Source organism: Humulus lupulus, chromosome 8 (assembly GCF_963169125.1).
Source record: "Humulus lupulus chromosome 8, drHumLupu1.1, whole genome shotgun sequence".
NCBI classification, from domain to species: domain Eukaryota; kingdom Viridiplantae; phylum Streptophyta; class Magnoliopsida; order Rosales; family Cannabaceae; genus Humulus; species Humulus lupulus.
In genome coordinates this window covers 155,080,863-155,152,951 of record NC_084800.1, presented here as the reverse complement: position 1 = coordinate 155,152,951, position 72,089 = coordinate 155,080,863, and the positions used below count along the sequence as shown (strand labels likewise).

General features: G+C 39.6%; 1 protein-coding gene across 1 annotated transcript; it reads right to left on the bottom strand.

The window, feature by feature from the left end:
- Positions 1–16,183: 16,183 nt before the first annotated feature.
- LOC133796179 (uncharacterized) lies at positions 16,184–59,093 on the bottom strand. Its single transcript, XM_062233658.1, has 4 exons — positions 58,890–59,093; positions 58,446–58,655; positions 17,811–17,981; positions 16,184–16,669 (listed from the first exon to the last, which is right to left on the bottom strand). The coding sequence occupies exons 1-4, from the start codon at positions 59,091–59,093 to the stop codon at positions 16,184–16,186; spliced, it is 1,071 nt and encodes a 356-aa protein (XP_062089642.1).
- Positions 59,094–72,089: the final 12,996 nt, after the last annotated feature.

Here is a 72,089-nt window from a genome sequence, read left to right as displayed (position 1 = left end):
ATCAATCCAATCCGGGATTGGAATAAAATACATTTTCAAGTATCCTAGGAGAATGAGAAACAATATACTGGTACACTCAGGAGTGAACCTGGACCTCAATGGATTCACTGATTCTAATTTTTAATCAGACAAAGATGGTTGAAAGTCGACATCAAGGTCAGTGCACCAAGTGGCATGAATTTTATGAAAATAACGTCAAAATAGAACCTTATGGATCTTTTAACCAAGACTTTATCTCCCTAGTCTTTTTAGGGTCTTGTACTAAGTATGAGGTTGAAGAAGATGCCTCATTTGCTTTAGGGATAGTGAGAGATTGTTGGGCATAGTGCCCTTAAAGCAATGAAAGTAGTTCATTATTTATGAAATTTATAAAATAAATGTTTTTATATATGATTAATGTTTATTATTGAATAATATTTAGATAAATATCATAAAATTCCTAATTCACTAATTTAGCTATAATCTTGTATTGGTACGAGAGGATTAAGATTATAGATAATGAATTAAATAGTCTGTAGTTTATATTAAAGTTATGGAATCTTTAATTAAACACTGCTAGTACGGTCCACTAGTATTATGAATACATGTGATCTAGATCCGGATCACTGGTGTAGTAGGACATCTTAGTGGAGGAGCTTTATACAATAAGATTGTATTAGACTGGACGAGATATGTATTAAACCCATTACTAAAATATCCTTTACCATAAAGAGTTATAATCATATCACTCAATGATCATATGCAAATCGATCTAAATTCTGAAGTTATCATGAACTCTTGTTTATGTTATTTGGGTCCTTTGATTCACTCGTTAGGGTTTGTCAGAATGACCAGGCTAAAAACTTTTGTTTTGGGGACTCATTAATGTAGATGGATGGGACATGATTTACAGATATGGAATCCAAGCTTTCTTCATATAAAGATTGAATAATGGTTCCCTTACGTGTTAATTCTGAAACTGAATAGTTTGAGGCCTCTAATGTATAAAAGGTTTATAAATTAACTGTTCGCTAGTCAATTGATGGTACTTAAGGATAAAGGGGTAATTAGAGGGGTAAAGCGGTAATTTCACCTAGCTGTAATTATGAACAAATTATTGGAGGATTGAATTACATGAAGTGATTAAATCAATGGACACTTAATAAAGTACTTAGTAAATATACGTTTATCATTACAAGAGTGCAATCCCATATTTTTAGTGGAAAAATATTGGGATTAATAAATAAGATTATTATATTAAAGAGCTTTAATTAATAATCTAAATTTATTGGAGCTTAGAATTATAGGTCCATAGGTTCTCAGATCGGCTCTATAAACACTGTACATGATAAGAGCATCAATAGAACAAATATGTGTATATTTTTCAAAAAAATTAGTTTATGGGTAAATACGTAATTATGAGATAATTATGGATAATATATTTATTATTTAATTAATTGTAATTTTTATAATTATTAATTAATTAAATAAAAGAATTAGTTTGAATTAATTATCTCATTTTATTTTGAGAAATTAATTTAATATTTAACTTTTGGTAATTTAAATTTAGATAACTGATTTGAAATAAATCAGTTATCTTATGTGGGTAGTAAGATTGGTTTTGAATCAATTAAAATTAAATTAAACATATTTTGAATATAATAATAGATAAGATCTATTCTAATTGAATTAATTAAAATTGTTTTTATTAATAAAACCCTAGATGACTAATATATATATATTATTATATTTCTCTCAATAGAAGATACAGATCGTAATATTTAGTTAGACTAAAAAGAGAGAGTTTTCTCAGGGAGAAAAATAAAGAGAGAAAAGAAACTGTTTCAATCCTTGTCTTTACCCAAACTTCATTGATCTCATGTGTTGAGAATATCAATGGAGTCCTCAATTGTCCTATTGAATCTCTACGTGCCCACACACGTCCTGTTGTGTTGAGATTATAGTTTGGAAACCTTTGGTGTGAGTCTTACGTGCTTGGATAGGATGATCGTTTATTATACAAGAAGATAGGAAGGACACTTGATAGGCTTCAAGAGGTAGATCCTTTTCTATTAGATTAATATATATAAATCATAGGACGCATATATAAAATGGTTTTAAATTTAGAATTTTCGAAATCTACTGGGGCCAGAAATTGCATTCCGTTGCGCACTTGGAAATTCTGTTTCCAACATTTGGGATCCCATGTATGTACTAAACTTTTAAAATGAAAAATCAACAGTTCCTTTGACCAAAAATTTTAATCTAACCCTTCAAATTAGCACTAGTTAAATGTTTATAACATAATGACTTGATTAGCAAGTCTGACACTATTTAAAGTACATAGTGCAATGATCTTGGATTAGGAGGATGTTACAAAATTTGTCTATATATCTAGATCCTCATAACCGAGGACATGGGTCGTGTTTGGCACATACTTCCGAAGCATGGAGATGTGAAACACATCATGGACTTCTGATAATGACAGGGGAAAAGCCAATCTATAGGCTACCTACCCGATCCTTTCCAAGATCTCAAAAGGCCCCACAAACATAGCGCTCAACTTGCCCTTCCTTCCAAACCTTTTTACTCCCTGTAGTGGTGAAACTAGAAGAAAAACGTGGTCCCCTACCTGGAACTCCACGTTCCTATGCTTAGGGTTAGTGTAGCCTTTCTGTCTATTGTGTGAAGCGAGAATTCGAGCTCTCATCTTCTCAATAGCCCCACTAGTTCTCTGAACCATCTCAAGACCCAAGTACTTCCTCTCTCCCATTCGATCCCAATGAATGAGTGACCTACATTTTCTATTGGAGGAGAGTGAGATAACACCACCACAAAATATATAATTTACACAAAATTAAGATTGACAGAGACTTAAAAAAGATTAAGAAAGAACATGCAAACCCAAGTAGAACAATGGTGTTCATAAAGTTTTGATGATGCAACAAACCCTAGGAAAATTCATCACTTTGAAAAATCCTTTGAGCAAACCCTTGAGCAAACTAAAACACAAAACAAGGCTTATACACGTTATAGAACGGTATCCTAATACTCTATTTCCCAGCCACCATTGATGCTTGCGGTCGTCTCTTTGAAGAAATGAGGATTGAGATCGAACAAGCCTTGACAACTCTCTAATTCAAGCACTTTCTTGGAGAGTTCTTAGAGAAAACTAGAGATTCTTGGAGCTAGAGAGAGAGAGAGAGAGAGAGAGAGAGAGAGAAATTGGAGAGAGTGATCAAATCTCCCGAAACACTATTTTTGAACCATGTATAGAGTAGGCACCGTCATTAGGTCTAACCAATAGGATTAGACTTGCAAAACACGTTATTTTGAGAATTTACGTAAATCCACGTAATACAACAGACGATGGCAACCCTAACTTTCAGGCGATGTGTCGCCTCTTGGGTAGCGACGTATCGCTTCCCCTCTAACTTTGGACACTTCCAAAGGTCCAAAAAATGCTCCAAATGCCACCAACTTTTTGGGAACCCTGAGATACTATTGTGTATCACTTTGGACCCAAATTAGCATTTTCTAAGTTCCTAAAATTTGAAACTCAAATTCACATATTTACTATGTGAATTCTACTAAGTGCTAATACCTTGCTTGTATATTAGCACTTTATCATTTGTATTTAACCAATCAGAACATTTTTTTCTATACAGTAACCCATATGGAGCTACTCTAATCATTGATTGATAACTACTGTTGTATGAAAACTCAATCAACGGGAGATACTTGTTATATTATTTTATAATGTAATGTAATATTATATTATTTTATAATATATTGTTTTAGATTAAATAAATGTGACAAAGAGTGTTACATATTGTAACATGTAATAGAGAGTTACAATATTTAGATATGTGTGAATATCCAAATATGTAACATATTTGGTGTTACAAATTCAGTCACAAATTTGTAACTACCAAATATTGCCCATTATTGTGTAGATTTGATGTTACACAATATTGAGGAGAATTTCTTAAAGCCATATGTGAAATGATTGTTATAGATATGATTTTAACCTCAATAATGTGTTTTGGGGGCTACAAAATCAACTGGGAGTGGATTGGAACCGTTTGGATAAACAACACAATTTTGCGTGCTGAAATTGGTCAGTGGCCGCGGCCACAAGATGTTGGTGGCCGCCGCCACTGATGCTCCTGGTCGCGGCCATAGGTGCAATACTGACCAACTTTTTTCAGTTTTTTCCAACCTTTTTGAACGGCTCAAAAAACCCAAATAACTCCCAAATCTCATTTTAATTCCATAAACATCCAATTAATAATTGGTAATAGCCATGGGGGTTGGTGGAATTATAAATTCAAAGGGTGTCTCTAAACTCTATAAATAGGAGCCTATTGCTCACTTGTAAGACACAATTTTTCTATCCATTAGAGCACTTGGCTAGAAAACACATAGAGGCTTGATTATTCCAGAAAGCATTTCCAAAATCTGTGAGAGATCTTTTAGTGCTTGAGTTAGGGGGAAATAAGCTTTTGGACAAAGGTTTCAAACCTTGTTCAAGTTGGTGATCCCCAACTCTTCACTTTGGTAGTGTGAGTGAGAGTTTCTTGGTTTTTGTTCTTGTTCTTACTTTTTCTTCTGTTGTTTTTCTTCTCATTATTCTTGTTCTATTTACTTGTATCTTTATGTAACGACCCCAATTTCACTATTAGGCTTAAGGGCCTGGAGAAGTGTGCCTGGAGGGCATAATGGGATTTTGTGTGCGAATTTTATGAGTTTAATGCATGATTATGACTTATTGCACGTTATATGACTATTTGATTATTTGAGATGCATGACTATGTGAGTTAGTATGCATGTAGACCTGATTGTCTTAGAATGAGCATGATTGTAATCTGGCCATGTTAGGGCATAACTGTGATAATTGTACTATGTGAATTGTGCCATGTGAGTGTGGTGTTATTATCAGGATGCACGCATCGAGACGGTCCTAATGAGCCAACTAGTCTAAAAGTCACAACGGGAGGTTGTACCCGGCTCGGGAGGAGCCTAGGGGTACTTCGGGAATCTTATAAGTTGAGTTGAGAATGAGTGGTTAGTTACTGGTAATTGGGTAACTTGGGTAACCATTTGTAACTGCTGTGGGTAACAAGTTTTAAGATAGAAAGTGATAGAATTGAAATAGAAGTGTAAAGACTTAAGTGCCCTTGAAGGTTTAGTTAGGAAGGATTATTAAGAAGGGGTAAAATGGTCTTTTGGCAAGGGTAATAGACAAAAGGCAGCTGGGATATAGGGGGGCACGGTTTGGGGCATTGGGCATTTGGGTGTTTTGATAAAATTAGAAGAAAGGAAAAAGAAGAAGAAAGAAAGGTTAGGGCAAGAAGAAGAAGAGAAGGAGAAGTGGGAGTCTAGGAGGAGATCAAGGAAGCTTTGTGTGGATTCTCCATTTGAGGTAAGGGTTTTATACACATTTAAGTTTGGGTTTTGTTTTGATTTGAGGAATTTAATGCCTAAGCTAAGCATTATTAAGTTTTGGGTTAGTTGCTGAAATTTAAGAACAAAGGTGTGGATCTTGGGTGTGTTGATGTTTTGATCTTGATTCTAGTGTCTATAGGTTGTTAGATTGTTCATATGAAGTTTGGAATTGAGTTTTGTGGTTGAGATATGTGTTTAGGATGGTTTAAGGTGAGGTTTAGAGAGTAAAATGGTGGGTTTTTTCTGGGTTCGAAGGGTCGGGCCACGACATGGTTCTTGGTGAACCGCGGCCCTTCGAAGAAGTTGTTTGCTGATGGAGAAGGGCGGGCCGTGGCATGGCCCAAGCAATGCCGCGGCCCTTAACTGTTTTTGGGCCTTTGGGGGTTCTGTTTGGGGGCCATGCCGCGGCATGGGTGGCCTATGCCGCGGCGCTTAAGGGATTTTGGGATTTTAGGATTTTAGGCTTGGGAATTTAACCTAGGGTGCTCGGGGTTGAGTCTTTTACCATGTTTGGTGAATTTCAACGTTCCGAGTACTAGAACTTGCCCTGGAAGCTCATTTACGGTTGTTAAAGGTGTCTTTTGTGTGTTGTGACTAGGATTTCGGGGAGGCTCGTGCTAGCGGACCGTGCTCGTGACCGTAGTGCATCGGAAAGCAAGGGATACAAGTAAGAAAACCGTAACACCCAAGATTAGGGCATGGCCCCACTGTGTGATTGCAGGGCATGGCCCCAGATTGTATTATGTGCAAATGTTTAACCTTAAATGAATCATGATGTGTGTGAATGATTATTTCGAATGTACTATATGTGTGATTATGATGAAATGAACGGCAAGGGCCGAGTGCGGCGTAGGCCTGGTACGGCCGTGGGGCCGAAAGTAACACACAGCACATGGGATGCTTATATTCAGGGTGGGACCCAAGGGATACATGAGTTATCCTCACGGTGAGAACCGAAACCCCAGGCTTTGGTAAGGCCTCAGGGGCGGCATGGCCGTACTTGTTTATTATGATGGTTTTCCTATGTATCAGTGAATTATGCCAGCTATTTGATTTGCATATGTTATGTACTATTTGGGTTTTCTTGCTGGACTTCGGCTCACGGGTGCTCCGTGTGGCAGGTAAAAGCAAGGAGTCAGTCAACTGGCCATGAGTATGGAGAGCGTGGGGGCGGCGCGTACATGTTCGGCCTGCCCGACTGCTTTGGTTGGGGGCATTTTGTATATGGCTGTATTTAATCATTCTTTTGATAACTGATCAAGTGTAAATCTATTTTGAGTTGTAAATATTTTGTAAACCTTATTTTGGGATCCCAGATGTTTTACATTTAACGTTTTCAATGAAACTAATCATTTTCGAAGAGTACAGCCTTAAACTCTGATTTATTCACACTTTTGGTTTTAGAAACCACTTAGAGTCAACTAAATGCAAAATTTCTTTTTTTTAAACTCACTTAGTAACGGCTCTAAGGTAGTAGGGCGTTACACTTTATTTAGAGTTTTAATCTTTTTATTTCTTTTGTTTCAAACACTTTTATTTTATTTGTATCCTTTCACTTAGAGTTGTATTTCTCCATTTTCTTCTTCTAATTCTTCTATTGTTTATTTGTATTTTCAGTCTTAGAGTTGTAACACTTTTTAATCAATAATTATTTATTTGTAATTTTTTTTCTAGAGTTGTAATTTTCTTACCAATTCCCATTGACGCAAATTACATTTTCCTAACATTCAAAAGCTTACCCTTTGTTTGTTTCAATGGAAGGTGAGACTATTAAGATTATGAATCAAGACCTAGTGAGGTTGGATAGGTTTGATGGGTCCAATTTCACTATATGGCAAGACAAGGTGAGATTCTTTTTGACCACTCTCAAAATCGACTACATTCTAGAGTCCACTCTAGAACCCCTCCCAACGCCATCTGACAAGGACACTCCTGAGGAGGTGGAGAAAATAAGGAAGAGGGAGGAGGACAATCTCCTTTGTAGGGGTCATATCCTCAATGCCCTATTTGATAGGCTCTATGACCTCTACACCGAGACCAAATCGGCCAAGGAGATATGGGATGCACTTGAGAAAAAGTTCAAGGCGGAAGAGGAAGGTACCAAAATTTTGACATGAATTGCAAATAATTGTTAACAAATAGAAAGTTTTGAAGATTGAGCTTCCCGAGGCCTTTCAAGTTGGTGCTATAGTGGCTAAATTACCACCAATTTGGAAGAGCTATAGGAAAAGAATCCTTCATAAAAATGAGGATTATTCTTTGGAGGAAATCCAAAAGCATATTCGAATCAAGGAGGAATCGATATGTAGAGATATACTTGTCGAGGGGTCTAATGAAGAGACTTCCAAAGAAAATGTGGTGTCACAACAAAAACATTCCAATAACAATGGGAAAGGAAAGATGGGTAACGAGACATCCTTGGGTCCAAGAAACAACCAAAATAAGTTTAAGGGCGAGAAATGTCCTTTGTTTGTGTGTGGGAAAAAAGGTCACTATGCTAGAGAGTGTAGGCATAGAAAAGACCAACAAGGACCTAAGGTAAACACAACTTAAGAAGAAAACATAGTTGCTACCCTTAGTGAGGTGAATGCGGTCCAAGGCAAGTTGAAAGGGTGGTGGTATGATACATGTGCCACGTCTATGTCACCTATGACAAATCATTGTTCAAGACATTTGAAGAGTCAAAGGGCAACCATGAGATTCAAATGGGAAATGAGGGCAAATCCAAGGTACTTGGCAAAGGTACCATTGAAGTCTTTTTCACATCCGACAAGAAAGTTACATTAGTGAATGTACTTTATGTTCCCGAAATGAGTAAACACTTGGTAAGTGGTGATTTGCTTGGCAAGCCTAGCACTAAAGCTACTTTATGTTCTCATAATGAGCAGAAACTTGGTAAGTGGTGATTTGCTTTGCAAGCCCGGCACTAAAGCTGTTTTTGAGTTCGGTAAACTTATTCTTACCAAATCAAATGTATTTTTGGGAAAGGGGTACTCTTGTGAGGGTATGGTTAAGTTTTGCACCAATGATGTAACTTTCAATATTATCAATAAAAATGCTAATTTCGCTTGTATAGTTGAGTATGATTCTTTACTTTTGTGGCATCTTAGACTATCTCACATAGGTTTTTCAACCATGAAAAGAGTAGTAAAATGTGGTATGATTGCATGCAACATTAAAAACTATGGTAAATGTGAAACATGTGTTAAGGAAAAAATGATTAAGAAACCATTTCCTAGTGTAGAAAGATCATCCAATTTACTAGATTTAATCCATAGTGATCTTTGTGAATTAAATGGTGTTTTAACTAGAGGTGGTAAAATTTATTTTCTTATTTTTATAGATGATTTTAGTAGATATACCTATGTGTTTCTTTTAAAGCATAAAGATGAAACTTTTGATGCTTTTAAAGTATATAAATTAGAAGTTTAAAATCAACTTAATAAAAAGATTAAGGTGCTAAGAAGTGATAGAGGAGGAGAGTCTAATGAATTCAATACATTTTGTGAAAAAAATGGTATAATTCATGAGTGCACCGCACCTTATACACCACAACACAATGGTATTGCCAAAAGGAAAAATAAGACTTATCTAGAGATGATAATTTCTATATTGTGTTTTCTAAGTTGAATTTCAAACTTATGGGGTGAAGTGTTGTTCACCGCTTGTCACATTCTTAATTGAATACTGATGAAGAAAAATGAGATATCTCCATATGAGTTATGGAAAGGAAGAAAACCCAATATAGGGTACTGCAAAGTGTGGGGTGTATTGCATATTGCATGAAAAACGAACCTAATAGAACAAAGTTAGGTTCAAGAGCCACAAAGTGTGCTTTTGTTGGTTATGCCAACAATAGTAAAGCTTATAGGCTATTAGACTTAGAGTCTAAAGTTGTGATTGAATCTAGAGAAGTTGAATTCTTTGAGAACATGTTATGTGACAATAATTCTCAAGCTTCAACATCTCTAAAGGAGAATTTGTTATATGAGAACAATTCTCAAACTTCTACATCCAAAATAGATTCTTAAGAGGAGAATTCTCAAAAGAATGTAAAGCAACCCTTTGAACTTAGAAGAAGTCAAAGGCTTAAAAAGGAGAAAAGTCTAGTAGTTGATGAGATAGAATCTCAACAAATGTCATTCTACATGGTAGAAGGAAATAGAGAGGAAGTCATTAGGAAAATTCCTATTGTACTTCTCGTTGAGGATGATCCTAAGACTTATAGAGTAGCCATGAAATCAAGAGACAGTGCATTTTGGAAAGAAGCCATCAATGACGAGATGAATTCCATTCTTTCCAACAACACTTGGGAATTCGTAGACCTCCCACCGGGATTTAAGCCAATTGGGTGTAAGTTAGTATTTAGGAGAAAATACCACACTGACGGAACTATCCAAACCTTTAAAGCTAGATTAGTAGCTAAAGGTGTTGACTGTGTTTTTAGCCAACGACGTGAGAACGTCAAATACGACAAACCTTCAAGAGAATTTAAATAACACAGACATTTTAATTAAGAAAAGTAAATAACACACAAGATTTTATAGTGGTTCAGCCCCGATCAGTGGTTCATCTCATGCTCCATATAGATAAGCAGGTAAACATGGCATTCAAACATATGTTCAAGTATGTCAATCATTCATACCAACCAACCCTGAGTCGAGCTTGTCACTGACAGCGAGCGTACATGTTCGGTCGATCTCCAGAACCAATAAACCTTGGCTCACTCTGATACCAAGTTGTAACGCCCTACTACCATAGAGCCGTTACCAAGTGAGTTTTAAGACAAAACAGTGCAATGAACTCGCTAACCGAGGTTTTTAAAACAAAAGTGTGACTAATAAAAAGTTAAGGCTGTAATCTTTGAAAATGCGTCGTTTCATTAAACTTCTAGTATTAAACATTTGGGATCCCAAAATAAGGTTTGAAAACTATTTACATCTTGAAATAAGCTTACAGTTGATTAGTTATAAAAATTATAGATTATTACAGCCATTTCTCGAATAAACCCCCAACCAAAGCAGTCGGGCAGGCCAAACATGTACGAGTCGCTTCACGCTGTAACGCCCTACTTCCTTAGAGCCGTTACTAAGTGAGTTTTTAAGACAAAACAATGTGCAATGGACTCGCTAACCGAGGTTTTGAAACAAAAGTGTGACTAATTAAAAGTTAAGGCTGTAATCTTTGAAAATGCATCATTTCATTAAAACTTCTATTATTAAACATTTGGGATCCCAAAATAAGGTTTGAAAACTATTTACATCTTGAAATAAGTTCACAGTTGATAAATCATAAAATCGTAGATTATTACAGCCATTTTCAAATAAACCCCCAACCAAAGCAGTCGGGCAGGCCAAACATGTACGCGCCGCTTCACGCTCTCCGTACTCATGGTTGGTTGATTCAGTCATTGCCCTTACCTGCAACACAGAGCACCCGTGAGCCGAAGCCCAGCAAGAAAACTCATGCAGAACATAACATATGCAATGTATACAGTTTATCATAACAGATAATCCACAAATAAACAAGTCAATCATTAGACTAAGCAAACACGGCCATGCCGCCCCAGGACCCTTACCAAAGCCCTGGGGTATCGGTTCTCACCGCGAGGATAACTCATGTATCCCTTGGGTCCCACCCTGAATATATATCATAACACATGCATCCACCGGGGCCCGCCCTGATTATAGCATCCCATGTGCTAGGTGTTACTTTCGGCCCACGGCCGCCCCGGCTTACGCCGTACTCGGCCCACGGCCGCCCCGGCTTACGCCGTACTCGGCCCTTGCCGCTCATTTCATCATAATCACACATATAGTACATTTGAAATAATCATTCACACACATCATGATTCATTTAATGTTAAACATTTGCACATAATACAATCTGGGGCCATGCCCTAACCTCGGGTGTTATAGTTTTCTTACCTGCATTCCGAGCCTCCTGATGCACTAGAGCCACGAGCACGGTCCTCAAGCACGAGCCTCACCAACAACCTAGTCACAACACACAAGAAACATCCCTCAATACTAATCAACCCAAAACCACTTCCCGGGACCAATCCCGCACTCTCGGGACCTCTAAAACCTTAAAACAACATCCCGAAGACATCCCCCGAAGCCCCGGAGCAAAGGCCTAAAATTGCCTAAAAATGCCATCCTGAAATTTGCCTTGTGCCGCGGCACAACTTTCTTGTGCCGCGGCACCCAGAAACCAGAGGCTCCCCGCCGCGGCAAGCAAAACCCGTGCCGCGGCACGCCCTCGCAGACCCAGAATTCTGGGTTTTTCCTTCGCGTTTTCCCGAGCTTCAACCTCTCCAAATCATCCTAAACCAATACCTAAACCCGAAAACTCAAATCCAAACTTCATATGAACATTCTATCAACCTACAAACACTAGAATCAAGATCCAAAACACACTCATACCCAAAATTCAACCCTTGATTTCTAACTTCAGAAAAACTCAAACCAAGGCATGAAACTAACTCAAGCTTTAGATCCACAACTCAAAACAGAAATCAAACTTAAATATGCACAAGATCCTTACCTCAAATGGAGAATCCACTCAAAAGCTCCCTAGATCCTCCTCCCAAGTTCCCACTTCAGCCCTTCACCCTTCTTCTTCTTTTCTCTCCACTTGCCCTAGCTCTTCTTTCTCCCCCTCTTTCTTCTCTTCAATTTCTATCAATGCCACAAGTGACCCCAAATGCCCAAACCGTACCCCCTTAGATCACAGCTGAAATTTTCATAATCCCCTTGCCAAAAGACCAAATTACCCCTTCCTATTAATCTTTCCAATCTAAACCTTCAAGGGCACTTAAGTCATTACTCTTCTATTTCATTTCTACCATTTTCTTTCTAAAACTTGTTACTCACAGCAGTAACTAATGGTTACCCAGGTTACTAAATCTCCAATAACCATTACCCGCTAAACCTCAACTTAACCATAAAATCCCCGAGGTACCCCTAGGCTCCTCCCGAGCCGGGTACAAAATCCCGTTGTGACATCTAAGTTAACTAGCTCTCTAGGACCGTCTCGGCACGTGCATCACAATAAAACAACCACACCCACGTGGTACAATTCACAGAATACAATTATCACATATCAATACAGTTATGCCCAACATGGCCAAAATTACAATTATGCCCTTCTAACACGATCCGGGCCTACATGCATACTAGTAAACATAGCCATGCATCTCAGTTAAACAAATAGCCAAATAACATGCTTTAAATCATAATCATGCATTTAATTCATAAAATCACACATAAATCCCAGCCTGCCCTCCTGGCACACTAATCAAGGCCCTTAAGCCTTATTAGCGAATTTGGGTCGTTACACACGCTCTCCGTACTTATGGTTGGTTGACTTAATCTATGCCCTTACCTGCAACACAGAGCACCCGTGAGCCGAAGCCCAGCAAGAAAACTCATGTAGTACATAACATGTGCAAAATATACAGTTAATCATATCAGATAGTCCACAGATAAACAAGTCAACCATTAGACTAAGCAAACATGGCCATGCCGCCCCAGAAGCCTTACCAAAGCCTGGGGTCTCGGTCCTCACCGTAGGGATATCACACGTATCCACTGGGTCCTACCCTGACCACAAGCATCCCATGTGCTAAGTGTTACTACCGGCCCCACTGCCGTTCTCGGCTCCATTGCCGTTCTCGACTCCGCGCCGTATCATTCCACTATAATCACATATAGTATAACTCAAACAACATTCAAACAAATATCAATTCATTTAAGTCTACACCCTAACATGTAATACAAAATATAGGGCCGTGCCCTGCAATCATCTCATCATGCAATATAGGGCCGTGCCCCGCAATCACACTATGGGCCCATGCCCTATCCTACAGGTGTTATAGTTTTCTTACCTGTCAATTCGATAGCTTTCAACACTTGACTCCTTGAGCACGATCCCACTCGAGCCTTAGCGCACACCTAGGCACAAACATAGGTTAAAGTCAACACCGAACCCCAAGTCCGAATACCTAGCCTCGGGACCAATCCCGAGCCCCCGGGAAGTCCTAAATCCCCAAAACAAGGTGGCGGAATCGAGCCCCGAACCCTAGGTCAAAATCCCTCATCAAAAACCCAAAAAAACCACTTCTGTGAACAGTGCAGCGCTACAGCGCTCTAAAGAGGGCGCTGTAGCGCTACAAGAAGAAACACTCCCCCCAGAACAGGGGCTAGCGCTACAGCGCCCACTGACTAGCGCTGTAGCGCTAGTTGCAGCCCAGCAGAACCAAAAAATCGCTTCTTGCGATTTCCTTCAACAATTTCAACCCTAAACTTGTCCAAACCTTTTCCAAACCCAAAATCAAGCTTATAAACACTCTCCATTCATCCCAAGCATCCCCAAATCTCAAAACCCAAGCACAAACATCCCAAATCTCAAAATTCACCATGAACAACCCTAAACCCATAAATTCAATCAACAACAAAGTTAAAGGCTTAGAATTCTTACCATTGATGCAAATTTCGACCTTGATTCAACCCTAGGCCTCCTTAGCTTGTTCATCCTCAAAGCTTGCCCAGAAATTCCCTAAAATTCCCATCAACTCAGCTCAAAACACAGCTCAAACCATCAAAACCCTTAAAACTGAAATCTCTAAAAACTTTCCTCAAAAGTTGATGTGTTCTTGCTAATCCTTGCCAAATCTTCAAGTGTAACCTTAAGATCCTTGATGCTCAACCTATCCTAGCTCCCCACTGAGCTTTGCTCCAAGAAAAATGGAGAGGAATGGTGCAAGAATGCACAAACCGATCCTTGAGAAAAACCCCTCTGTTTTCTCTCTTTCCTTTTTCTTTCTTTTCTTTCTTTCTCTCCACAGCCAACACACTTTCTCTATAAATCCCACTAAGTGTAAAGCCTTATTTAATATATCTCCAAAAAGCCAAATGACCAAAATGCCCACCTTATTAATTCTAAATCCTTTTGTCCAAATAGGGCCATTTTAGTCATTTTACCCAATTCCCGCTAATCCTCAAGTGTCTCTAATATTTTCCCGTTGCTTCCCAACACCTGATAAATCACCAAAACAATATTCCTCGATATCAAAATAAACGCCAATAAACTCAACAGATCCTATTTATACCCCAGGCTCGCCCCGAGCCGGGTACAAATTCCCGCCATCACTTACCGCTAGCCTGCTCACTGGGATCGCCTCGAGTCACAAATCACAGATACATCCACATCACAATGTGGTCTCAAAAATCATCACATATCAATGCAGTTATGCCCAACATGGCCAAAATTACAGTTATGCCCTTCTAACACGATCCGGGCCTACATGCATGCTAATATACATAGTCATGCATCTCAGATAATCAAATAGTCATATAACATGCTTTAAATCATAACCATGCATTTAACTCATAAAATCACACATAAATCCCAACATGCCCTCTTGGCACACTAATCAAGGCCCTTAAGCCTTATTAGCTATTTTGGGTCGTTACAACCAAGAAGCTCGATGATGGCCAATAGCTGATGGCCCTACAACTTGGCACCCAAGTAGGTTCCCCACTATGGGATGACCTCCAGCGAAAAGGATGCCACAAGTTCGACGACTTCATACGTCGAGCCTAAGAGTACATCAGTTTGGAGGATGAACAGATTGGTGCATTCAGAGGACCAGTCCCTTTCCCCACTCCATTGTTCCCAAACGCCATGGGTCTGGGAACCTAGTAGTCGCCATACACTCCAGCCCAAAGAAGTCTTATGAGCGCTTCATAGTTCAGCCCTATTGTTCAACCAGATGGCTTCAACCCCATGCCAAATGCCTATTTTAGTGCCACCTGACAGGCTATGGAGCATCTCCCACTTGATATAGTGCTTTTTAGCCTACATTCAGTGCAGGAAATGTTGCTTCGGCTCTGTCTATGACACCAAGAGAGACCCCCAACAGGAGCAAACGTTGGGGAAAAGGCAAGGGCAAGAAGCCCAATAGAATTGGAGCAGCTCCCGACGAGAAGTACGCTCCACAACACTTCGAGCACATACCCTTGATAAACATACACCACACATGTATTACTTCTGTACTGTGACACAAGAGTCAATTTTAACACTATTTATCTTTTATTGCAGAGATTAACACCTTCGACTTTATCTATAGATATAGGGCAATCAAACATTGAATCAAACATTCAAAGACAATCACAAAAAAATTCAAAAATTGAAGAAGGGAGAAGAGAACACTGGATGTATCGAGGTTCACCCAAAAACTGGGCTACGTCCTCATTGACCTCGCCTCAAAGTCAACTCAAGCTCGATTCCAATGCCACATTCCAATAGGTAATTAAGCCTCTAATCTCAAATCTATATGTTTTCTTCTATTGTTTCACTTCTCTCTCTAATATGTGCTATGTTTCTTCTCTCTTTTACATGAGCAACATGAACAAGAAAACTCTCTGAACTCAAGATTACAGTTCTCACTACTTGCTATCTTTTTTTTTTCTCGAATTGAAGGTAAAAGACTCTTCAAAACTGAACTATTACATGCTATATATATTCTGTACAAGTAGATTAAAATAGAAGTAGAGACCTGAGTTTGTTGAGTTGAGCTCTCAAATCTGTTTGAGTTGTCTGAAAGTTTTAATTGAATGTAACTGAATTTTTTCTATTCTTGAATGTTCAGCTCATGGGGGAATTTATCCAACAAAATTCCCCCTAAATTCCCTAGTGAGTTGGGTAGATTAGTGCAGTAGTCTTTGAGGGTCCTAACTCATAGGTCTATGGGTTATCCATCTGTAGCAATCCTTAGTAAGTTTATGCAGTGTATAAACTTAATTAGGGTCACCCTCTTAGTACCCATATGAACATGTTTATCTTCCGTAGGAACCTTTTCAATGGCAATCTCCCTTTGTGTCACTTTCACTCTAATAAAGTGATATTTAATCTCCACATGTTTAGTCCTATCATGAAAAATAAGGATTTTGTACAGATGTATACAACTTTTATTATCAGAATATACAGTAGGTGTTCCATGTAGAATCTTAAGTTCACCCATGAGACCTTTTATCCATATAGCTTCCTTAATTGCTTCAGTAGTAGCTATATACTCAGATTCAGTAGTAGAGAGTGGTACTACCGGTTGAAGCTGAACTTTCCAATTGATACAATTTCCCCCAATCGAAAACACATAGGTTGAGGTTGATTTTCTGCTATCTCTGTCACCTGCATAATCCGCATCACTGTAGCCTTTAACTACAGTGCTAGATTGCACCTTTTATAAACTAGTGGGACTTTAGCAGATCCAACTAGATACCTAAGGAAACATTTCAAAGCAATCCAGTAAACCTTTCCTAGATTAGCCATGTATCTGCTCAACACATTGATTGCATAAGCCAAATCTAGCCTAGTACACACCATTAGATACATAACAGACCCTATACTAGGGAACTTTGTTCATAACCTCCGTTTCTTCTTGACTTGTATGACACTGAGACTTTGAGAAATGATATTGAAAGGTGATAGGTTGTTTTGCAAGTTTAGTATTTCTCATAGATAACTTGTCTAGGATCTTGTAAATGAAGTCTTTCTGGTTCAACTTTAGCACTCCTTTACTTTTGTCCCTTGTTATGGTAATTCCTAGAATCTTGGAAGCAATTCCAAGGTCCTTCATCTCGAACTCAACCTTAAGAGATCCTTTTATTCGATTACCTCACTTACTTTGTACCCTTTAAAGTATAGACATGTATCAAAATAGCTTCTTGTAAATCCTAGCTTGGATATAAAAGTGTCAAACATTTTACTCCATTGTCTAGGTGATTGTTTAAGTCCATACAAGGACTTAATCAGCTTACACACCAATTCACCCTTTCCTTTAACCTCAAATCCTTTAGGTTGTTCCATATAGATGTCCTCTTCTAGTTCTCAATGTAGGAAAGTAGTAGTTACATCCATTTGATCTATTTCCATGTTGAACTGAGTTGCTAGAGATAGTATGATCCTTATAGTCTTCTATTTGACCACCAGTGAGAATATTTCAGTATAATCTATCCCCTCTTTCTATGTGAAGCCCTTAGCCACTAGTCTAGCCTTGAATCTGACTGGTTCTTCTCTTGTTCTGCCCTCTCTCAGCTTGTACATCCATTTACATGCAACTACACTCTGTCCATTAGGTTTAGGCACAAGTTTCTAGGTTTGATTTTTCTTTAGAGAGCATATTTCTTCCTTCATTGCTTCAATCCAAGATGATGAGTCCTTTCCTGTTATTTCTTCATTATAGGATTTAGGTTCTGTCTTATTAGTTTATAAATTTATCATAAAAGCATAAGCAAGGTCTTCACTCCATATGTTGAAACTAAATCATTGTGTAGGCTTAGGAATCCTCTTAGCTCTGTCTCTAGTGAGTTATATTCTACCAATTCTTTACTGGTTTCTTCATTTGGTTCTTCACTAATAACATCAGCTTGTACCTCTAGTTGTTCAGTTTCATTTCGACCTTCCTGTATAGGTTCCACCTGATTTATAACAGGTTCATCTACCATTTGTTCCACCTGAATCACATCTGGCTGTGTCTTTGTTTGTTCCACCTAAATGGTATTAGGTTGTAGATTTAAAATGGAACCTGCATAATTATTTTCTTTATTTACACTTGCACTTGGGTTAGTATCAATTAAGTATGGAAATTCATTTTCTTTAAAAATGACATCACGGCTTATGATAGTTTTGAAACTCCCTTTTTCTCGCAGCCATAATCTATAGCCTTTAACCCCTTTAGAGATAGCCTAGAAAGATACATTTCGCAGTCCTAGGCTCTAATTTCCCAACACTTTGGTGTGCATATGCTGCACAGCCAAATACTTTCAGGTTGGAAAAATCTAGTTGTTTGCATGACCACCGTTCTTCGGGAGTTTTAAACATTATAATACTAGACAGACACCTATTTATCAAATAGATAGCTATCATATCAGCTTCTCCCCAAAACACTTTAGACAAACCAGAATTGAATAACATGCATCTAGCCTTGTTTAGGATAGTTTTATTTATTCTTTCGGCCACTCCATTTTTTTGGGGAGTTACCTAACAGTTCTATATCTCTGTATACCATTCTCTTTCCAATATGTGTCAAATTCATTATTGCAAAACTCTAGGCCATTATTTGTTCGTAAGGTTTTAATTTTTCCATTTGTGAGGTTTTCTATTAAGTTTTTCCATTGCCTAAACTTTTCAAAAGTCTCACTTTTGTGTCTAAGTTAAAATACCCAAACCTTCCTAGAGTAGTCAACTACAATAGACATGGAATAGGTACTGCCCCCATGAGTGTTAGTTTTATTTTTTGTTTGAAGAACCATGGTAACACAACGATTAAAGCAATAAAAATATCATACAATAAAACTTCAAAGTTCCTAAGCCAAATATATAGAATCTCAAAACAAAATACAACCACACTCTTTGTTGAGATCTTGGAAAGAAATATCAAGAAAACCTTTAGTTTTATAAACCCATAATGCAACCCAAAATTTGATCTTCTCCCACAAGTCCTCTACTTTGTTTTCTATATTTTAAAATATCTGACCATTCATTTCTAACTACACAACCCATATGATAACTAAAATTGTTGCTGACCCAACCTAGAAGTCCTTGTGCCTCCTCTAAGCTTGCAAGCCAGCAACTGTTTGCATTTTTTAGGCATACACCATTTGATGCTGAACTCACTCAACAATCGGTTCCATAATGACGATGTAAATGAACATTCCAAAAACAGATGGGAGAGAGATTCCCCATTGTTCTTGCAGCAAACACACTAGCCCGGTGACAAAGACTTGAAAGGCCTTTTCTTTTGCAAGATCTTGTGAACATTAAGCTTTTCCACAATTATCAACCACCCAAATATCTTGAATTGTGAGGGAACACAACTTTTCCACACTATTTTAGCCCATCCTTACAAGAAAATTTACCACTAGATCCTGGGATCCAAACTCTTGAATCCTTGAACATTCGAAATATTGGTTTCTGCTCAAGAATCTGGAGTATTTCCAAGGAATTTGGCACCTCCTTATCTCTCCAATACCTTCTAACATGGAGATTCCACCCACAATTAGAAGCTGACAATCCTTCACCCTCGACCACTACCTCTTTTATACTTGTAGTATGAGCATTAGAGATTAGTGCCAAATTAGGAAATAAGTCATTTAAGGCAACATCTCCTACCCATATATCCTCCCAAAATCTGATCCTCTCACCATTACCCACCTCGAATCGTACCAATCTTTTTCTCCCAAAATTATCATATAGTGTCGCAATACTTTTCCATGGGCTTTTGTAAGACAATCTTTCCCCTCTTTTGGTATCCCATTGATTATCAATAACCCCATATCTAATTTTTATCACTTTATGCCACAAGGACTTGTCTTCTAATGGAAATATCCACAACCATTTCATGAGGAATGCTCTGTTTCTCCACTCCAAATGACGTATTACCAACCCACCTTGAAATCTAGGTTTACACACTGTTTCCCAAGCCAACAAGTGTTTTGAGCCCAACAATTCACCTCCATCCCAAAAGATGAAAGAACAGATTGAATTAAAGTCAACCTGTCCCCTCTAGACAGGTAAGCACTCTTCCATCCATCAAGTTGTAATGACCCAACTATTTCTAAGACCTTGGACCATTAAGATTACTAGACATAGCTACTACTTAGAAGAACATATACATAAGAAAAAAAATAATAACTTTATTAAAACTTCAAACATAATATTGTGAAAATTACAAAGAACAATAGAATTTTGGTATGGTATGGGTACCCATTGTTCAAAACATAAAACATAATTTTAAACTGAAGAAAATTATTTACAAAACAAAATGCGAAAAATACATAGAAACATAATTTAAAAGAAAACTAAAAATAACGTCATCCTTGATCGACACGCAATCACTCAGTCCGTTCATCCTCAACACATATGCTAAGCTTCCAAGAATCGTTCCGCCTCCGTATCTAGTTTCCTGCATCACACTAAAAAATAAAGGAATGAGCCTAATGCCCAGCAAGGAAAATCTACTAAAAACAAAACATACATCGTAAACATAAGCATAAGACTACATCAAATACTATAAAAAAAACATAAGACTATCTAGAACATATATCTTAAGCATACACTATAAAACATATGGCTATAAAAACAACTATTACAATGGCCATCATACATCTTGGGGCTTACTAGCTAGGTAATCATATGCCCATAAATCTATGGGGCTAGTTATCTAAACAAGTCATATAAATTTATGGGGCTTGTTATCTAAAAAAATCATATGCCCAAGGAATATACTATTGGGACCTGTTATCTAAACAAGTTATTTGTTATCTAAACAAATTATATGCTTGTTATCTAAACAAATCATATACCCAAGAACTAAAACATATCATACATATACATATCATAGCATAAACACATCATAACATAACATACCATAACATAAACATAACATATAAGCACATAAAATCTATATTATTTTCCTTACCAAAACCAGGATATTTGAGAACAAGAGCGGGATTAGAACACTCCTAAAACAAAAGTTAAAATAGTGAGTATTTCTAAAGATAAAGAATAAATGTGTAAACTAAACCTTCAAGAATAAACTTACCGAGAGAGACTTTAAGTTTCAAGAACCTAATCAAGAATCAATATCAAAAGTTAGGATCTGAATAAAAGAAACTAAAGAAAACTAAAGAATTTTAAAGAACTGGACTTAAAGAATAGGAATACCTTAGTTGACCTTATGGATTGATCTAACTTCAATACCGAAATACACTAATCCTCACTTCCCAAGTATTTTATAAAGCTTAAGAATGACAAAGCTTTTTCCCAACCCAAGTGTTTATCACTCTTATGGTCTCACTAGCACCTTGGAGTCTCTGATCACAGCTTGAAGAATGAGAGGAAGAGCTGGGTACTAAGTCCTATTTATAGAGGTAAGGAATGAAACTAACCCCATTTTGATTTGAATAAAATAATGATTTTAAAATGAAAAAGAATTGAATTTTCGTCAATCAGAGGCTGACGACTCGGTCAAAAACGTTCAGAAGCAGGTCTAAGTGGTTAAGGTTTATTTTAAAATTAAAAAAACAAAGAAATTAAAAACTAACCCACCAAGGGCGATATATCGCCCCTAGATGGCGATATATCGACTCTTTCCTAGTCCCGAGCCTCCGTTCGTACGATCTTGCAATGTCAATGTATTTTTCGTATCCTTTGACAGGCGATATATTGGCTCCCATGCTGCGATATATCGGCATACGTGAATATTTTAAACATGTAATTGCACTTTTTCAGCATAATTTTAATGGGATAACTACTTTGACTGAGTCATACTATGACCCTAACAGTTTCTGGTGAATAGTAAAGCTTATATTTCTTTATTTATCATTAAAATACTTAATTCCTCAATAATCATGCTTATGACAAGTGTCATATTCTTATTGGCTCTATCTAAATCTTAGGTTATAATGAATAATATATCTAGGACCAGCAATATTAATAAACCTTATGTTATAATTTATATTCTCAAACTATAGGCTAAACTTATAAAATCTATTATTGTTGCTAAGAGTGTTCAACGAAGTCCCGGTTTGAACCAGAATCCACAGTAATAAACATACTATAACTAATACTAGTTATTACTATCTAACTACTACTATCTAGCTAGCTATGTAAAATTTTGGGACTCTACACAAGCGTTCTGGCACATTTGGCCACCACAGGTTCCCAGAATGCTTGCTTCTTAGGATTTCCCTTAAGGGTAATCCCAAGTGTTAATGCTCACAATCTAATCAAGAGAAAAGATGAGGCCGAGGCAAGGCCCTTGGGCCACCGTCGTCTCGGGAAGCCATCGCACCTCACCACACCCCTCTCGCGAGGCCATCATCCGCGCGCATCAGGCCAACACATGGGCGAGGCCATCCCGCGAGGCTACCCCTCTCGCGAGGCCTTCATCCGCGCGCATCAGGCCAGGGGCGAGGCCTCCATCCCGCGAGGCCATAACATGGGCGAGGCCACCCATCTCGCGAGCCCACCAACCGCCGTGCATCTCGCGAGGCCTCCATCCTGCGAGGCCAACATATGGGCGAGGCCACCCATCTCGCAAGGCCACCAGGCGCCGTGCATCTCGTGAGGCCGACGTAGGGGCTATCACCAAGCGAGGCCCTCGGCCACCTTCCATCCCGCGAGGCCAACACATGGGCGAGGCCACCCATCTCGCGAGGCCACCAGGCGCCGTACATCTCGCGAGGCCCTCGGCCACCTTGCATCTCGCAAGGCCGACGTAGGGGCTAGCACCAAGTGAGGCCCTCGGCCACCTTCCATCCCGCGAGGCCAACGCATGGGCGAGGCCACCCATCTCGCGAGGCCACCAGGCGCCGTACATCTCGCGAGGCCCTCGGCCACCTTGCATCTCGCGAGGCCGACGTAGGGGCTAGCACCAAGCGAGGCCGTCAACGGCACTTCGTGTGCAGCTCTGCGCGAGGCCCATCGCGCGTGCGCCCTCGAGAGGCCCTTCGGGCCATCATTTTCTCAGGAGGTCGTCGCCCTTTCACCCCACGCATCTGGGTCCAAGCCACACCGCAAGGGAGGCCACGCAAGGGAGGCCTTGCGAAGGAGGCATCTCGCCTCGCCCACTTAGACGCCTGGCGAGGCCACGTGCTTATCACCTATGCCCGTGGGTGGCCTCGGGGTGTTTCAAGCATCTCATACCAAGGACCCAAGATCTCCACCTCGCACCAAGGGTCCCATTCCTTACACCTTGGGATCCTTATGCTTAGGAGATCTAGTACGAGTCGAATGGGACATATTTGTACACCCAAGTACTGAGTACGAATATCAGTGCCAGTGAGACTGCTGGGGTAAGGATCATGGTCCGTACGTCTACAGCCATAGGTCAGAGCCGACACCACTACCTCCTGCGCCACTACGCCTGCCACCACGCATCAGATATGGGTACAGACAAATAGTGGAGACATCCCCCTGACACCTGCTTCTGTACGGGATGTACGACCACAACCTCTGAAGCCACCCCCCTGACACAGTACATATGTAACACTTGGTCTCCTGGACCACTATGTACCTAAGGCCATTAGAGCCTGCTATAAAATGAACTGTCAGACCACCTGAAAGGGGGTTGGAAATTTTACTGTAGCAGAGGCTTAACTGTGAATGAAAGACTGAATTCTCCATTATTGTTCTATCATTGTTCTTGAGTTATTGTTCAAAATTTTATAGCTTTCCGATTAGTGATCTTGATTGGATAATTTTTCCAACTCAACTTAGTTGACGAGTTCTCACCGTCAACAGTTTGGCGCCGTCTGTGGGAACGTTAGTTTCAAGCTACTGTTCCACCATTGTTTCCGACAAGAAGAAGATGCCAAGACGCTCGAAGCGACTGAGGGAGCCGCGGGAGGTAGAGGTTCACCTGAGTGGAGTCCAGCTGAAGGCCTCCATGAAGGACGCTCCTCCACACAGAGACGTGGAGCCCCCGAAAGACCCTGAAGTTCACGGAGGTGATAGGGTGGCCTCATCACTAGCCGCTACACCTGAAGGAAGTCCTCCAAGTTCCCCACCGGTAAACGCTGACGAGTTCCCTCCTCCAAAACCGCCACAGGCACCAAACTCCGGCCGGCAAGACCCAGGCCCTTCTGCCCGTAGGCATGATAAGCACCCCCAGGTCCACTCTGTATGCTCGAGTTCGAAATCCCGGTTTTACGAAGAGGAAATACGTGAGCTCCACCGTAAGAACCAAAGGTTGGAAACCACCTTGGAAAACATGCAAGAGGTCCTTAACGGCCTGTTGCAGGGTAAGTCAAGCGTAACTTTGCCTAAGAGGAAGGAGAAGGGCAAGGATGGGGTGGAGACCACTGTACCGGTAGATGATGGGAGAACCCGACATTCAACCAGTAACACCCCCCTGACGAAGCAACGTAATCACCACGAACCGCCTAAGCAGGCCCAGAAGCCAGCGTCGAGGACCAACGCTGCCCCTCGCAATGAGGATGAGGTCACCTCCAAAAGAGCACCCTCAGACTTGCGGGAGGAGCTCAATAAGAAGAGGGCGGGCAAAGGGACCACGCCCCCTGTGGCGCCTTGAGAAGGCAAGGGAAAGGCAGATCCTACCCTGTCCGCTTTGAGGGACACTCTCAGCAATATGAGGCAGGACCTAGACACGGAGTGGAGGAGCCTGCGGAGCCTGCGGAGCAAGATCGTCACCGCGTCAGGCGGCCAGGCCTTTGAGGAGGACTTCAACCATGAGTCACCCTTTGTGAGAGAAATTCAGGCAATTCGGCTCCCTGCCAATTTTAAAGAGCCCAATATGACCCCTTACGAAGGGAACAAGGATCCGAAGTACCACCTGGATGAGTTTAATGATCTGATGAATCCGAGGGGGATCGGAAGTGGTGCCAGGTGCCATTGCTTCGCTGTTACTCTGAAAGGACCCGCCTACAAATGGTTCAAAAGACTAAGGCCGGGGTCCATCAGGTACTGGCAGCAGTTTTCTGACGAATTCCTCCAACAGCACCATGCCGTGCGGGACTACACGATGCCGGGTACTAGCCTGGCCAACGTGAAGCAAGGGGAGAATGAAAACCTAAAGAGCTACATTCACCGGTTCAATATGGAGGCCGCAAAATTGGGAAGCCTAACGCGCCGAGAGTTAAAAATGGCCATTATCGCTGGAGTGCTCCCAGGAAGCAAGTTGTGGGACAACATGTTGAAGAGGGAAGTCACCGACTTAGATGACTTCTATGAGAGAGCGCAGAAGTACATCCGTGTGGAGGATGGCCACGCAAACCTAAAGGCGGGGAAGGAGGAGCCCCACGCGAAGCCCCCAACTAACGACGGATCGAATGTAGCGAAGAAGAAAAGAACGTACAATGGGCCAAGAGATGACCAGCAAAGGAAAACCAAACGAGGGGGTGATCATAGGCAAACGGCTTGTACTTACTATACGAACCTCACGGATACCAGGGAGCATATTTACATCACCAACGAAGATCGAGTACCCTTCAAAAAGCCCCCACCAATGAGAAAGGATCGGTCCAAAAGGGACCCCAGTAGATACTGCCAATACCACAAGGACATCGGACACACCACTGCAGAGTGTATCCATCTGAAGGAGGAAATTGAGGAGCTTATCCGTCGGGGGCACTTGGGCCGCTATGTCAGGAGAGAAAGGCAAAGGCCAGAGGACGAGCCCACAGCACCCCAGGCACAAGAGTGAGCCCCAGAAATACAGGGGGAGGTCCGAACCATTTTTGGAGGTCCAGGATTTGGGGGAGACTCTAAGAAGGGGCGAGATAGATATGCAAGAGAGGCTCGGCGAAGTCCGCCTCCCTGCGTCATGAGCTTAGAACAACAACTCCCGAAGAGTTTCAAGGGGGAAAATGACTCGATAACGTTCACTGAGGAGGACGCACGGGGGGTACACTTTCCCCACAATGATCCGCTAGTGTTGACAGTTCAATTGGCAAATATGCGTGTGCATTGAGTGCTAGTGGACAACGGGAGCTCGGTGGACATCCTATATCGCCCTGCTTTGGAAAAGATGGGACTGGGCATTCGTCACATGAAGTCCTGCCAGTTGTCCCTATACGGATTCACAGGGGACTCAGTGCAACCCCTTGGAATGATCGAATTGACACTTACCATGGGGGTGCAACCTCGGCAGACTACAGTAATGTCTAACTTTGTTGTAGTAGATTGTGCATCAGCTTTCAACGCGGTATTGGGGAGACCCTCCCTAAGAGAATTGAAAGCCATAACTTCAATATATCACTTGGTTGTCAAGTTCCTGACTCCAGGAGGGGTCGCTAGTATGAAGGGAGAACAAAAGGAGGCGAGGGAGTGTTACAACACCTCACTCTGCACGCCTGCAAAACCGCGTGAGCCAATGGCCATGGTGGTACATGAGGCGCTATGTATGCCCACAGGGGGTCCGCAGGAGCTGGACCCTCGGGTCGTGGATGAGTCAAGAGCAGAACCAGTAGAAGAAGTAGAGGAGGTTACGGTGACGGAGGAACCCCTAAGGAAATTGAAGATAGGGAGAAGCCTGCAAGGTGACGTGAAGGAGGAGTTGATGAAATTTTTGAAAGATAATCTAGACGTGTTTGCATGGAGTCATGAGGACATGGTGGGCATAGACCCTAGTGTTATGTGCCACCACTTGAACATCTCCCCAGAAGCAAGGCCCGTCCGGCAAAAGAAGCGGGCGCTAGACCCAACAAGATACATAGCATTAAAGGAGGAGGTTGACAAGTTGAAGGCCAACGGGTTCATCCGTGAGTCTTTCTACCCTGTGTGGGTATCGAACCTAGTACTCGTGCCGAAGCCGAATGGGAAGTGGAGAACTTACGTCGATTTCACGAACTTGAATAAAGCTTGTCCTAAGGATAGCTTCCCACTTCCCAGGATAGATTAGCTAGTAGATGCGACGGCAGGACATGAGTTACTAAGTTTCATGGACGCCTACTCAGGGTACAACCAAATCCCAATGAACCCGGCAGATGAAGAGCACACGTCATTCATTACAGACAAAGGGCTCTACTGTTACAAGGTGATGCCCTTCGGGCTCAAAAACGCGGGAGCCACCTATCAGAGGCTGGTGAATAAAATGTTCGCCAATCAGATAGGAAGGAATATGGAGGTGTATGTGGATGACATGTTAGTGAAGACCAAAGAATTAGCAGAGCTCAATAAAGACCTTGGTGAGATGTTTGACACACTCAAGAAATACCGGATGAAGTTGAACCCAGTCAAGTGCACCTTCGGGGTATCCTCAGGAAAATTCTTGGGCTTCATGGTCAATTCCAGAGGCATCGAGGCCAATCCTGACAAGATAAAGGCACTAATAGAGATGAGCCCGCCAAAGAATAAGAAGGAGGTGCAGTGCCTAACGGGAAGGGTGGCGGCCCTTAATAGGTTTATCTCAAGGTCCACCGACAAGTGCTTCCCATTCTTTGACATCCTCAAAGGGAGCAAGAAGTTCGCTTGGGATGAAAGATGTGAGGAAGCATTTGTCAAGTTGAAAGAGCACCTGGGGAAGCCACCCCTGTTGGCAAAGCCAGAGAGGGGCAAGAAGCTGTACCTGTACTTGGCAGTGTCTGAGCATGCCATTAGTGTAGCCCTGGTTAAGGGAGAGAAGAAGCAGCAACAACGCGTATACTATATCAGCAAGCATTTGGTGGACGCGGAGAACCGGTATCCAGAGATCGAAAAATTGGCCTATGCGCTAGTGGTGGCGTCGAGGAAGTTGAGGCCTTACTTCCATGCACATACAATTGAAGTCCTAACAGATAGTCCTTTGAGACAGGTCTTACATAAGCTCGAGACTTCGGGGAGACTAATGAAATGGTCGATTGAGCTAAGTCAATTTGATATTGTATACACTCCAAGGGCTTCCATCAATGGACAGGTGCTGGCAGATTTTATTGTAGAGCTCACCCATCAGTCGAATGAAGGAAGGAATGAAGAAGGGGAGCAGCCTATTACGGAGGAAGAGCTAGGAGGTTTAGAGGAGTGGAGTTTGCATGTTGATGGGGCGTCAAATGAAGGAGGATCAAGAGTGGGCATCATGATGACTGGGCCCGAGGGACATAGAATGTATTGCGCAATCCAATTTGGGTTTGAGGCCTCCAATAATGAAGCAGAGTACGAGGCGTTCTTAGCTGGCCTGCGTTTAGCCCAGGAACTGAGAGTGACGCGCCTTCAAATCTTCAGTGACTCTCAATTGGTAGTATGCCAAGTAAAGGGGGAATACCAGGCGAGGGGACCCAAGATGGCAGCCTACTTGGAGAAGGTGAAGAGCTATCTGGGACGGTTGGTGGCATATACTATAGAGCAAATCCCCAGAGAAAAGAACACCCATGCCGATGCACTCACAAAGCTGGCATCTACCAAGGATGGTGATATCTTGGAATCAATACCCGTGGAGTACTTACCAAAGCCCAGCATCGAAGGCGCGGACGTGCACATGATTAGTGTCCCAAAGGAATCATGGACCAAGCCAATCAAGAGGTACCTGGAAGAAGGAACCTTGCCTGCGGATAAAAACGAGTCCCAGAGGTTGGTGTACAAGGCCGCAAGATACACCCTGGTAGATGGGGTCCTTTACAAAAGAGGATTCTCAATTCCACTCCTGCGGTGTGTAGAAGAGGAGGAGGCGTTGAAAGTGTTACAGGAGATACATGAGGGAGAGTACGGCAACCACGAGAGCGGACCCTCCACGGCTAGGAAGGCCATGAGACAAGGATACTACTGGCCTTCCATGGAGAAAGATGTGCATGACTTTGCCACGAAATGCGACAAATGCCAGAGGCACGCCAACTACCCTCAGAAACCCCCATGCGAACTGACCAGCATGACCAGCCCCTGGCCCTTCGCTATCTGGGGGATAGACTTAATCAGCGCTCTTCCCACAGGCAGGGGTGGAGCGAAGTACGCGGTGGTGGCAGTGGATTATTTCACTAAGTGGGTAGAAGCAGAACCCCTTGTGAAGATAACCGCCAAGCACATCACCTCTTTCGTCAATAAATTCATTGTTTGTAGATATGGAGTACCCTACAAGATTATTTTCGACAATGGTACCCAGTTCGAGGGAGGAGCTTTCGATGAATATTGTAGGTAAAGAGGCATAAGGAGGAGTTTCTCCGCGGTTGTGCACCCCCAGGCCAATGGGAAAGTGGAGGCCATAAACAGGGTCCTTAAGAAGAACCTGAAGACAAAGCTAGAAAAGATGAAGGGAGCCTGGGCAGATGAGCTACCAAATGTGCTGTGGGCTTACAGAACCACCCCACGCAAGACTACTGTGGAGTCCCTATTCTCCTTGGCCTATGGGTGCGAGGTCGTGCTCCCAGTCGAAATGCGAGTCGAGTCCCACAGGGTACAGGCATATGGAGACGAAGCCAACCGTGTAGCCCTGGCCAAAAGCTTAGACATGCTTGAGGAGAAGAGAGAAAAAGCACAAATGAGGGTGTCGGTGTACCAGCAGCGCGCTGCAAGGTACTACAATTCGAGGGTGCAGGAGAGAACTTTCAGAGTTGGTGACCTGGTGCTAAGGAAGGTACTCCCTAACACACGAGACCCAGGCGCAGGAGTGCTGGGGGCGAATTGGGAGGGGCCCTACCAGGTTGCTTAGTGCGTCCCCCCGAACACTTACAAGCTGGCTCGCATGGACGACACCATCATACCCCGAGCATGGAACGCAGAGCACCTGAGGAAGTACTACCAGTAAGGCGCCCATGTCCGAGGGTAAAAAGAACAAGTGTTGCACGCTGTCTTAATATGATAGGGAGAAATCAAAGAGGTTACTTAGATAGCCTCCTAAGTAGGTGTGAGTCTTTTTATTTTTGTTTTATATGAAAACCTCAAATGTACCGTTGCAACTATTTGTATGAGACTGTTTATTATGAATGTGATGAATGGAACTGCATGTTATGGGTAAAACTGTTCGCAACCTCATGTATTATTTTCCTTCGCAACGTGAGCATCAGCCAAAGTGCCTGCGGAAATAAATTTCACCAGACACTTGGGGGGAAGGATAGGAGGCGACAGCAGGCGGCTAGCAAAGGGAACCTAAAAAGGGCCCTATAACAAAGGATCCTAAAAAGGGACCCCTTGCCCTCCTAAAAACGAGACCCCTAAAAGGGACCATCTACCAAAGGACCCCTAGCCCTCCTAAAAAGGAGGCCCCTAAAAAAAAAAAAAAAAAAGAGGACCCTCTACCAAGAGTATCCTAAAAAGGGCCCTCTATCAAGAGGAAGTGACCCAAAACCAAAGAGACCCCCTATACTAGGGCGTTAAACGAAGTCCTTACAAGGCATCCCTTTGGATCGCAAGGATTAGCTACCCTTATGAACACCAAGGGAGGCCATAGGGACTTACAAAAAATGTATGGTGACGAAAATAATAATAAGTCTAGAGAGGCCACCAAGCCGCCTAGCCAAAAAGGGTCCCAAAGGAGACCCTTGAAAAAATAGTACTATGAATAACGACGAGAAGGACGCTTCTCGCAAAGAAATAATAAGCGCGCGCAAGAAAAACATAAAAGGATAACTAAGACCCAAGGGGTCAAAATATCCTTATAGAAGCAACCAAGAGGCACCAAAAGAGGTCCCAGTGAATCCTCTCGCATGGGCTCCAAAGGACCTCCAGCCTGATAGATAAAAGAGGGGAACCAACCAAACCCCATCATACAGGCTTAAAAGGGCCTCAAATGCAATAGAACAAGAAATAAACAGCAACATATGTATTTATACATTAGAAAAAAAAAGGAGTTCTCGAGATAGTACAAGAGTTACCAAAAGAAAAGTAGCACTGATAATGATATTACAAAGTAAAAAGAAAACAAAAAAGGAGCAAGACTATTTCAAGGCCTCCTATAGTGGGCACTCCACCAGGCTGCTCGGGCAACGGCCTGTTCACCAAAAGAGGAGAAGTCGAAGTTGGGATCCTGCCTCCATACATTGTAAAGAGCACGATCTATAGACTTGCGCTCGGTGATGATCCTCTCCGCCTCCAAAGAAGCCCTCGCTGCCTCAAAGGAAGCCCTCTCCGCCTCCAAGGAAGCGTTCTTCTCCTGAGCCGACTGTAGTTCGGCCCTAAGGGTCTCAACTTCGGTCTCGAGTCTCTCCTGCGACGCAGCCGCAGCGGCCTTGGCCCCCTGGAGCTCGCGCTCCAAATGTCTAGCCTTGCCCTTTAGTTCCTTGATCTTGGCCTTCACCTTCTCCCTCTTCGAGAACAAGTTGGCAGACTTAGTCCGGGCCTTTGACAACTGGACCTTGGTTTCGCTAAGCTCATTTTCGAGCTCCTGGACCCGGGCCATGAGGCAGTCCCTCTCAGCAGTAGATGCGGAGAGGACGTCAGACGTGTCAGCATGCCGAAGAGACACGATGTAGATCTGCACAAGAAAGTGATAGCGTCAGCGATAAGTAACAAAAAGAAAAACACATGTACATCTATACATAATACTAATCGACGCAAGGTGCAAGACCTCACCCAGGCCGTGGCACGCCTTAGGGTTTCCCCAAGGTCTGGTTGAGTCATATTCCCTAGACCCCTCCAGTCGGAGACAGGGAGACCCGAGGCAATGTGAATGAAACGCTGCGCATAGGTGGAAGCCATCCTAGTCACCCAAGGCTCCGCCTCCACGCTAGGAGCATCTTGTTGAACAGGAACGGATGACCCGCTCGCCGAAGCAGGAGGAGGCGCAGGGAAGGAGAAAAACTGAGACCCTGGCACATTAGAAGGGGGCTCCGCGAGGTCGATGAAATCAGCATCTGGTAAGCCAATATCATGAGGGACCTGAGGGAAGGCGTCACAGCCATCAAGGCCAGGGGGAGCGTAACATCCCACTGCGGCCTGCGGGTCCAGAGATTGAAAGGCCATGTCCTGGTCATGGGAGCCATAGGGAGGGCATCCCCCGGGGGACAGGGGGCACTGATGAGATCCCCCACATTCGAGGGGGGCATCCTCCATCTCCTCCTCGGCCTCACCGTCGTGTAGGGACGACCCAGCCGACATAGCCATAGCCTTCTTAGACCCAGTAACTGACCACAGGAGCTTGGGGTCAGAGACCGGGGACAGCTGATGGCGGTTGAGGTTCGCCACAGTAAATAGGACCGCCGCCTTCTTCAGGGCGGAGTCTGCATTAATGAGCTTGTTTATGGCCTCCGCCTCCGGCCCAATGATCGAGGGATCAGCAAATTGCCCTGCAAGATCCACGCCAATGTCAGTACAAGTAAGAGTGCAAAATAGTAAGTTCTAATAAGAAGATGAAAAAGACCGGGATACTTACTAGAGCCGGCGCGAAAGCCTTCACGAACCGAGAGAGGCCCCTCTACCCAGAAAAAGTCTTGTTTCCAAGGCCCTGTGTTGGACACTGAGCCCTCTATTAAGGGGAGCTCGTTTTTGGACTTCTGCAGGTAGTAGAAGCCCTTGGACTTGTGCACTCCCATGAGGTTATACAGAGAATGCACCTCCTACGCCGTCGGGGCGCATTTGACGTTTCCCATGAACCAAATGAAAAGGCAACTTAAAGTCAACCAACTGTTGGGCGACAGTTGAAGAGGGGCCAAATCGAAGTAATTGAGAACTGCCACGAAAAACTGGTGCAAAGGAATGGTGCCACCTGCCTTCAAAATCTGCTCACTCAAAGCCACAAAACCCTTCTCAGGGTAATCGGCCCGGTATGCCTCCTGGGGAGCATATAGGGCGTATTCTGGAGCAATACGGTAGTGCTTCACGATCTCCGTCAATTTATTCGAAGACACACGGGACACTAGGCTGGATGCTAGTGGAGGGGCGTCGTCCTCTTCCTGGACGGACACCTGTCTACGTGCTTTCGGCATATCTGCAAAATGAAAAGAAATATGTGAGGAAGAGGCAGAACACTTAACCCTCCATTTTTTCTTCCTAGGAAGAGTTTTCCATCGAGGGAGCGATGGCGGAAGCACTAAGCTAGGATAAACTGAGACTAGGGGCTGGGGAGAGGAGCTAGCAGCCCTATGACCGTCTTCAGGCGAGGAGGGAGTGGGAGGTTGTAACGCCCTGGATATCCAAGACCGTTACACTGTGTGTTTATAAAGTGCCGAACTTGCTAGACAAGTCATTTAATTAAAAGCCGTGTTGCATAAACTACAAAGGAACTAGGGTTACAAGCGTTTTGGTCTCAAAAGCAACATTTTTCATTAAGAAAAATTATCTGATTACACAGGACCCCAAAAATACAAGTGTTAAGACCGTTTATAGAAGTTGTAAGACTCAGATACAATAACCAGCCATACTAAGGCAAAACAAGCAGTTAGGTAGTCCCTGTCCTGATCCACTCCTCGATCATGGTGATCGAACAGCTGGCTATGTACATTCCACCTTGGAGCTCTCCACCTCAGGCTTGGTCCAGCTTGCCCTTGCCTTTACCTGCACCACGTAGCACCCATGAGCCAAGGCCCATCAAGAAAACACAGTATCAATAGAGCATAAGCAATTATCAGACATGTCAATATCTCACGTTGCATCACATAGCCTCAGTCAAATAACCATTCAATATAGTCAAGTATTCCACATACTAGGCATATCAACTCCTAGCATGTACAGTTTATAAACGATAACCAGGGCTAGCGCTCACAGGCTGCTCCCTCTGTTATCCCAGTGTTCATGGTTCCCAGTGGCCAAATCGCGCTCTGTGCGCTAATAGTATGTACGACACCCTTAGGCCGCTTTTACATGTCCCATGGTGTAATACCAACGTTGACACGATACAATTCTCGGGAGCACTTAGTCCCATCACAAACATATAACCGAGTGCAGTTTTCTTACCTTTAGCTTTCAGATGAATTAGCTACGGGCGACACTCCTTGAGCGCGATCCGATCCTCAAGTCCTAGCTAGACACCTAGTCACAACCATAAGGAAAGACACAATTACAACCTTAAATGAGTTTCTAAGCCAAGTTCTAGTACTCGGAATATTGAACTTCACCAAATATAATAAAAGACTCAACCCCGAGCACCTTAGTTTAAATTTCCAAGCCTAAAATCTTAAGATCCCAAAATCCCTTAAGCGCCGCGGCATAGGCCACCCATGCCGCGGCATGACCCCTAAACAAAACCCCCAAAGGCTCAAAAACAGGTAAGGGCCGCGGCATTGCTTGGGCCATGCCGCAGCCCGCCCTTCTTCTTCAGCGTGCAACATTTTCGAAGGCCCGACCCTTCGAACCCAGAAAAAACCACCATTTTCAAACTCTAAACCTCACCTTAAACCATCCCAAAGCCCCCAACTCAAAACCAATTAATAATAACAACATTAGAATGATTTAGACAACACAATCCAACCAAAAATCCAGCCTAAGACTCACAAAAACCCCAATTCCAACTTCTGAAATTTCAAACCTACAGAACTCAAAACCAGCCATGAAAACTCTCAAATTCAACCATCAAATTGTAAATTAAACCTTACCTCAGCTGTAGAATCGATTCTCCAAGAGTCCCCTGACCTATCTTCAAATTTTCAAGCCTCAATCCCACCTTAAATTCCAAAACCATAGATATTTAAAACTCAGCCTTTTTCTTTAAATTCCTAACCTTAGAAACGAAAATTCAGAACTTACCTTAGCTCTATCTCAGATCTTGATCAGTTCCTGAGCTAATCCTCCTATTTATTCCCTTCAATTCCCAAGAACACAGCTCAATTCCAACTATTTCCTCTCAAATTCAGAAGTTCTTCCTTAGCCAAGAGAAGAGAGAGAAAGAGAAAGAGAGTTAGGGTCGGTTTATAATTTTCTGTCTAGTATCTTCCTAAGTCTTCCAAGTATACCCTTAGTTTATTAAACTAATTCCAAAGCTCGGGGTGCCGGAAGCGTCCCCGAGGCCAAAACGGTAAAATCCCCCAATAATCCAGCCTAGACATCCTAACCTCAAATATATCTCCAATTATCTATTTTTATCACCCGATAGTCTAAATCACTACCCGATACCTAAAGTACCCCTGACTTGTCCAAAGTCAATTATAATGCCCCGTTGTGACTTTTCCTGCTATCTAGCCCTAGGATCGCCTCGAGTCGCCGGCTGCAGAATTATCCACATCATAATGTGGTTCTCACATATATCTCAAACATATATATCATATCATCATATAATATCACTAATTATCATACACACACTATTAATCATACATTTACGCATTTAAATCAATAACATTCATTTTAATCCCAGTTATGCCCTCCCGGCACACCAATCAAGGCCCTTAAGCCTTAATAGCTAATTTGGGTCGGTACAACTATCCCCTCCTAATGAGAATTTCGTCCTCGAAATTTACCTGAACAACTCCGGATACTGATCTCGTATAGCTGTCTCAAGCTCCCAGGTCGCCTCCTCGACCTTACTATTCCTCCACAGCACTTTCACCAGAGGAATCGTCTTATTCCGCAACACTTTAACTTTTCGATCCAGGATCTGAACCGGTTGCTCTTCATAAGCCAAGTCTGCCTGTAACTCCAGATCTCCATGCCTCAACACATGAGTCACATCTGAGACATACTTCCGAAGCATGGAGACATGGAACACGTCATGAACTCCAGACAACAATGGCGGCAAGGCTAACCTGTACGCCACCTGACCAATCCTTTCCAGGATCTCGAATGGTCCAATGAATCTAGGGCTCAGCTTGCCCTTCTTACCAAACCTCCTCACCCCTCGCAGAGGTGAAACTCGAAGAAAGACGTGGTCACCAACCTAAAACTCCACGTCCCCACGCTTAGGATCAGCGTAGCTCTTCTGCCAACGCATGGGGAGGCCACCCATCTCGTGAGGCCCTCGGCCACCTTGCATCTCGCGAGGCCGATGTAGGGGCTAGCACCAAGCGAGGCCATCAACGGCACTTAGCGTGCAGGTCCGCGCGAGGCCCATGGCGCGCGCGCCCTCGAGAGGCCCTTCGGGCCATCGTTTTTTCAGGAGGCCGTCGTCCCGTCACCCCACGCATCTCGCCTCGCCCACTTAGATGCTTGGCGAGGCCACGTGCTTATCACCTATGCCCGTGGGTGGCCTTGGGGTGTTTCAAGCATCTCATACCAAGGACCCAAGATCTTCACCTCACACCAAGGGTCCCATTCCTTACACCTTGGGATCCCTATGCTTAGGAGATCCAATACGAGTCGAATGGGACATATTTGTACATCCAAGTACTGTGTACGGATATCAGTGCCAGTGAGACTGCTGGGGTAAGGATCATGGTCCGTACGTCTACGGCCATAGGTAAGAGCCGACACCACTACCTCCTGCGCCACTACGCCTGCCACCACGCATCAGACATGGGTACAGACAAGTAGTGGAGACATCCCCCTGACACCTGCTCCTGTACGGGATGTACGACCACAACCTCTGAAGCCACCCCCCTGACACAGTACATATGTACCACTTGGTCTCCTGGACCACTATGTACCTAAGGCCATTAGAGCCTGCTATAAAATGAACTCTCAGACCACCTGAAAGTGGGTTGGAAATTTTACTGTAGCAGAGGCTTAAGTGTGAATGAAAGACTGAATTCTCCATTATTGTTCTATCATTGTTCTTGAGTTATTGTTCAAACTTTTACAGCTTTCCGATTAGTGATCTTGATTTGATAATTTTTCCAACTCAACTTAGTTGACGAGTTCTCACCGTCAACACCAAGTATTCCAGAGGCCATTGAACCTTTTTACATCCTATGTTTCGAGCCAAAGATTCAACTGACTCCACGTCCATATTCAACCCAAGTAACAGACTTTTGTGCAAATTTATTTTCATCCCTGATAGAGCGTAGAAGACCTTCAAAATGTCTAGCAGGTTCTAAATTGAACTCTCGTCTTTCACAAAGAATACTGTATCATCTGCAAATTGAAGGTGACTTACTATGACCGTCTCTCTTGCGATGAGAAATCCGTGGGGAAGAGATGACTCAACGACTCTATCTACCATTCTTCCTAAAATATCAACCACAACAGTGAACAAGAAAGGGGATAGGGGATCACCCTGCCTAAGACCCCTAGTTGCAAAAAACTTCCCTCTAGGTCTCCCATTTATGAAGATAGATTATGAGACAAAGGAAAAACAACCCGTCACCCATCTCCTCCATTTTTTTCTGAAGCCCCTTTTTGCTAATTCCGATTCTAGGAAGTCCCACTCAACATAGTCATAATCTTTCTTAAAATTGATTTTGAATACCAGTCCACTTCTTCCTTTACTTCTATATTCCTCCACAGCCTCATTAGCTACCAAAACGGAGTCTAATATATGTTTCCCGTCTACAAAAGCACACTGAGATTCTTATATTGTGTCAACAAGAACCCCCCTCAGCCTGTAGGACAGAACCTTGGAAATAATCTTGGCCTATAATCTTTGATCTTGCAACTGTTTAACTTTTTGGGTATGAGGCAGATGTATGTTTCATTCATCCTTCCTTGGATGATTCCATCTTCTGAGAACCTTCTGAATACCTCCATCAGGTCTTCCTTCAATACTTCCCAGTTAACTTGGTACACTGCCATTGTGAAGTCATCTAGGCCTGGCACTTTATCCTATCCCCATTACAATTAAACACTACTTGTTTAATTTCCTGCTCCTCAAAGGGTCTCTCAAGATGTTCTGCTAAATACTCCAGTATTGTCTTCCAATCAATTCCTTAAATGGCTAATACGCTTCTTTCAGATGATTTATAAAGATTGGATTAAAAGTTGGTTATTTCACTCACTATATCATCCTCATTATGTAATATTGATTCATCATCTTTCTCAATCCTAGATATGAAATTCTTAGCTTTTCTAGCACTTAGGATATTATGGAAAAACTTTGAGTTTGCATCTCCCTCTTTAGCCCATCTACATCTTGATTTCAACCATAGCCCTCTTTCCTCCTCAGAGAAATCTGCTGCCATTCTTTTTTTATTCTACTTCTTTCTTCTACTAATTGTGAGTTCTACTTGCCCCTCTCCTCTAACCTGTCAAGCTCTGTGATTCGCCTCTCTAATGCTTGTTCCAAGAATCTTTTACTTCCAAATTCCTTCTTACTCCAATCTTTGACCTTTCCTTTAACTTGTTTCAACTTTTCCATAAATTTGCACCCTGGCCATCCTACTGCTCGTGCATTCTTCCACGTCTTTTCAAATTCCTTATTGAAGGAACTATGTTCTAACCATGAATTGTCAAAACGAAAAGGACTAGGTCCCCACGATGGCGGATTGGAGTCAAGAACTATCAATTTGTGGTCTGATACGATCCTTACATGGACTTCCTGTCTAACAATTGAGTTAACTCATTCCATTTGTTAGTGAATAGAAATCTATCCAATCTGCATCATATGGGTTGTTGTCTAAAATCTGACCATGTGTACATTATTCAGTTTGGGATCTATTAGTCGCAATTCCCTCATTAGGTCGTCAAAAAGTTTCATACTTTTCATAGTAGAACTGCTATTCAACTTTTCTTGTACTCTCCGAACCACATTAAATTCACCCCCCTCAACACCATATTTCTCCACAAATTACACTTAACCCCGTTATTTCATCCAAGAAAGATGATCTCTCCCCATATCTATTTGGGCCATACACCCCTGAGAACAACCAAGGATCTTTACCTTCTGCTTCGATCAAGACTGATATTGAAAACTCTCAAACTAATGAATAAATCACTTTTATATTTCTCATGTCCCATTACTTTCCCATATACACCTCTTGTCTTCTTGTATATCCACTTACACCCTATGGGCTTGACATCTTCAGGTGGATCCACTTCCCAGACAAAATTGGAATACATCAATTCCATTACTTGGTTCATGGCTTCTTGCCATTCTCCTTTTCAGGATCATCCATTGCTTCTTTAAAGGTTAATGGATTGCCATTGTCTATGTTAGAAACAAGGACATGTGCCTCATGTTCGTAGTGAACAGGTTGTCTCACAATCCTCCCACTATGATGTTGCACCGGGGTTTCTTTTCCAAGAATCATGGTTTCCTTGGTTTGTTGTTTATCATTGAATGATGAAGATGATTGTGATGGAATCTTATCAGCTATGAGTTCCTCCAATACTACCTTGCTCTGAGGTTTATAGTAATTCATATAGTCATGTTAAAGGAAGGTCGCATTTCTTGAAACAAATACCTTTTGACCTTGGGACTATAGAAATAACCACCTCTTGTTTCTGGAGCGTAGCCAACAAAAATGCACACTTCAAACCTTGATTCATGTTTCCCTGATTTAGGTTTAAGAACATGAGCAGGACAACCCTAAATGCGGAAATGGTGCAAACTAGGTTTGTTTCCATTCCATAGTTCCAGTGGCGCTTTGCTAATGTTCTTAGATGGGACAGCATTCAAAATTTATATCGCCATTTGAAGGGCATATCCCTAGAATGAGAGAGGAAGTGAAGAGTAGCTTAACATATATCTTACCATGTTCAATAATGTCGTATTTCTTCTTTTAGAAACACCATTTTTCTATGGCCTTCCTGCTGCTATGAGTTTGGATAGAATACCATGCTTCAATAAGAAATTTTTGAATTCTAAATCCAAATATTCTCTAGCTCGATCAGATCGAAGTGTCTTTAGAGTCTTACCTAACTGCTTCTCAGCCTCAGCTTTGAATTCTTGAAACACACCAAAGGTTCCAAATTTCTTAAGCATTAGGTAAGTATGCCCATATCTTGAGTAATCATCAATAAAAGTGATGAAATACTCATACCCACCTCTTGCTTGTACGTTGATTGGACCACAAACATCGCTGTGTACAAGCTCCAAAGGTTCTTTGGCTCTATTGCCTTTCCCAGAGAAATGACATTTGGTAATTTTCCTTCTAGACAAGATTCACAAACCAGAAGAGTTCTAACTCTTAGTTCTCTCAAAGGTCCATCTTTTGTTAACCAGTATATCCTATCTAGACCTATCTTACCAAGTCTAAGATCCCAAAGATATGTGTCATCCTCATTTGAAACATTTTGTCTTTTGCTACCTTGCGATTTTGCTACTTTGAATTATTCTGAATTATTGAGCGTTCGTTTATTTTATTGAAAGCGATAAAGTCCAAATATTCAATTGCATGTCTAAAGAAAAAACTTAAGAATAATCAAATTATAAAGAAAATATTCTAAAGTCATTACATGCAATAAAATTTCAAATTAACTAAAAAATGAACTAAACATTGTTCAAACAACAATGCAGTTTTCTTTTAATAAAACTAAAGAATGTTAAATAAACGAACTTTCTTTAACTCTTTCTTAAACTAGATGTTTTTCCTCTTCAAATTTTTGTCTCCATCTGCAAGTTCCTCCTGATCGCTCAAGTGTCTGTAAAGAAGAGCAAAAAACAAAAAAATTGATTAGTGGTTTCTAAATTAGTGATTTAGAACTTTATTTATCACAATCCACTATTAAGCCTAAGGTAAAGGTAAATCATATCTACCATTTCCGTTATTGTGGTCTTGTCTGTAAATCCTCAAAGGCAGCATCCCACAAATCACGAGCATATTCAATGTGTTTGAACTTTTTCCTTAGCTTCTCTTCCATGGTACTAAGACAGTAAAGTCTTGTCATGTGATTTGATCTCATCTAATTTGAATATTTCTCATGTTCCTCTTTGCTTGCATCCCATGATGGTACAAGAGAAGGCCTCTTATCATTATAGATATGTTTAAGATTTTTGGCCAGAAAAATGAACAAAGTTGAATTTGCCCATCCATCTTCATCCTCTTCAGTCATTTTTACTTACTTTATATGATCATCAATCTTTTTATGCATTACCGAGCACATTATAGGAAAATAATTGGGTGACAACATTTTATGACTGAAATAAAACACAACAATATTATCATTTGGAAAAAATATCAATGTTTTTTAAAGTAAACATGACGCATGAATGCTACAATTAAAACACATAAATTAACATTTACTATTTCACGATAAAATTACCGAACAAATAAAGTGTCGCCTTAGGGAATGTCAAGTTAAATTCATATAGGTTATAAGACAATCTTATCTTTATAATTTAAAACTTAAAATAACACTTTATTTTCTGTTTTAAATATAATGTACTGCTGGTTTTGTCAAGAGGCAATTATCCATCGCAAAAGTTTAATTACATCTTTATAAGTGTAACCCATTATTTCGAATTTCATGATTTAATTAGAGAGTGCTGACTTAGAGAGTGCTGCCTTAGGGTCGATCAAGCCTAAAATACATCACTTCCTCCTATCTTCGTAAGAAGCCAACCTTGGTATTGATATGTCTAGAATCCTTCCTTATGGGGATGGAAAAAAAGTTGCCTCGAGGCCCTATTCATATCTCACGGTGTTGTGCTAATAATGGAGATCATAGGTCACATTGAGATGTTCATGACTCTTTAAGAATGCTCCTCCTCTCCTTTAGGCTTTATTGCTAATCTTTAGGAACTTTGTTTTGCCAAACTTATTAATTAGAAACATATTTTCTAATTAATTTATTCAATTAATTTTTTTTTTAATTAAATAGCCATTTTTGCGATCTTTTTAATTTAGTTGAATTTATATAATTAAAGAATCAAATTCAAATAATTATTTAAACTTGAGATATTAAAATATCTTAACCAACTAAAAGATATTTTATTTTAAAAAAAAAACAAAATAAGATAATTAAACTTTTAAAATCAAATAATTTAAAAATTAATTAAATAAAAGATATTTTATAACAACTTAGGAATTAGGGTTTTGGGCACCAATAAAGCTGACGGCACAAGGAACCAAGGGCTCGGTTGGGTGGGTGGCAGGCTGGCGTGTCAGGGCTCGGCCAAGAGCTTGGCGCACGGGGAGGAAGGCGGGTGCTTTCGCGCATAGGCATTGGGTGCACACTGCAAGCCATGGGGCTGCACACTGGGAGCCACGTGGTTGCATGCTGGGAGGCGCGGGGCTGAGGTGCGTCTGGCACGCACGACAACAAGTGGAGGCTCGGGACCTTGGTGCGCGTGTGGGTGAGGTAGCCACGGGGCTGGTGCGTGCAGCTACGGGAGGCTTGGGCCATGTGCCTCCTTGGTGCATGGCTCGGGTCCTCTATTTTTTCTTTGTTATAAATTTTTCAATTTAAATTTCAAGAAATAAAATTACAAAATATCCTATGCCTTTTATGGCTTACACAAGATCTAGAAAAACAATAATATTCCTAACCCAATAGCACCATATAATTGACTATTTTTGTTGGTATTAAATGATAAAATCAAAGGTATGCAGTGGAATATATGAACACATTTTAATAAATATTAATACCAGCCAGGATCATGTACATATATATATATTAAATCACAAACAAATAGATCAGGGATTACCTCTTATAGTGTAATGACCCAATTATTTCTAAGATCTTGGACCATTAAAACTACTAGACATAGCTACTAATTTAAATAAAACATACATAAGAAATAATCATAACTTTATTAAAACTCTAAAATAATTATTGTATCAATAACATAAAAGTATAAAATAAAATATCATAGGGTATGGGATCCCATTGTTTACAAAATATAAAACATAATTCTAAATACTAATTGCGGAATTACATTAAGAAAACATAATTTAAAAGACTAAAAATAAATAACTTCGTTCTCGATCGACATGCAGTCCATTCATTCCATTCATCCTCACACACACAATCCAAGCCACCAAGAATCCTTCTGCCTCCATAATCATTTTCCTGCATCACACTAAAAATAAGGGAGTGAGCCTAATGTCCAGCAAGGAAAATCTACTAACAACATACATCATAAATAAAAAACATAAGGCTATATCATAAACATATACTATAAAACATATATCACAACTTTAGCCTATGTACATGGTAATCTTGTGGTTTTCTATCTAAGCAACTATAAGCCCCAAGCAACATAAAAACATTGGGGTTTGCTAGCTAAGCAATTATAAGCCTCAAGCAACATAAAAGCATTGAGGTTTGCTAGCTAAGCAACTATAAGCCCCAAGGACTACAAGAGATATTCATATATATATATCATAACATAACATATCATAACATAAACATATTATAACATAAACATATCATAACATATAAGCATATAAAAACTATCCTATTTTCCTTACCAAAAGACGGGATATTTGGGAACAAGAACGGGATTTAGAAACTCGTATAAACCAACAGTAGAAAAGGGTGAGAATCTTTAAGAATAAAGATGAATGTGGGAACAAGACCATCAAGAAGAAACTTACCAAGAAAGACCTTAAGTTTCAAGAACTTAAATACCTAATCAAGAATCAATAACAAGAGTTAGGATCTGAATAAAAGACACTAAAGAAGTATAAATAAGTGGACTTAAGGAATAGGAATACCTTGAATGACCTTATGGATTGTTCTAAAGCTCAATATCAAAATCACACTAAACCTCACTTCCCAAGTGTTTATAAAACCTTAGAATGATAAAGCTTTAACCCAAAACCCAAGTGTATCTCTCTATAGTAACACTAGCACCTTGGAGGCTCTGATCAAATGCTTGAAGAATGAAGGCAATGGCTGAGTACTAGGTCCTATTTATAGAGTTCAAGGAGTGAAACTAACCCCTTTTAATTTGAATAAATAAATGATTATAAAATGAAAAGATTTGAATTTTTTGTTCAACTGACGCCCAGAACTCGGTCAAAATCATTCAAAGGCAGATCTAAGTGCTAAGGCTATTTTTAAAATTAAAAAAGTCAAACTTTCAAAACTATACTCATAGAGCCGATATATCGCCCACCCTACATGATATATCGCCTCCCCCAGTATTCCCGAGGCTTGTTCGATCGTTCATGCAAAGTCGACGTGTTTTCTGTATCTTCCGTTAGGCGATATATCGGCCCCTATGCTGCAATATATCAGCATACGTAGATATATTAAACGCGTATTTGCACTTTTTCAGCATAATTTGAATTGGATAACAACTTTGACTGGGTCATAATATGATCCTAACAGTTACTGGAAGGTTCTAGAGCTTCTAGATCTTTCTTTTATTAAAATTATTCATTAAAATAGTTAATTTCCTTAATAATCATGATTATGACAAGTGTCATGCCCTTATTGGCTCTATCTACACCTTAGGTATTAATAAATAATATAACTACGACCAGCAATATTAATCAAACCTTATGTTATAATTAATATTCTTAAACTATAGGTTAAACTTATAAAATCCATAACTGTTGCTACGAGTTTCCAACTAAGTCCTAACTTGAACCAAAATCCACGGTAACTAACATACTACCAACTAATACTTACTACTACTACTGCTACTACTACTACTATCTAACTAGCTAAGTAAGCATTTTGGGACTCTACATATAGCCTATCAAGTGTCCTTGAGTTTTTTTGTATAAATCAACGATCTTCCTACCCAGTGTTCTGAGATCTCACACCCTGATCTTCTAAACCAATCCTCAAACACAGAAGGACGTGTGTGGGTATGCAGGATTCAAAAGGTTGATTTATGTGACTCCCTAGATGTACTCAACACATGAGATCTAGAGAGTTTTGACAGAGAGAAGGATATAATAGTTTTAAGGTTTAGAGAAAACTATCACTTTAGAGAGAGAATCTGATTAACCATAATTTTCGAAATATTCCGTATATTAGATTTATAATAATATTTAATCTAATTAAATAATCTTTATTTAATTAAAATATAATTCAAATTAAAACTGATTAGATATTTTCATTTAATAATCTATTTAAATCACATTAAAAAAGAATAATTAAATAACTGATTAAAAAAATTTATTTGAAATTCAAAATTCAAATCCTAGGGATAAAAACTCTGATGCTAGGCACCACACACTGTACTGTACAGTTTGTGTCGCCCAACCCTATTATGGTTGCCCTAATTTTCTCATTTGTTTATTTAATCAACTTTTAAGATAAGACATTTATTCCAACATAAATATAAGTTAATTAAAAATTAACTTTATCTTAAAATATCAGTTTTAAATTAATTAAATAAATATCATATTATAAATAAGATATTTCTTATTTTCTCTCTTTATATTAATCCAAAAAAGATTAATATTAATTTTAACATATAGTTTTTCAAAATAAAAACTATATAGTTGAATAATTAATTAATTCACAATTATTCACTTACCCATAATAATCAAATAATTATTTCCTGGCCCTGAAAAATTAATTCCTTTGCAACTTAGTCATTTCTCTTAACAAATCTCTCTTTTGACATCCTTACCCTTGACAGTGTAAGATAGAGGTGATCTGTGGACCATGGACCTATAATACGAAGCACCAATAAACCAGATTATTAATTAAACTCTTTAATTTAGTAACCTTATTTATTAATTCCATGATTACTCCACTATAAATATGGAATTGCACTCTATGTATTTATAGAATTATTTTTACAAATTTTTCTCTAGTAGTCCATTGATATAATCAATATATGTAGTTTTGTCCTCCATTATTGGTTCGTTAATTAGAGTTGGTAAAAATTACCTTTTTACCCTTCTAATTTCCTTTGGATCCTTGAGTACCATTAATTCACTAGTGAATAATTAATCTATATTCTAATCATAGATTGGAGCTCAATAACTATTCAATTCCAGAATCAACCCTTAAGGGAACCACTATTCATTCACTTAGGAAAGCATGTATTCCAATATTGTAATTCATGGTCCCAGCCACCATGATATTGAATCTCCGAAACAAAAGTCATTAGCCTCATTATTCTAAGAGACCTTAACGAGTGAATCAAAAGATCCATAAATACTCAGGATTTAGACTGATCTACAAAGGATCATCTGTTATGACAATAATTAAATCTTTCTGTCAAACGGAAAGTTTATAAAGATAATTAATTCTCATCGGTCCTGTCATATATAATCTCTATTATATACAACACCTTTACTAAGATGTCTATCAACATCAGTAATCTCAATCTAAATTACTTGCATCTTATAACCTCAGCAAACCGTACTAGTAACCATTCATTAAAGATTGCTTACTTTAATATGTTACTGACTATTTTATTCATTATATGTGATCTTAATTCTCTCGTACTAATACAGGATCATATTCTCATGAATGAATAGGGAATTTTCTTGATATTATTATATTTTTAGTTCAAACAATAATTATAACATTCAAATATAATAAAATTTTACTTTTATTTAAAACCAATAAAATGTCTTTACATGCTTTAAGGGCATTAATCCTAACAATTTTTTCCTCGGGGATGTTTTTGGATACCCCGAGCTTTGGGATTTTCTTAAGGTTACTGGAACTCAAAGTAACCTCTCATAACTATAAAACTCAGAATACACACACACTCTCTCTCTCTCTCTCTCTTTCCTTTCTCCTTTTTGACGGTCGATAGCATTTTTTGAAGGAAACTCGAATTTTAGGGCTCTTATTTAGGAAAGGTTAGAGTCATAACGATTCTAGGGAAAATTAGAATCTTGATAGCCAGAGGATTTAACTAGGACACAAGGTAATCCGAGGTAATCAAAGCTTTAAGATTATGAGTTTCATTTTCCTTAAGTTTCTTGAGTTTTGATTTGGATTTAATGGTTCAGTGAGTTTTTGATCCATTGGGATGGCGGGTTTTGTTCCCAGGGACATTCTAGGGATGTGGTGAGATTGAATTATGAGTTTGGTATGGTTTGGGGTGAGTTATGAAAGGATTTGGATTTAAGCAATATGGGTTCGTGGAGTCGTGTTGCGACCCTTATGAACCCAGAAGTATGGCATTTTCTAATGTGAGGTCGCGTCGCGCCATCTGTTAGGCTGCCCCATGGTGCGTGTTCAATGAAAGGAGAGGATGGGGCCTCTAACTTGGGCGGGGTGTGCCTCAAAAGCTTAGGGCCATGGTATGTAAGGGATTTTTGGGCCTTTGAAAGGATTTGAGTGTGGGAAATCAAACCTAAGGGCCCGAGATCGATCCTACAATCCGATTTAGTATAATTTGACGTCCCAAAGACTAGGACTCGGTTCGAAAGACTTTATTTGCTCATTATTGATGCGATTCTATATTATGGTTGTGACTAGGTTATAGCTAGGGGCTCGGAACCGGAATCTTGCTCGAGGGTCATTTATTCAGAACCTATGCTTGGACCAAAGGTAAGAAAACTGCACCCAATATGTGATGTACGTGATTAGGGCTTGGCCAGAATGTTGAATATAGATTTGATCATAGCTTGGGCTCTGAGAATGCGCATGATTATGATTATGCTTGTGATCATTGATTAAGCATGTCAAATGCCTTGTATATACTTGAGATATGATATATGCTTGTCTGCATTATCTGATTGAAAAGGCCTGACTTCTGAGCCAAGGACGGCAATAGCGCTGGGTGCTGGTCAAAAAACATGAACATATGAGTCAAGGAAGAAAATTGCATCAAGTACTGGTCGTGTAGTGTCCTAGAATATTTACCTAGCTACCTAGATAGTAATAGTAGTTAGTAGTAGTTTGTGGTATGATAGATTCCATGGATTTTTGTTCAAATTGGGACTTAGTTGGAAACTCATAGCAATAGTTATGGATTTTATAAGTTTAACCTATAGTTTAAGAATATTAATTATAACATAAGGTTTGATTAATATTGCTGGTCCTAGATATATTGTTTATTATAACCTAAGGTTTAGATAGAATTTTTAAGAGCATGACACTTGTCATAATCATGTTTATTAAGGAATTGAGTATTTTTTATGGATAGTTTTAATAAAAGAAAGATCTAGAAGCTCTGGAACCTTCCAGAAACTATTAGGATCGTATTATGTCTCAATAAAAGCTATTTAACCAATTCAAAATATGCAAAAAAAATTCAAATACGTGTTTGATATATCGGCGTATGCCGATATATTGTAGCTATAGGGGCTGATATATCGCCTATGGAAGATACGGAAAACACATCGACTTTGCATGAACGTTCGAACGGAGCTCAGGATTAGGGTGGAGCCGATATATTGCCCAGGGTAGGTGATATATCACCCCTGGTGATGTATTTTTCAATGTTGATGGTTTTTTAATTTAAAAGAATAGCCTTAACCACTTGGACCTACCTTTGAACGATTTTGACCGAGTTCTGGGCGTCTGTTGAACAAAAATTCAAATCTTTTTCATTTTATATTCATTTATTTATTCAAATCAAAAGGGGTTAGTTTCACTCCTTGAACTCTATAAATAGGACATAGTACTCAGTCATTTTCTTCATTCTTCAAGCAGTCTTCAGAGCCTCCAAGTTTCTAGTGTTACTATAGAGAGAAACACTTAGGTTTTGGGTTAAAGTTTTATCATTCTAAGCATTTCTAAACACTTGGGAAGTGAGATATAGTGAGATTTTTTTATTGAGGTTTAGATCAATTCATAAGATGATTCAAGATATTCTTATCCCTAAGTTCAGTTCTTTATGATTCTATAGTTTTCTTTTATTTAGATCCTAACTCTTGTTTATGATTCTTGATTAGGTATTTAAGTTTCTTGAAACTTAAGGTTCTTCTTGGTAAGTTTCTTCTTGATGGTTTAGTTCTCATTTCATCTTTATTCTTTAGAGATACTCACCATTTTTACTGTTGATTTATAGGAGTGTTCTAATCTTTATCTTGTTATGAAATATCCCAGATTTAGGTAAGGAAAATAGGATATATATTGTGTGCTTATATGTTTATGTTATGATATGTTTTTGTTATTATATGTTTTATGTTATGATATGTATATATATATATGTGTGTATAAATATGTCTTGTAGTCATTTGGAGCTTATAGTTGCTTCGATAGCATACCCCAAGATTATTTATCATTTTCATGGTTTAGAGTTATGATTTACCCTACCTCGACTAGTAGAGGACCTAGATTGGTTATCATATACTACCATGTGATCTAACCTACCTCGATTAGTAGACAGAGGACCTAGATGGTTTATCATATGCCATGTTATTGAGTTAATGGCCATTAATATTGTAGTCTTATATGATATATGTTTTTTATAGTCATATATTTTATAGTATATGTTTATGATTTAGTCTTATGATTTATGATTTATGTGTTAGCAGATTTTCCTTGCTGGACATTAGGCTCACTCCTTTATTTTTTTAGGTTGATGCAGGAAAATGAATATGGAAGGCGGAAGGATTCATGGCAGCTTGGCTTGTGTGTTTAGGATGAATGGATTCAATGGACTGCGTGTTGATCGAGGATGATGTTAATTTTTAGTCTTTTAAATTATGTTATTGTTGTAATTCTACAATTAGTATTTAAAGTTATGTTTTATGTTTTATAAACAATGGGATCCCATACCATATCACATTTTATTTTATATTTTATATTATCTTGTATTTGATACAATATTTTATGTATGTTTCCCAAAATAGTAGCCAAATCTAGTAGTTTTCATGGTCCTAGGTCTTAGAAATAGTTGGGTCATTACAGGCCAAAAAGCATTGAGTTATGAGTCAAGGGCAGCAATAGCGCGTCGAGTGCTGGTCAATATGGTTATGACAGACTAGGAGTGCATCATATGCTTGTCCGACCCAATGGTCATGGAGAACTCAACGCTAGGTATGCTGGGCCAGCTCCAAGGTTGGTTATATAGAGGATAGGGCAATGGGCCCCAGGATGACGTATGAGTCAAGATAGACATTAACACAATGAGTGCCGGTCAAAAAGAATTGATTTATAAAGCAAGGAAGACAATAGTGTGGAGCGCTGGTCGGAAACCATTTACTTATAAGTCAAGGGCGGTGATAGTGCGCTGAGCGCTAGTTGATATGGTTATGCCTAATCAGGAGCATGACATACGCTTGACCGGCCTATTGGTCGTAGAAAACTAAACCGCCAAGTATGCTAGGCCAGCTCCTAGGCTGGTTATACAGAGGATAGGGAAAAGGTTCTCAGGGTGACTTATTAGTCCCATATCCTATGGCCCTCAGCCCCAATATGATTTATTAATCATGCATTAGGGCGCTGAGCCCCAGTATGATTTATTAATCATGTATTTGGGTGCTGAGCCTCAGTATGATTTATTAATCATGCATTAGGACACTGAGCCCTAATATGATTCATTAATCATGTATTTTGGGCAACGGGCTCCGGTATAATTCATCAATCATTTAATTAGGGCAGCTCGTCCCATATGACACTATAGTCATTTATATGAGTGGTAGGCATGCATAAGTAGGGTTATTACTACTACACATGCTTATTATGATTTAATAACATGTTATTAACAGCTTATGTTAACAGAGTATGTTAACAAGTGAATTTCTTAACTTATGATTTGGCATGCAAAGACAAGTGAATTTCTTAACTTGGTAAAGGGAAACACGACAATAACAGAGTATGTTAACAATTTTGATGGGTTGGCCAAGTTTTCTTTTGATATGGTACCCAGGAATGTCGCTCACAAGGAGCGATTTATCCAGAGATTGAATTCCGAGATAGTAGGGCGTTGAAATCGCCCTAGAACAGGGGATCTCTACCTATGTAGATTTGGTAGGTATGGCTCATTTTGTTGAGAGCACAGGAAATGAGACATGGAGGGAGAGTGTCGAAGAGTGCGGAGATTATGCAGTGATACCTCTGTTTGTTGGATCATGCAAGGGCAATGGCCGCACTGATCAAAAAAGAAAAGTGAGCAACATATTCAGTATCCATGAACTAGAAAAGTGGTTCTGAGTTGCTTAGATACGCCATTAGGGCGAGGCTGAGTACTGGAAACTGTACCAGTAATGCGCTCGGTGTAAGAGGTGCCATCTGGGAGAATACCGACAAAGGCATGTTTTTTATGTGGGATGGTTGGGCACCTCAGGAGGGATTGCTCAGGACTAAGGGAGGACGAACCAAAGGGGGCAGACAGCTCGACTCCAGCTTGAATGTTTGCTCTGTTGTAATCAGAGGCTGGTCCCTCAGTAGTGACATGTCGACTTACTAGTTGTGATTCTTTTTTTACGCTGATTGGTTTTGGTGCCACGTGGTTCTTTGTTTTGCTGCATCTAGTAAAGGCATAGACGTAGTAGGTGGATTACATGTATATGTTGTGATAAGAATTTGGAATTCTAATGGTAATTTTTAAGAGACGAATTAGATTATCGTGGTAAAAGATTCATCATGTGATTTGATAGAATTGGTTATGATCGACTTTAATATGATCTTGGATATAGATTGGTTAGCCAAGTATGCGGCAACGATAGGTTGCAAGTAAAAGATTGTAACCCTGGAGCCTGAGGGTGAGAAACTCATTGTATTTGTTGGCACTGTGCATGGACCTTGTATACCCGTGATATTTGTAGTTAGGGCCAGAGGCCTATTGCAAGATGGATGCATAGGGTTCTTAGCTAGTGTGGTGGATACCACTTAGGTCGTGCCAATGGGACTAGGACTGACTAGATTAGTCTGGGAGTTTCTAGATGTGTTTCAAGAGGATCTACCAGGGTTACCTTGGTACAGGGAGAAAGAGTTGTTGTTAACTATGTTCTGGGGACAGAATCAGTGCCTAGGGCACCGTAGTGAATGGCTCCAGTAGAGCTGAAGGAACTAAAGGGTCAGTTATAGGGTAAGACGATATGCTTAAAGATAGATCTTCGATCTGGTTATGACCAGCTGAGGATCAGGGAGGAGGATATACTGAAGACTTCCTTTTGTATCAGAGATGGGCATTATGAGTTCTTAGTCACGACTATTGGTTTGACTATTGCTCTAGCTGTTTTGTGGATTTGATGAATAGGGTGTTCAGAGACTATCTAGATTAGTTTGTGATCATCTTCATTGACGATATTTTGGTTTAGTCTCAGTCAGAGGCAGAACCTGAGTAGTATCTCAGGTTGGTTCTACAGAGGCCGAGGGAACACAGATTGTTTAGGAAGTTCAAGAAATGTAAGTTCTGTTCATCGCATGTGACTTTTCTTGGTCACATTGTCAGTAGGGATGGGATCAAGGTGGATCCAACTAAGATTGAGGCGTTGGTTGGAACTGGTAAAAGATTTGACCAGAGCTGGTATCGAGTTATTGTTGGGCTAGTTGGCTAACATTACGCTTCGGTTTACTGTTTTATAGAGGATCAAAGGAAAAATAGTTGAGTGACCCACAAATGGGAAAGATTAGAGGGGATGTCCTTGCTGGAATAGCTAAGGACTATACAGTGACATGCATGGGTTTATTGAGGTATAAAGATTAGATTTGTATACCAATGGACACTGGGATTAGATGGAAGATTCTAGATGAATCTTATACTACCCCTTATTCTCTATATCTAGGCATCACGAAGATGTACCAGGCTCTGAAAGGTTTATATTGGTGGCCTGGGATGAAGAGGACCATAATTGAGCACGTGGCAAAGTGCCTAACCTGGTAGCAGGTCAAGGCAGTGTAACTGAAACTAGTAGGGCTATTACAGCCTTTGAGTATCGCAGAGTGAAAGTGGGAGGACATCATGATGGATTTCGTGGCAAAGTGCCTAACCTGGTAGCAGGTCAAGGCGATGAGTACGTAGCTAAAATTTAGTACAGCTTATCATCCTTAGATTGATGGTAAATCAGATAGGCTTAAAGCATGTGTATTGGACTTTGAAGGGTCCTAGAATGAATATTGGCCTCTAATAGAATTTTCCTATAATGATAGCTACCATTTGACTATTAGAGTGGCACCTTATGAGATGTTCTATGGTAGGAAGTGTAGACCGCCCATTCCCTGGGATGAGATGGGCGAGAGGAAATATTTGAGTCGTGAGACAGTTCAGAGGACCATTGAGGCTATTGAAAATGTTAGAGCTCGGATGCTTGCTTCTTAGAATAGACAGAAAAGTTATGCTAATCTGAAGCAGAGGAATGTGGAGTTCCAAGTGGAAGACTATGTCTTGCTTAGAGTCTCATCACGAAAATGGGTGAGGAGATTTGGGGAAAAAGGACAAGTTAAGCCCTAGATTTGTAGGACCGTTTGAGATCTTGGAGAGGATCGGTCAGGTGGCCTATAGATTGACCTTATCGTCGGCATTGTCGGTCGTACATAATGTTAGAGAATATATTTTTATACTCAATGGAAATATGGAAAAACCAAAATACAACTCTATGCAAAAATACAATAGACAAGATAAAATTGATTATAGAAATATTACAACTCAATTGCTCAAAATACAAGTCAATAGAAAGAAGTAGAAGAAGAAGATTACAAACTCAAAACAATAATAATACAAGTAAATAAGATCAACAAGAACAAAATAATGAAAATAAAACCAATAAAAAGAACAAACTCTCACACAACCAAAGTGTAGAGTGGTGGGGATCACCAACTTGAACAAGGTCCAAAACCTTTGTCTAAAAGCTTATTTCCCCCTGTTCCCTAAGCACTAAGGGATCTCTCTAGGAAAAAGCTCTCTCGAATTATCAAGTCTCCATGGTGTATTTTTCAGCCAAGTGCTTTGTGGATGGAAAATGGTGTGTCTTACAAGTGAGCAATAGTCTCCTATTTATAGAGTTTTGAGACACCCTTTGAATTTCAAATTCCACCAACCACCATGGTTGTTACCAATGATATATTGGGTTTTTATGGAATTAAAATAAAGATTTGGGAATTACTTGGTTGTTGGAAACGTTCAAAATTGGATAAAATCGAAGTTTGGAACATGCTATCAGCCACTCTGGCCGTGGCCTGAAAAATACTGGGCGCGACCCACGATGTTTTTCTGCCTCTTGAACCACAGCCTGAAAAGCACTGGCCGCGGCCCAAGACATTTTTTCAGCAACCAATTTTCCAAATTTGCCAAAACGTTCCAAATTCATTCCCACTTGATGTTGTAACTTTCATACACATTATGGGAGTTAAAATCACATCTCTAACAGCCATTTCACGTATGGCTTTAAGAAATTCATCTCATATATTGTGTAACAACAAATCTACACAATAATGGGTCATATTTGGAAGTTACAAATTTGTGATTGAATTTGTAATACAAAATATGTTATATGTTTGGATATTTCACATATATCTAAATAATGTAACTCTCTATTATATGTTATAATATGTGACACTCTTTGTCACATTTATTTACTCTAAGACATTATATTATAAAATAATATAATATTACATTATATTATAAATAATATAACACATAATGTATTTAATATTTTGACATTTCGAAAATATGTGTCAGTCGAGACTCATGTGTTGAGTTACGATGATCTAGAGCTTGAGGCAGATCTCTCCTATGAGGAATAGCCAGTCCAGATACTAGACAGAAAGGACAAGGTTCTGAGGGACAAAACTATAACTTTGGTTAAGGCATTGTAGAGGAACAACAAGGTCGAGGGAGAGACCTGAGATCTGGAATCAGATATGCAAGATTAGTATCCCGAGTTGTTCAGATAAAATTTCGAGGACGAAATTTCAGTAAGGAGAGGATAGTTGTAACATCCCAAATTACCTAATAAAGCTTAGGGCCTTGATTGGGGGGGCATGATGGAAATTATGGAAAATTATGTGATTATGTGATATATGTGTATCATTATATGATTATGTGAGTTATATTATAGCATGACTTGATATGCATGTTTAGGTGTATTAAATATGCATGTGGGCCTGTTTCTGGTTTAAAGGGAATTTTTTGTAATTTGGCCTGATATGGGTATATTTGGAATATATGTGATATATGTGTGAGACCACATCATTATGTGGATATATTTTTGTTACTCGACACGAGACGATCCTAGGGAGCAAGCTAGTGGGAAAGTCACAATAGGACCAATACTCGACTCGGGGTGAGTCAAGGGGAGTTTTGGGTATTTAGTACATTACCGAGATATTGGATAATGGGAATGAATAATTGAGGATATATTTGGAATTAGTGAGATAAAGAGGGAATTATGGAGATTTTGACTATTTTTCCCTCGGGGATGTTTTTGGATACCCCGAGTCTTGGGATTTACGTAAGGTTACTTGAACTCGAAGTAACCTCTCATAGCTATAAACTCAGAACACACTCTCTCTCTATCTCTCTCATGTTCTTCTTTTTGATGCTCCATAACATTTTCGAAGGAAACTCAAGTTTTAGGGCTTGGATTCAGCCAGGTTAGAGTCATAACGATTTTAGGGAAAATTAGAAGCTTGATAGCCGGAAGATTTAGCTAGGAAATAACGTAATCAGAGGTAGTCAATGATTTAAGTTTGTGAGTTTCAGTTTCCTTGAGTTTCTTGAGTTTTGATTTGGATTTCATGGTTCGATGAGTTTTTGATCCATTTGGATGGCTAGTTTTGTTGCTTGAGACAATATAGAGATGTTGTGAGATTGAATTGTGGGTTTGGTACAGTTTGGGGTGAGTTATGGAAGGATTTGGATCTGAGAAATCTGAGTACTTGGGGTCGTGCCCCGGCCATGTTCTTAGGGTGTCGCAACCCTTATGAACTCAGAAGTTTGTCGGTTTCCTGATTCGAGGTCGCGCCACGGCGCGTATTCAGTGAGAGGAGAGGTTGGGGCCTCGAAATTGGGCGGGCCACGACTCAGAAGCTTGGGGCCGTGACGCGTAAGGAATTTTTTGGCCTTGGGAAGGTTTTGAGTGTGGGGACTCAAACCTAAGGGCTCGTGATCGATCCTACTACCTGATTTAGTAGAATTTGAAGTCCCGGAAGCTAGGACTCAATCCGGAAGCCTTTATTTGATCATTACTGATGGGATTCTATATTATGGTTGTGACTAGGTTATCACTAGGTGCTCATTACCGGGATTGTGGTCGTTCATTCATAACCTATGCTTGGACCAAAGGTAAGAAAACTACACCCAATACGTGATGTATGTGATTAGGGCTTTGCCTGAATGTTGAATATAGATTTGATCAGAGCTTGGGCCTCTGAGAATGTACATGATTATGATTATGCTTGTGATAGTTAATTAAGCATGTTGAATGCTCTGTATCTATATATTTGATATATGATATATGCTTGTTTGCATAATCTGATTGAAAAGGTCTAACTTATAATTCAGGGACGGCAATAGTGTTGGGCGCTAGTCGTAAAGAATTGACTTATGAGTCAAGGGCGGCAATAGTGTTGAGCACTGGTCGAAAATCATTGACTTATGAGTCAAGGGTGGCAATAGCACATTGAGCGCTACTCGATATGGTTAAGCTTAACCAAGAGCGCATCATACACTTATCCGACACAATGGTCGTGGAAAACTTAGTGCTAGGTACGCTGGGCCAGCTCCAACGCTGGTTATATAGAGGATAAGGCAATGAGCCCTAGGGTGACTTATTAGTCCCATATGCTAGGGCTAGGCCCCGGACTTGACTTATGAGTCAAGATCGACATTAGTACGCTGAGTGCTGGTCAAAAAGAATTGACTTATAAGTCAAGGACATCAATAGTGTTGAGCTCTGGTCGAAAAGTGTTGACTCATAAGTCAATGACCACAATAGCATGGAGCGCTGGTCGAAAAGCATTGACTTATAAGTCAAGGACGGTGATAGCATTCTAAGCGTTGGTCGATATGGTTATGCCTAATCAGGAGCATGGCATATGCTTGACCAACCTATTGGTCATGGAAAACTAAAGTGCCAAGTACGCTGGGCCAGCTCCAAGGATGGTTATACAGAGGATATTGCAAATGGCCCTAGGGTGACTCATTAGTCCCATATCCTAGGGAGCTGAGCCCCAGTATGATTTATTAATCGTGTATTGGAGCGCTGAGCCCTAGTACGATTTATTAATCATGCATTAGGGTGCTGAGCCCGAGTATGATTTATTAATCATGTATTATGGCGATGAGCCCCAGTATGATTCACTAATCATGTATTTTAGGCAACACGCTCCGGTATGATTCATCAATCATTCAATTAGGGCAGCCGGCGCCGTATGTCTTTGTAGTCATTTATATGAGTAATATGCATGATTATTATGATTTGGTAACATGTTATTAACTACTTATGAGCATGTTTAAGTTTTCTTGTTAAGCCTTGGCTCGCGGGTGCTATATGGTGCAGGGTAAGGGAAAAAGAGAGCTGGCCCATTCTTGAGTTGGAGAGCTTCGGGGACAATGTGTACATATGCGCCTGCTCGACCACCACGGTCGGGGTTTATGGTAAAACCCTAATTTTCTGCTTAAGTCAGCTGGTTGTAACTTTTTAATTGTAATTAACCTTTTTGAATGTAGTTTGGGATCCCATGTATGGAAGTAAACACTTTCTTTTCTGAATGACTATTGAAAAGTCCACCCCGAGTTCCTTTAGGGTTGCCATCAAACATGCAAACTTCAGTTCGCAGTTCTAACTTTTCTTCCTTTTTCCTCAGGACATGGGCGAGACACCCCCATCTTCTATGATTGTGTAAAATATGTCCATGACCATTCCAGTGTTCTAAAGGTGTTTTGGGGATCGATTTAGACGACATGCCATTTAGAGGGTCGTTCGTATTTTCAATTGTATGTCCCCATAACGAAGTTTGCAAAGTTGAGTAACTAAGCATGCATCTTACAATTTCCAATAAACTTTTGTTCCAGCGTTCCGCTAAAAGATTTTGTTGCGGAGTACTCGAGGCAGTAAGTGGAGATGAAATCCCAAGTTTAGTTAAATGATCTTGGAACCACATATCCAAATATTATCCACCCCTATCAGATTACAAGAACTTTAACGTTTTACCTAATTGGTTTTGAGCCATAGCTATGAATTTCTGAAAGTTTAAATTTTTTTCTGATTTCCTATGCATTAGATAAAGACATGATTATCTAGAGTAATCATAAATGAAAGTTACGAAATACTCAAAACCACCCCTGACATAAACATTAAGAGGTCCATAGACATTTGAATGTACTATTCCAAGTGGTTCTTTGGCCTTATCACCCTTTGTAGAGAATGAACGCTTGGTCAATTTTCCTTGTAAACATGTTCCCTCAAAGGCCCATCCTTTGTAAGTCTTTGAATCCTATCATAGCCAATTTGACATAGTCTCAAATACCATAAATACGTCATGTTATCGTTATTGGTCTTTTGAAGTTTATTGGTCCTAGGTTTAGCTACTTTTAATAATTCATTATTAAGCGCGGGAGGTTCGTTAGGGTAGAGAATATAAATCCCATTTTTGAAACATGCAATAGACAATTGTGATCCATTGAAAGAAATATAAATATTTGAACTTGTTAAAGTCATAACAAATAGTTCTAATTGCAACATGGAAACTGAAATTAACTTTCTACTAAAAATCAGAATAAAAAATACATCATTTAAAATTAAATATTTATTTTTGAACTTCAGATGAGCTCTTCCTTTATCTTGGACCACAACGAACGCTCCGTTCCCAAGTCTAAGCTTTAAGACACCTTCGTCCACCTCCTCCCACAATTCAAGAAGTTGTAAAGAATTACAAACATTGTTAGTATATCCAGAATCGATAATCCAATCAGATTTATCATTCTCTAAAACACAAGTTTCTTAGATAAATGAACTATAATCACTACAATTGTTTTTTGCTGCTAGAAACTTTGGGCAATCCTGTTTCCAATGCCCCTTCTCATTGCAGTGAAAGCATTCACCTTTACCTTTCTTGATTTTCTTTTTCTTCCCCTTAGGCACCTGTGCACCTGGTTGTGCACTCGTCTTTGCAGCCTTTGCAAGCTTGGGGTTGGTGTTACACCCACCCTTCTTCTTGTTTCTAGCTTTCGCATATGAAGCTAGGTTAGCATCAGACTTAGATGAATCATCAGCAGCACCAGTAGTGATCTTTTCTTCTCCCTTACTTTGTCCACCCATGATAGACTCAAAAGTCTGAAGCTTGTTCATGACCTGCATCAGACCATAATGAAGTTTGTTCATCACATAGTTCGTGGTGAATGGCAAGAAATCTAGAGAGGGACTGTTGAGGAATATGTTGACTTGAGTCAACTCGTCTATTGTAACTTTGTGCAGTTCGGCTTCCTGAAAGTAGTTCGTCATCTTGATTAGGTGATCACGAACGTGCTTAGACAGTGTCATCCGAGCATTGGCATACATCTTGGTGGCCTCAAAATGAGTCTAAACATACTTTTCCCCAAACATATCTTGAAGTTGATCCATCATTTTGTAGGCCGTCTCCACATTCGCCATCTTTGTCTTGAGAGTTTTGACCATGCTAGTTAACATGTAGTATGGTGCCTTGTTGTTAGCCACCTCCCAACGCTTATATTTATCTCTTATAGACTTGGTAGATCCTTCAGCTAGAACTTTGGGGAATTCCTCAGTCATGACAAACTTGGAGTTGTCACCAATCAACACTATGTTTATGTTCTTCTTCCACTTAAGGAAGTTTTCTCCAACGAGTTTCTCCATCAAAAGTTGACAATGGATAGGAGTAGACACAGCCATAAAGACTACATATTATCAATAAAATAGAAATCAATCACATTTTCTCAATAAAACTTCTATTCTCACAAATTTCAACAAATAGCACAACATATACCAAAAATATGCATGTTATGAAAAAAAAAAACCAAAAACAATCATATCTCTATTTCTTTAGGTTATTAACTAATATATGATATCCTTGACCCGATTGGCGAGAGTCAAAAAAATACCCTTGGTTAAATAGATTTGTAAACTTATTTAATTGTGCGCACCATTATTGACAACCTACTATTCGATCAAAATAAGAAAAAAAAATCTTATTTTATGAGCTAGACCAACGATTTCGATAATAATAGATTTAGTCCAAGCAATCACAGTTTGGGTGACTCTACAAGAATTTGAGCTATAATTATCTATCTTTTGAAATCTATCATTGTCAAAAACAAAAAAAAATTAATGAATACCTTCCGTAAGGGGATGAATTAAAGCGCCACGAGGCCCCACTAAGCTATCGACCTTGATAAACAAACAGTGCAGATCGAATATAATTCTTAAAACAAGCTCATAATATAATTAAGTTTAGTATTTTTATTATAATTTTTTTTTCTATTAATTCTAAAGTGTCACATTGAAACAAATTCAATTAAATTAGAATTAATTTGTTGCTAATCAATTATTAGATTCAACTATCTAGAAAAAATAAACCTAAGACAATTAAGTCCAACTCAGGTAAATGGGCCTTAACAATTTGATTTGAATGGAGGAGGGCTTGGTCTAGTACGTTGTACCCACTACTAAGGTCCCTCAACTTCTAAACAAGGCCCAAATGATAGGAATTCAAACTTTGTTTTATTAATTGCCATTAATAGATTAGGTCCACTATAATCATGCAAAGCAAATGGGCTTTCACAGCTGGAATCACCCACAAGAGAGGAATTTAGACTTTACATTTTCTAATGGACCCAAATAAAACCTATCATTTTATGAATATTTTATTTGGCAACCAAAACCACATGTATATCCAAACATATGGGCCACCATATGCTTCAAAGCCCAATTGCAAAACTCACATATAGTTCACAAATATATCACATAATTGAATATCTTAATTATGTTACTAAATGAGCAATATCTATGTGTTTATGCAAAAATATCACAATTTATCACATTTACAAAAATACCATAATTAATTAATCAGAATTTATCTACTCAAAATTCATAATTAATTACAATTTTGAAAAAAATAATAAAATTGCAACAAATACACATAAACAAAATATTAACTCAATTATGTTTATAGGAAACTATTATATTAATTAAATTTAATTTAATATTTATAGGATATTTGATTTTATAGAATAATTGCACAAAATTTTTTTAAGATACATTATGATAATTATAAAACTAATTTCTATTTTTATACAAAAATAATTAATTTATTATTATGATAAACAAAATATCTTATTCATTTTTTCAAATGATCTATTTTAAAATTCAAATTTAGATACTTACCATAAGTATAAAAATCAATGTCTAATTTTTTATATAAAAACAATCAATTGTATAAATATGGTTATAAAAGATGATATTTTGACAATTTGAATTAATTTAACATAATAAATTAATTAAAAGATAATAATAAAAATAAGATATTTTTTGTAATTAAGTGTGCACCAAGGTAATACTAGGCTGCCAAGGTGCACCCAAACCACTGCACAGGGACGCCGCACACAGCCTGGGAGGCAACCTCCCTACTGCACACACCCTGCCACAACCACGCATTGCGCGCGAGCACATCCAAGTATTAGGCGCACCAAGCGCGCAGCAGACCTCTGCAACAACCGAGCTCCCGTACCCATCTCCCCTAGACATCGTGCGCATGCCTGGGTGACAACTCCCTACGCATGTGCACAGCAGGCTGAGCTTTAGCCTTCAACGAGGCAAAGTTTTATGCCAAAAATGACCAAATTCAATTTTTGTGCAATTTTTCACCAAAAATCATATACCAAATATATTTAAATTATTTTATATACCAAATAAAATAGTAACAAAAAATAATTAACAATCATAAAATAAACAAAATTGCAACAAATACACATAAACAAAATATGCGTCATACTAAAATAAAATAGAAAATATTCATGCATGAAAATATTGATTAACTTGGCTCTCATACTAGTTGTAGGGAAATACATTTTAAAGGATTGTACAATATTTTTCACGTATGTTTCATATATTAAACAAATTAACATATAAAACATCCTGGAAACATGTTTCTAATGAATTTCATAAAGTAAATCAAATAAGAGAGTTTAAGAATCTTACTTTTACGCATCATATATTAAGACTCCTTCCTTCACTCTCTCCAACCCTTGTTCCTTTTAGTCACAAAGTAATAACAAGAGGGTAAACTGGATCTTCAAACTACACTGTCTCCCACAATTTCCTTTAATCACCTAGACTAGGGTGGGCAATTCTCAACACATAAGATAGGAAAATATGGAGAAGAAAAGAGAGTATATTGGGAGGCCAAATTAGATCATTTTTGTATAGCTTTTTTTTTAGAGAATAAATGTAACGTCCCAAATTCACTAATGTGGCTTAGTGCCTTGATTAGGGGGCCAGGAGGGCAATAATTGGTTTATTGTGTTATTATGTGAATATATGTGTGATTATGTGTTATATGGCTGTATTTGAAAGCATGTTGGTCTGTTTCTTATTAGAAGGGCATTTTCGTAATTTTGACCTATTGAGGACATATTTGTATATCTGTGCATATATGTGATATATGTGTGAGACCACATTATTATGTGGATATATTTGAGATACTCTGCACGAGGCGATCATAGGAAGCAAGTTAGCAGTTCAGTCATAACGGGGTCAAATACCGGGCTCGGGGTGAGCCTAGGGGTAATTTAGTACATTACCGGGATTAAGCGGGCAATGAGAAATTATTTAGTAATTACTTGAGGATATTAGAAGTCACGGGAATTGTGAGACATTAATTATGATTAACGGGATAATTGGCTAATGACAAGTTTGTCCTTGAGTGCATTAGAGGACCTAGGCATGATTAAGGGGTATAATGGTCATTCCCTAGCATAAGGGAGGACATACTTAGAACTTGGTGGAATGAAACACTCAGAATTCTTAGATGTTCACTCTCTCTCTCTCTCTCTCGATCATTCTTTCCCTTTCTCTTTGTCTGTTTGATTTTGGGGCAAGGATATAGAATTCAGGCTTGGGATTTTAAAGCATGAGGTTTAGGACTGAATTGTAGCAACTAAAGGGATTCAATTCATATCTGAGGTAAGGATTTAAAAACTCTTCTTTAGTTGGTATTTCACTGTGGTTTTGATTGTTCTCAAGCATGGAAATTTAAGGTTGTGAATTGGATTTTTGGTAGTGTTTTCAGTGCGTTAAAGCCCGTGTTTTTCTACTGGGATTGAGGTGTCATGTTTGGGATTGTTTGGTATTGATTTTTGTGAGTTTTGGGCTGAGGAAAACAGGGATTTCTTGGTTCGCGGGGTCATGCCATGGTCCTGTACTTGGTCTTCGCGGCTCGTGTGAACCTAGGGCATAGAGGCTGTTCTACCTGGGAGGCATGCCACGACCCGTGTCTTGATTTTTCAGACATGGGGATTTTTGTCCCAGAGGTATGCCGCGGCCCTTAGGGCCATGCTGCGGCCCCACATGGGTTACTCTAGCCATTTTAGGTTTTTAATCAAGGGAATTAAAACATAAAGGCTCGGCATCGATTCTACTTCCTACTTTAGTAGAATTTGAGGTCCCAAAGGGTAGGACTTGGTTTGGAAGCATTTATTTTTCTCATTTAGATGAGATTCTATATTTGGTTATGACTAGGATACCGCTAAGGGCTAAAGATCAGGGTTGTGCTCGAGGGTCGTTCTTATTTTACATTATACTCACACCTGAGGTAAGAAAATTGCACCCATTATGTGATGTACATGATTAGGGCTTTAACCAAATGCAGAATATAGTCATGATTGGGCATTGGCCCCTCTAAAATGTGCATGATTATGATTATGCCTGTGATTATTGATGAAGCATGTTAAGTGCTCTATACATGGATGTTGGTCTTGGGAATAGTGCCCTTTAAGCAATCGTAGTGGACAAATATTTTAAATGAAATAAATAATTGAATTGAATTGTTATATATATATATAGACTATGTCCGATATTATATGATAATATTAAGTGAATATCAGAAAATTCCAAAGATTATCTATGTGGTCTTAATCTCATATTCGTATTGGAAGATCGAGATTAAGATAATAAACCTAAATAGTTTGCAGTAAAATAAAGTTATGGAATCTTTAAATTAATTACTGCTAGTACAGTCCACTAGTATTATGAATACATGTGACCTAGACTAGGTTACTAGTGTAGTATGACACTTTAGATGAGGTACTTTGCAAGCTGAGAGTATGTATAACTGGACCAGATGTGATTTGTTAATTCTTGTTTAAACATCATTTCATAGTATTAATCAAAAATATTAAATGATGATCCTATACACGATGATCTTAATCCTGAGGTTGCTATGAACTCCTATATATGTCATCTGATGCTTTGATTCATGCGTTAAGGCTTGTCAGAATGATGAGGCTAAGAACAATTGTTTTGGGGACTCAATGATGTATATGGCTGGGGACATAGTTTAATAGATATAGAATCTATAACTTCTTATAGATTGAATAATGGTTCCCTATTGGGTTGACGTCGCAAACTTGTTGTGACACAACCATCACTAGTAAAGTCAATGGTACTCTAGGAACAAGATATAGCTAAAGATGATAATTTTATTCCCTTTTAATTATGAACCATTAATAGAGGGTTAACACTGTATGTAAAGATTATATCAATAGACACTTTATTCTTAATAAAGTACTCAGTAAATATATGTCTATAATTATCAAGAGTTCAATCTCATATTTTTATTAAAGTAATCATGAGATTAATAAATATGATTATTTAATCAAAGAGCTTTGATTAATAATGTAATATTTATTGGAGCTTGATATTATAGGTCCATAGGTCCCCAGGGTGCCTCTATCAACACCATAATCGGGTCAAGTATGCAATTATAAGATAATTGAGGTTGAATAATTAATTATTAAATTTCAAAAAATATGTTTATTAATTTAAATATATAAATTTTCGAATTTTATTTATATAAATAAATAAATAAAATTTTGAAATTAATTATTTTATTTGAGTGAGAGAAAATAAAATTGGTAAATCAAAAATAATTTTTGATTTATTTAAATTTAAGAGATGATGATAACGATGATCATAAATTTAAATTTTGAAATATGGTTGTCATCTTTTCCTTAAAAGGATTAACACCTTATTTTGTGGGAAATTGATTTTAATTAAATAATTAAATAAAAAAATGTAAAATTCCTGAAAAACGCCTGACACAATCCAAGGATTATGCCATGCGTGTACCACTATACAGATATTGTATCTGTGTAGTTTTTATTTTATTTAATTGTTTAATAATTTGAAAATGGTTTTTTCAAATTTGGTAAGTTAGATATTTACCTAAAATCCAATCCTATCATCATTATCATAATATCTTTATATTACTAATTATTATTAGGAATAATAAGGTAATACGATTCGCTATATATATGACATAGAAGAAGAAGAAAAGATATATACACATATAGAAAAGAAAACACACAACAATATACGATTTAGAATAGTTCTTAGAGTTTTTTATTAGACAAAAGCTCTATCTTTCTTCTTCTTTATTCTAGTCATTCACAGACCATAATCCAAGTTCTCATGTGTTGAGAAATACTTGTGATTCCTAAAATACAAACCCATGTTCTCTATGTGCCCACACACATCTTGAGATGTAGAGAAAACTCCAGAAGATCGTTGTTTGAGTGTTCAAAGCTTTGGATAGGAAGTTCGTTAAAAATACAAAAAGACTCAAGGACACTTGATAGACTTCAAGAGGTAAAAGTTTATCTTCTTGGTTTTTTGTGTTTATATATTCTGTATAAATATATTGAATATTTATATACATATTTGTTGAATGATTGATAGTATTGTATGATAATGTCTTCGGATTGTTTTCTTGGTCATATAAATTGTTTATATGATTCATGAAATATTTTTTATTGCTATTGTTCTTTTGTTCCTAAACAACAGTGGGCCAACCACACAAAAGTTTTCGTTGCATGCTCTGAATGGTTTTCTAACAGTTGGTTATATGATGAATGCGTACTAGCATTATATACTTGAGAAAAAAATTGAATTATTAGTCAAGGAGGACAATAGCGCTGAGCGCTAGTCGTAAAGCATTGAATTATGAGTCAAGGGCGACAATAGCACGCTGAGCGTTGGTCGATATGATTAGATATAATCAGAAGCAAATTAGATGCTTGTCCGACCCAATGGTTATAGAAAACTAAAGTGTCAAGTACGCTAGGCCAACTCCAAGGTTGGTTATTTAGAGGACACGGCAATGGGACCAAGGGTGACTTATTATTCCCAGATCCTCCGACGCAGAGCCCCAGTGTGACTTATTAGACATGTTCTTGGGCAATGGGCCCCAATATGAATCACTTAATCTTTTATTTAGGGCATTTGGTCCCTTATGACGTTGTAGTCATTTATATGAATGATATACATGCATGTGTGGGTTTATTACTGTTGGGCATGTCTATTATGATATGGAAATGCGTCACTCATTGCTTATGAGCATGTATAAGTTTTCTTGCTGGTCCTTGGCTCATGGGTGCTATTTGGTGCAGGTTAAGGAAAAGAAAAGTTGGACCAACCATGAGTTGGAGAGCGTAGATGGCGACGTGTACATATGTGGCCACTTGACCACCACAGCCAATGTTTCTTACAGGAACTAGGGTTTAGCCCTATTTTTGCCGCTTAGGTCAGCTGATTGTAACTTTTGAGTTATAATGACCATTTTGGAACTGTAAACAAATTTGTAAACAGTTATTATGGGATCCCATGTAAAGTTTAATGTTTTAATGAAATATCCATTCCTTTTAACTAAAATTTTTAACCCTAGACCGTTAATCACATTTAGATGCACATTTATGGCCTAATGACTCGTTTAGCGGGTTAAGCACTATTTAAAATGCACAGTGTAATGCTCTTGGCTAACCAGTGCATTAAAACTTGGTATCAGATCATGCCAATGTTAAGGGTGCTTGAAGACAGAATGGGCATGTACACTTGCTACTAAAGTCAAGCTCGACTGAGGGTTCAGTAACTATTTATGCGGAGATGTGCTTAACTGCTTAAATAGGATATAAATGCTTTATCTACATGCGTTATTAGGTAGCATGAGACATACTGATAGAACCTAACCCTTGACTACTGCATGATTTAAATAGTATGTGCTTATTAGCACTGATTTTTCTTGTGAATGCAAAGGAATCGCTTATTAGCGTTGTTATATGGAAATGTAGCTCAAGACACACTCATTAGCGCTGTCATAAATACATGTTTGTCAAAAAATGCTTAGTAGCATTGTTAATTGTTATGAATATCAGAATGTGCTTATTAGCACAATACCTGAATATGAATATGAATCGACATGTTTATTAGCATGACTGTTTAGTGTGAATGGTGATATGCTTGATCTTTGACCGTGAGGGGGCAAGAGGTTTAGTTATCACTACCTAACTGACCAAATTGATTATTGCAGCATGGTATAAGCTTGGAAGTATGCTTCCAAGGCAGATTGAATCATCATCTGGCCAAGAAGATTAGGGCTAGAATGACACACAGGGTCAAGATAATGACCAAGGTCAGACCCCACCGCCAGCTCCTGAGAACTGATAGCAGGTACTTGCTGATTTGCAAGCTAGGGTAGTGGGGGTAGGAAGAAGAAATCTGCCACCTGAGACAACAACAGGTTCCTGCAGGGAACATTTTACCATAGGCATCACCTGTGATAGTGACAATAGTTCAGCAGCCGCCATAGGCTGGGAATAAATGGGAACCTCTTTATCAAAGGTTCAGGAAACAACACCCTCAAGTTTTTTAGGGTAGTGCAGATCTGGCTAAGGCCGAACAGTGGATAAGTATGGTTACCACCATCATACACTTTATGAGGGTGATCGGTAATGAGAGAGTGGCCTGTGCAACATATATGTTTCGAGAGGATGCCCGAATTTGGCGGGAAGTGATATCCCAAACCAGAAATGTTAATGCCCTGGATTGGGAAGAGTTTCAGACTCTGTTTAATGAAAATTATTACAATGATGCCACCAGGGTGGCGAACGCTGGAGAGTTCAGCAGGTTACTTCAGGGCAACTCATCAGTGACTCAATATGCCCTGAAATATGATAGACCAGCAAAGTTTGTCAGGGAACTGATGCGCACTGATGGGACCAGAAGGTAGACGTTTCTCTAGGGGCTACAACCTATGATAGCTGAGGATGTTCGTATTACCACTATGCCAGGGGTGACTGCCTATGCACAGGTTTTTGAGAAGTTGCTCACAGCTGAGAGCACAAAGAATAAGATTTGGCGTGATAATGCAGCCAATAGAAAGACTAGGAGGGTGGGACCTCCATTTGTGAGTTTAGGTAGGGGAAGAGGCCCCAATGATCTGAAAAGGAAGGCTCCTGATGCCTTTCCAGCTACAGGCCTTGACATGAGACCTCGTGGTATTTAGATGGGCCGCCAAGGCAACAATGAGGGCTGGAGAACTTTCCAGAGTGCGCGAGGTGCAAGTGGCGCCATATAGGTGAGTGTCAGGCACAGGCCTGCTATTCATCCAGGATAGTGGGACAGTTAAAGAAAGATTTCCTGAAGGCAAAAAAGGAAGAACCAAGAAAAGTAGACAGCTTGGCCCCAGCTCGAGTGTTCTTGTTGACAAAGGTAGAAGTTGAGGCTTGTCCCTCAGTCGTCATAAGTCAGCTTTTTAGTGGAGGGTAGAGAGTTGTCAGTTGATTTGATAGAGTTGGTTATGACCGACTTCAATATGATTCTAGGTATGGACTGGTTAGTGAAGTATGGAGCAACCATAGATTGCAGAAGGAAAATGGTAACCTTTGAGCCTGAAGGTCAGGATCCTTTTGTATTCGTTGGCACTGTGCATGGACCCCATGCACCTATGATATCTGTGTTGAGGGCTAGAGATCTATTGCAAGGTGGTTGCATTGGATTCTTAGCTAGTGTCGTAGATACCACTCAGGTCATCCAAGTGGGACCAAAGGAGACTATATTTGTCTATGAATTTCTGGATGTGTTTCTAGAGGAATTACCAAGGTAGCTGCCGCACAGAGAGATTGAATTTGTTATTGAGTTGGCACCAGGGACGAAGCCAATGTCTAGGGCACCTTACAGAATGGCCCCAACAGAGTTAAAAGAATTAAAGGTACAACTATAGGAGCTGTTAGACTTGGGTTTTATTAGACCCAATTTCTCACCTTCTGGTGCACCAGTCCTATTTGTAAAGAAGAAAGATGGTTCTCTGAGGATGTGTATTGATTACAAAGAACTGAACAAGTTAACAATTAAGAGCAAGTATCCTCTACCAAGGATAGAAGATTTATTTGATCAGTTGCAGGGTAAGATGGTATTCTCAAAGATAAAGCTTCGATTTGTTTTTCACCAGCTGAGGATCAAAGATGAAGATATACCGAAGACTGCCTTTCATACCAGATATGAGCATTATGAGTTCTTAGTCATGTCCTTTTGGTTGACTAACGCCCCAACTGCTTTTATGGATCTGATTAATTGAGTGTTCAAAGATTATTTGGACCGGTTTGTGATCATCTTTACGACAATATTCTGGTTTATTCTCAGTCAGAGTCAGAACATAAGCAACATTTGAGGTTGGTTCTATAGAGACTAAGGGGGCATAGGCGGTTTGCTAAGTTCAAGAAATGTGAGTTCTGGTTACCTCAGGTAACTTTCCTTGGTCATATTGTTAGTAAGGAAGGGATCAAGGTGGACTTAGCCAAGATTGAGGTGGTTAGAGATTGGCCAAGGCCAAGGAATTCCTCAGAGGTTAGGAGCATCCTTTGATTGGCAGGATATTACAGGCGTTTTGTGGAAGGGTTCTCAAGGATTGCTACTTCATTGATTGAACTGACATGCAAGAATCAGAAGTTCATGTGGTCAGAAAAGTGTGAGAACAACTTCCAAGAATTGAAACAAAGACTGATCACAACTCTAGTTATGTGTCTTCCAACAGATCAGGGGAAGTTTTTGATATACTATGACGCCTCACATCAGGGTTTGGGTTGTGTTCTTATGCAGTCAGGGAAAGTGATTGCCTATGCATCACGTCAGTTGAAAGAGTATGAACAGAGATACCCCACTCATGATCTGGAGTTGGCAACAATAGTATTTGCATTAAAGGTATGGAGGCATTACCTTTATGGAGAGAAATGTGAGATATACACTGACCACAAGAGCCTGAAATACTTTGTCACGCAGAAAGACCTGAACATGAGACAGAGCGTTGGATGAAATTGGTGAAGGATTATTATTGTGAAATTCTGTATCACCCAGGGAAGCCCAACGTGGTAGCATATGCCTTAAGCCAGAAGGGTTCAGGATATATATATAGTGTAAGATTGATATCTAGAGAGTTGGCAGAGGATATGACCAAAGCTGGTATAGAATTACTGGTGGGACGGTTGGCCAACATTACGCTATAGTCTACGCTGTTAGAAAGGACAAAGGAAGGTCAGTTGGGTGATTCACAACTGAAAAATATCAGAGACGACATCCTAGTCGGACTGTCCAGGGATTACATAGTGTCAGATATAGGCTTGTTGAGATACAAGGGTCGGATCTGTGTTCTGATGGACACTGTTATCAAACGGGAGATTCTGGGTGAATTTCATACTACTTCTTACTCTTTGCATCCAGGCACCACGAAGATGTATCAGGATGTGAGATTACTGTATTGGTTGCATGGTATGAAGAGGGATGTGATAGAATATGTGGTTAAGTGCTTGACATGTCAACAGGTGGTCAAGGCTGACCGTTAGAGACCAGCAGGGCTGTTATAGCCTCTGGACATCCCAGACTAAAAATTGGAGGACATCATGATGGATTTTGTGGTGGGGCTACACAAGAATATAGGTCAACATGATTCAGTGTGGGTTATCGTGGATCAATACACCAAGACATCTCACTTCTTACCAGTGAGGACAACTTATACAGTTGACAAATACACAGATTTCTATGTGAGAGATGGAAAATCTGAGAGGGCGATTCAGATATCAGAGAACATGTTGTGACCATGTGTGATGTACTTTCATGGCTCCTGGAGTAAGTATCTGCCTTTGATATAGTTTTCCTACAATAATAGCTATTAATCAACCATTGGGGTGGCTCCTTTTGAGATGCTATATGGTAGGAAATTCAGATCTCCCATTCATTGGGATGAGACAGGAGAAAGGAGATACTTGGGTCCTGAGGCAGTTCAGAGGACCAATGAGGCAATTGTGAAGATCAGAGCTTGGATGATCGCTTCTCAAAGTAGACAGAAAAGGTATGCTGATCCCAAACATAGGAATGTGGAGTTCAAAATGGGAGACTATGTCTTCCTTAGAGTCTTACCAAGGAAAGTAGTGAGAAGATTTGGGAAGAAGGGCAAGTTGAACCCTAGATTTGTAGGACCATTTGAGATCCAAGAGTGGATTAGTCAGGTGGCCTATAGGTTTACATTAACTCTGACACTATCGACCGTACACAATGTATTTCATATTTCAGCCCTTCAAAAATATGTATTAGATGTGACTCATTTATTTAGTTACGAGGATCTGGAACTTGAGGCAGATCTCTCTTATGAAGAATAGTCAGTCCAGATACTAGATAGAAAGGATAAGGTCCTGAGAAATTAAACTATACCTTCGGTTAAGGTATTATGGAGGAATAGCAAAGTCGAGAAAGCGACCTGAGAGCTGGAGTCCGATATGAAGAGCCAGTATCCCGAGCAGTTTACATAAAATTTCGGAGACGACATTTCTGTAAGGAGAGGATAGTTGTAACGTCTCAAATTCCCTAATGTGGCTTAGTTCCTTGATTAAAGGGCCAAGAGGTCAATAATTGGTTTATTGTGTTATTATGTGATTATATGCATGATTATGTGAGTTATATTATTATATGGCTGTATTTGCATGCATGTGGGCCCGTTTCTTATTAGTAGGGAATTTTCATAATTTTGGCCGGTTAAGGGCATATTTGTATTTCTATGCATTTTCTTAGGAAGCAAGTTAGTGGTTTAATCATAACGGGGTCAAATATCGGGCTAGGGATGAGCTTACGGGTAATTTGGTAATTTATTATATTATTGGGATTGAGCAAGTAATGGGAAATTATTTGGTAATTATTTGAGGATATTAGAAGCCACGGGAATTGTGAGACGTTAATTATGATTAATGGGATAATTGGAGGACCTAGGCTTGACTAAGGGGTATAATTGTCATTTCCTAGCCTAATGGAGGACATACTCAAAACTGGATGGAATGAAACACTCAGAATTCTTAGATGTTTACTCTCTCTCTCTCTCTCTCTCTCTCTCTCTCCCTCTCTATCGATCATTCTTTCCCTTTCTCTCTCTCTCGGATTGACTTTGGGGCAAGGCTAGAGAATTCATGGCTTAGGGTTTTAAAGCTTGACGTTTAGGGTTTAATTGCAGCAACTAAAAGGATTCAATTCATAGCTGCGGTAAGGATTTAAATACTCTACTTTAGTTGGTATTTCACTATGGTTTTGATTGTTCTTAAGCTTGGAAGTTTGAGGTTGTGAATTGGGTTTTTGGTAGTGTTTTGAGTGTGTTAAAGCCTGGGTTTTGCTACTGGAATTGAGGTGTGATGTTTGGGATTGTTTGGTATTGAATTTTTGTGAGTTTTGGGCTGAGGGAAA

Bases quoted from the DNA above. Each gene is read 5' to 3' on its own strand.
- LOC133796179 (XM_062233658.1), bottom strand. From the start codon at position 59,093: ATGACTGAGGAATTCCCCAAAGTTCTAGCTGAAGGATCTACCAAGTCT. The intron at 58,656-58,889 runs GTTTAGACTCAT...GGTCTGATGCAG, and splicing joins ATATGTTTGGGGAAAAGTAT to GTCATGAACAAGCTTCAGAC. The intron at 17,982-58,445 runs GTGCCTAAGGGG...AATACCATTTAG, and splicing joins GTGCACAACCAGGTGCACAG to GTGGAACAAACAAAGACACA.